Genomic DNA, 60948 nt, shown 5'->3' on the forward strand with positions numbered 1-60948 from the left:
CTGCAGTTACACTCTCCCACCTCTCTTCCCACTGTAAGGGCAACTAAGGAGTAATAGCTGCAATACACAACACCATACTGCATAATATATTCAATTTTGTGCCAATGATGATCCCAGGGCAGACACCTCCTCACACCCCACAGTGCATCTAGGCTGTCAGTCTGTCTTTGTGGATGAGTGCTGAGGAAGGCAGTTGTCAGAGAAGGTAAAAAGACCATCTCATCACAGCATTATATTGTGCTTTTGACCACTGAACTCTCAACAGATACCCTGTGCTTACTGTATAAACACTGTAGTTTGCACCTAATTTGTTTATTTCACAGTGTCCAAAATATTAAACTCATATTACAGCATAAAGCATCTGACTTTTGTTCTTTCGAATGCCATGCAAAGTAAGAAGCTTTAGAGTATGTAATTTGTTATATTCCTTTAATAACTACGCATTGGAAAACTATCCATTTTTGGCTCTCACGTATAGATAGCCTTGTTTTAATTTTGGATTGAGCGTGTTTGCAGTGGAACGTATTACTCTCCAAAAACAAATCAAGCACAGAGAGCATACTGTCTGAAACGTGGCTGGGGTTCCTTGTGTGTGCGGCTTTTGTTCGAGTTTCACAGTTGAAGCAATGGGGCTGTCGATCAAGAGGCAGCGTGTCCGCCCACTTCACCCTTCCTCCGCGGCAGCTGGGGATCGGCAGCCAGCTCGGGCTACACAGTGTCAGGGAAGCCCGGAGTCACAGCGCTGTGCCTTTAATTCTCCCAACTCAGAGCTTATGACCGCCGCCGGCAAAGAGTAAGATATACTTGCACGGAAAGGTAAGCTTCGAACGGCGAAACGTGAATTCCTCTGTTATTTTAACGGTCTGAAACGATCAAATTAAGAGCATTTCAAAATCATTGCATCTGGCGGAATGAGTTAGCACAGCCTTAAAGCATTCTTATGCGGAAGTGCCCCGGCGGTACTTTTGCCTCTTTTCGCCAGTACGGCCGACCGAAAAGGTGCGGGGGGATTATTTAAAACATCACAAATGTTCCGAACGTCGGCAATCGGACCGAGGGTTCGCAGAGCCGCAGCCGATGCCCCCCTTTTTAGTTTAGGTACAAAAGTAACTGGACGAGAAGGAGTTAGCAAATTCAAAATGGCTGCCCTCCTTGTTGTCGCCACTGCTCTTTCAGGCGCTTTTCCGTGCCTGAACGTGGGGGACAAAGCGGACCGTCACGACGGGGTCGGGCGATCGTGAATGCGTCCTGCTCGAGAGTTTGATTACGACTTAACAATCCGTGAACCAGTACTGTACATTTATTTTAATTATTTGCTGTTTTATATGTTGGGGAGGGAGGGGGGGGGGCGACGAAATTTTGTGGAATTAATGACTTTAACCGGTAGGGGAATGCCAGCGACGTCAGGGCTGTGGGGGAGGGGGACTGGAGCCGGGGTGGAGCTTGTCTGCATCTGGGAGGCGAGATGGGGGGGGGGTCCGTGGCCGTGGTTCAGTGTGCGTGCGGCATGTTTCAGCTGTGCCACTTTAACTCGCTCAGGGGCTGGCATTGTCAGGCGTGGGGTGGGAAATTCGAAAGTCGGGATGAAGCGGCCCCGGGGCTCTTTCTGATGTTTTCTGCCTTGTGCCTGACTTGCCTGATGTGTTTCAGATGTAAGTGCAGTTCATTCCTGTAGAGGGCGAGGGAAGGCGGCTGGAGTTGTTGTCTGAGTTGGCCGGGCTCCCAGCCGAGAATATTTATGGATGTTTGCCACGGGTACATATCTCCCGGTGGCGCAGACGGACTCTCTCATCATTCTTTTCCTTGCTCTGCCCAGTGGAAGTCGAGGCTGGTTTTCATCTCCGTTTCAAACTATTTCTCACTCGATAAGAACCACGTTCTCCGAATTAAAAAAAAAAAACTCGATAAATGGTGCAGAAAAATGCTCCGTCGTTATTTTTTACAGTTGAGAGTGCCAGTCGATTCTCCAACGCTCAACGTCCTAAGCAAGCCACCTCAGTAAAGTAACAAACACAACCTTGTATGGAGTCCAGTCATTAACCAAATTATATTAAGGTTTATTCAAATTGAAAACGTGCCTGTTTGATGCTCTTATTTATAAACTGACCTTTTTGAGACCTTTTTTCAGTTTATTCAAACAATTGATTAATCTATGATTGACCTTTTTGTTCTTGTTTGCAGCCCAGGTCAGCTTTTTCAGTCAAAAGTGTTGTCCATCCCTGTAGCAATGTGATTACTTTGAACTTGGTCTTTTCTCTAGGTGTGCAGTTGACAACCTTATGTTGAAAAGCTGTGAATCTTCAGTAATAATCACTCCTTGATTTTTTTTTTTTGCTTTATTAAAATGACCCTTTCTTTTTGTGCGTGTGTGTCAGTACTGAAATATGGTTGCTTAGATTAGAGCTGCAGTCCCTGTGTCGGTTGGAGGCGATCTCGTACTCAGCAGGTGGAGTGCTGATCACCCCCGAATGTCTGTAGATGCAGAAATAATTCAGTGGATTCTTCCTTTTGTTCCTCCTGAGATACACAGTCTCATTTCAGTGATTCTCACCAGGACCTTTTCACTTAAGCAATCCAAAAGAATTAAATTTAACCCCAAACCCTTTTTTCAGATAACAGGGTGCTGCAGGCAAGTGAATTGTTAGGCCCTGTAGCAATATTCAAGTACCTCATCAGGACTTGGGTTTCTCTACACTATTTGATTCTACCAAGAATTTTAACTTCATTTGACAACTGTCTCTCTTTTGTTTCAGACATATTGGAGGTGTAAGTGTATATTTGTCAGAGGCAATTGTTTGGGAAGAGTAGCGGTCTTGCATAAGATCTGTGCTTTTTATTTGCCATTACTACTAATATCTGCTTTTCATTTCTGTAGCAGACCCTTAATGTTTCTAGTTTTTCAAACATCGTTAAGTGTGGCTCGGAGAGCAGATAGAAGGATAGTTGTGCTGCGTGTTGATTGCAGTTTTAGTATGACCCTGCTGCAGCAGATCAGGTGTGTTCTTATCTGCGGCTGAAAGAGTATGGATATCACGCTGTGGGTCAGGTAGGACCATCTACAATGACTTTACCTTGATCTTGCTTGTGCCCTGATTCTGTCTTGTGTTGGTATACATATATTATTTGAACTGGGTCAAATCCTACATTCCTGTATTGTGCAACCATTTCTCTCTCACATATTTTAGCCATGAAAAGCTCAAAAAGTGTTTTTTGTTTGGGAATAATTTGTATTGCTTTTAGAAATGGGGTACAGATCTGATCTTTAAGCCCAAAGGGGGAAACATCATTAAACAGAAAGTGTGCATGTAGATTGTGAATTGCCTTCATATTCAGGAATTATTCAGACTTCTGTTTTCCTTGGTCTTGCTCAGTGTAAACCAAGAAAAAGCCCCGCATACAACAGACATCAGAAGTGTTTCTGGATGTGATGTGCAATGAACTGCTGGTTCATGTGATTGTTCTCTTTGCTTTAGATACATGTTTATTATTTTTAGGCTCAGCAGGTCTGGCTGGCTTGTCCTGTGACAGTGGAGGCAAGTGCTCAATACTCATTTCAATACTAGATGTACGTACAGTACTGTTCAGTGATACTAGAGTGTGTTTCTGTGTTTCAGAAAATATCAGTGATGGGTAGTCGTGGGGGCTAGGGAAATGTTTTTCAGGATTACAGCTTTGATTAATGTGATGAGCCAGTTTTAATAAGCAAGGTAGTCAAGTAGGGACTCAACTTGAGTAGTTAGATAATGCAAAAACACCAGCCTAACAAGTCTTGAGTTCTGTTGGAAGTTAATTGAAATTCTTCCATTTGCTGGGAAATTATTAACCTAATCAAGTGTGAAAACTGTGACTTGAAATTTCTTAGCTTTCTACGATGCTGGGTATAGATTATTTTTGAGCATGGTGTTTAAAAAATTAAGGAAAATGGAAAACATTAACATTTTTATGCAGTTTGTTACGCGTTGATTAGCTATCTGTAGAAATGGCTTTATTTTGGAGACCAGACCTATTTACAGAGATAAATATTACTCATTGTGAGTTCTAGCCTTTAATTTGAAGGTGATCAATATTAAGTTATGCAAAGTATGAGTTGGACTAGGACTCCAAAATTAAAAAAAAACCAGCAATCAAGAGTAGTTCCCTGAAAAGTGTCTATTGAGTTGAACACTTAAACTATGGCACCTTTATATCTCTTTATACAATTATTTGTCCATATTCTTCCTCTGAGCAGAATTTACTTTCAGTAATCATTTATTGGAGGTTTTCTTAAAAGTGTCATCCTGAGTTCAGAAGGATTTGTACATAGGGGAAACAAATGACTTATCTTTGATTCTTCTATGATCAAAATTGTTAGGTTTAGTGTTTCACTTTTGTTTAAAGGCTAGTGTCCTATATTTTCACTTGATTATGTGACTGTTTTCATCAGTAAAAATCAAGACAGATATTCTGTGGGATCAGGTTAACCAAGAATTAGTTGAGGATAACTAGTAACATGCTGTACTTTGCAGTGGATTAGGGGCTGTTTAAAGCTTCATTATTCCACCCACGCAGGAACCTTACTTCTGACTGGCCTAAAATGGGCAGAAAGAGAGCAGAACAAAAGCTGTTTGTCGCCAGTACAAAAGTATTGAAGCGATGCATTCAGGAAGAAAATGGTATGTTAATGCCTGTGCCTCTCAACAGGAAAGGTACAGCACTGACAACTTTCAGAAAAGAAATGTACACCTTCAAATAGATTTTCTTGTTAAAATTCATATTTAAAAATATATAGAAAATAGAATTTACATTTTTAGCTTTTAGTTAAATGTGTGCTTGTAGATACAGTGTATAATAGTGATGTGTTTAGTACTAGGCTACTGCTTGACTTGAACGTTAAGTTGATAGGATGTGTACATTTGATAAAGTTACTGGGAAGTTAATCTACAAATAATACTGATGGTTTTCCACAGTCAAAGTGCTTAAGACATGCTTTTTTGTTTGTGTGTGTTGTGCTATTGTCTGCATCTTCTCTTTACCGTATGGTAATCAATCCCATGTTTTCATTTTGTTAACAGATTAAAAATGTTTCCTAAGGGCACAAAACGCAAATATTGTGATGGCGATGAAATCGTGGACGAGAGCCCCGCCAGTCTGAAGGTGGTGTCTTCGTATGACCTCCAGCGCCAGTCGCTGCTGGACATGTCCCTGATCAAGCTGCAGCTCTGTCACATGCTGGTGGAGCCGAACCTGTGCCGGTCTGTTCTCATCGCGAACACGGTGCGCCAGATCCAGGAGGAGATGACGCAGGACGGCAGCTGGCAGGTCATGACGGAGGCCCTGCAGGCCAGCCAGAACTCCGCGGACCGCCTGGTCGCCACGGAAATCCTCTGCCGGCCATCGCCCAAGGAGCAGGACGAGGAGAAGTCGTTCAACGTCGGCGGCTACGACGCCTGCCACACCCTGAGCGGCAACCCGGGCGAGGTGGTTGACGAGACGCTGTGCACGGTCTCCCCCGAGGCCGCCTCGGCCTACCTGCCCAGCGCCATCGCCACCTGGGAGAAAGAGGACCAGAAGGAGAACCGCCCCGAGGAGGAAGACGCCAAGCACGCGGAGCAAGTCTTCGGGAGCTTTGAGATCAAGAACCCTGCTCCCAGCCCGGACCCGGCGCTGGAGGAGCTCTTTTCCGACGTGGACACTTCCTATTACGATCTGGACACCATGCTGACAGGGATGCAGAGCTCTCCCAAAATGGGGCCCTATGACTTGCTGGAGAGCCTGTCGTCCCACAGTCCATCTTCTATCAGCTCGAACTCCAGCTGCCGGCCAGATCTCAATGAACTAGATCACATAATGGAGATTATCGTTGGCTCCTAATCAAGACGTGTCTTACGGACTGTGTGTGTTTCTGTGTGTGTAAGGACACATGCTCACGCACTTACATGGAAGGTAAGTCAAATCAGGAGCCCTGGCATAACATGGTTTGATCATGTTCTGCAAGGGCTGTGATTTTACGTGCCAACCATTGTCATTTTATTTGCATACTTTTTGTATGTTTTCTATATGTGGGTTATGTTTTTCAATTTTAATTTATTGTGGCATTTACTCTAGAATGATGTCATTACACTACATGATGGAGAACAGAACAAGTTATGTATCAGGAGTTCTAAAGTTACACATATTTTCTTAAAAATAATTGAAATATCTAAAATATAAATATATATTTTTTCAACACATACTGCTTGGGAAATGTTACAGTACTTGTAGATTTCTTTAACCTGAGAGAATTATGGGGGGGAAAAAAGTGATAGCTCTATGTGGAAAGGTTTTATATGATGTCTTCCTTTGATTCAGTCCCTGAATGAAATATGTGCTCAAAAAGGATATAAATGTATTTTAAAATTCCAAACAGTGTACAAATGGTGACAAGCACCTTATTATATTTTAGTGCTTAGGGAAAAATGCACAGTTGCATCTGTTAGATTTGCCAAGTGGGATATGCTTAAGTCAAATGATTGCTTAATTGCTGAAATTTCAACATGATCCTGCTTTTGCTGTTAGAAGCCATATTTTCTTATTTGTATTGTTACAAATGAAGAATTATGGGTCCCACCCAGTCTTAAGTTATTAGTTTTAATTTATTTTTTTATTTATTAAACACAAGCATGTCAGATTGCGTGTAATTGAACTTTCAAAATGAAAACTTCATTTGTCTTTTTGCATTTTAAACTTCAAGCACCATTGCAATGTCTCAAGGTATGGCAGATTTTCTATGTTCTATGCAGTAAGTTACCACAGACCTCAAACGTACGAACAGTGTTGAAAATGGTATGGATCACCATAACAATGTTTTAAATCAAGGTATTTTTGAATTTTAAAATATGATTTATTAACCAAGTTATGTGAGCAGCTGTCTCGTTCTAAAGAGATTACTGTTCCTTAACACAGATGAGAGATTACTCAGGCAAAATGTTAGACGACAACCAGTATTATAAACCGTATTACACACCTTCCCTCTGACCAGCGTCAGTACAGTTCAATAAAAGTGCAAATCATCCAGGATGTAAATTGAGTACACATTGACATTTAATACCTAAACCTATGGTAGGCTGTATGCATTTTTTTATATTTGAATAAAATACATTGTAGCATTTTTGTAAATACTTTTTAATAAAAGGTACAAAATATTACTCTGTGTGTGTTGTCATTTACTGCCATCAAACATGTGGAGTAAAAAGGCTGTTTTCTTGATAGTTGTACCAGTTCTTACTTGAAAATACTGAGTTGTATTTTTTACATCCTTCCAGTTCTATTACAACACTTACACTTCTTTCTGAAGCCTGAGCTAATCAATATTTTTATGTCACTGTCTGTTTTACTTGAATATTAATAAGAGTCTAAGCAGTCGCATTTAAAGGGCAATTCAGTACACATTTTTGTTTAGCTGCAGGTCAGAAAAAGGTGTAATGCCACTAGTAAAAAAAGGCTACAAAAGGGTTGTTCGTTTTCTGGATTGAGGAATGAAGTGCACCAGAGTCATATCTAAGACATGACATGGTTAAAGGAAAAAAAAAACTTGAGCCTTCAATGGAGGAGTCTGAAAGGACTAGGACAAGTATTTTAATTCTTGGAAAGTATTGACAAGAGTCTCCCCGTGGTTTCACCTCAGAACCTGTAGTGGCAAAAGGACCTGAGGAAGACCAGAGAACATTAAGGGGCTGTGCAGTTAGAGCCAAGAACAAGAGGAACTTCTTTTCACAAAATGTTGTGGGAATATGGAGCAAACCGCCAGAGGGATCCTTTCAAGATGTTTCTGGACATAATCCTCAAATAGAGGAAGCCAGACAGACACTGTGGGAAAGCAATAAAAAAAGTAGGCATAGAGTCAGGATATATAGTAAAGAGTGCAGAATTTAAATCTATTTTCTAACTGCTTCATCCAACTCAGGGTCACAGGGGATGCAGAGCCTATCCTAGCAAGGAACAGGCACAAGGCAGGATACATCCTGGACAGGGTGCAAGCTGCAGATACAGACGCACTTGCACCAGGGCTCATTCTCCTAGAAGCCAATTAACCCACCAGTGTGTCTTTGCACCGTGAGAGGAAGCCCACACACACACAGGGGGATCAGACAGTCTCCCCCACAGTCAGACAGTCTCCCCCACAGAGTACACCAAGTCCAGAATTGAACCTAGGACTCCAGTGCTGTAAAGGCAGCAATACTAACCTCTTTGCCAACACACCACCCGATTTTTGCTGCTGATGCACTGGTTTATTTCAGGAAACGTGCTTACAACTGTTCTCATGTCCTTAATCTGGACAAAACTGATGGTCGTGTTTTAGTGATGAGAACCTGTAAAACAGAATCCAGAGGGGAGGGGAGCAAGTATCGTGACTATCTCTACCCGAGACATTGTCAATATTTAGTTCCAAGACGAAGGCCATCCTCTGCGGGAGTTAAGCATTTAATAAAATAAGTGTTAACACTGTCCAGAAGCTAAATGGTGGTTTTGGAACATGAAATGCAGGCGCCGTTTCTTAGAAGGCGGTTAACCTTCGAGGCTCTTTTTTACGATGTCCGCGACACTTCGATTTTACTTTAGACTTTAACCCCTGAGGCCCGACTGCCGGCGTTCGAAAGGGCTGTGAAGCAACTTCCTGTTACGTGACCCCCGTGCAAAGACTTTAAAGCAAAGTACATTGTGTATCTTCCTTCCACTCGGGTTTCCAAAACTGCAAGGTTTTGAAATAAGTTCATTTTATTTTGGTGCTGGGAAAGGGGACATTTATTCTTTTCGCGTTAACATTTAATTCAGGGTTATACAGAGGGTGCAGCTACACAAACCTACAGTCTCATGAAGGCTGAGTCTTGTGAAAAGTAATAGGGCGTGTCGCAGGCACTCTTCAAAACGTGCTGCAGCACACTCGATTTCAGACATTGCTCGTCAGTTGATGAACGCTGCTGATCTAAAAATCGTCATATCTCATGCATTTAACCTCACTTTTGTGAAGAAGTATGTGTTATTTCTGTAGTTTTCTGAGAGCGCATTTTGGGAAATAATGTTTTTTTTCTTTCTTATTCTTGATTTTTAAAAGCACAAAGTGCTGCTAATCCACACTGTGTGACCTGAGCACCGCAACACGAAGCTCTTCGAGTGGCCGAGCAGCCCGACCGGCACGCATCCTGCCACACTGCTGCTACGTCACTACCCGAGCCCACATCCCAGGCACACGCGCACACGCACTCGGAGCTGGCAAAGGCAAAGCGTGATTTAAATCCTCGTCAGAATAAAAAAAAAATCCTCTTCAATCTTTTCCACTCATTGGATGTGCTTTAGGTCGTGAGTCCCAATAGCACAGCGTTTCTGGGTAAATCTGCAAGCGCGGCATGACGCAGATCTATAAGGGTTTGGGGGAATGAGCAGCAAGGCGTTGTCATTTCATGTTTCGACCAATGAGAGGGCGTCGCTATGCTGCGTGACGTATGCGGATATATATTTTTTCGAGTGCGGCTTTTTTCACTCGGTCACGTTTCGGGTTGTGGGCGGCGAGCAGCCGAGAAGAAGGCGACGAGTGCGGAGAGAAAGGGAGGGAGGGAAAAAAAACGAGCGAATGAGCGGTGGTTACCAGGCGGGCCCGCAGTCCAGCCACCCAACCAGAAGCTGCCCACCTGACTGCCGTCAATCAGCTGAGTGTCATCCCCGCCGCCGCTGCCTTGTCGCCGGGTTGGTGCGCCGCCTGGTCTCCAGCCTCAGACACCAGCCGGGCGGAACATGTTGGTCGCGCTGAGCGCCTCGACTCGCAAGTTCCTTCCAGCCGAGGTGGACGCTGCCCTCCTGTCTTCAGATACACCGCGCGAGAGAATGTAACATTTGATAGTTTCCCGGGTGTTTTTTTTGTTTTGTTTTTAATTCGTAGTTGTTTTTTTGATGATGCTATGGGGTTAAATCATGGAGTTCTCTTGCTGCGAAGCGCCTGGAGTGTGAACGCCGATCTCTTTGCGTCGTGTGGACTGGATCCTGCCCGGCACGACCGGCGAGAAAGTTAATCAGCCCTCTGAAGTCCTGTCCGCGTCGAGGTAAGTATGTGATTGACTGCCATGTGTCAGCAAACGGACCGATCCGCGTCGTCTTTTTCTCAAAGTTTTATTTTGATGCAATGGTTACCTTGTCTGAAATGTGTGCGTTTTGATTTGGCACGATTTGTAATTAAGCAATTGACTTTTTCACCAGTCTATCATCTAGTGATGTATTTGAAGCCCGCACAACTTGATATTTCGGTGCAGTCGGCTCAGGTGTAACGAGCAGCCCGCTATGTTACTGCGATGAGGAAGTTTAGTCTTGGAGCTGCGTAAGGTCGCTGCGTATTAACCGTGTTTTCTGGTGGCACCCTAGCCGTGCCTCTCTAGGGCGCGTTACTCTTCGTTTCCAGCGGGAAACGAGCAGACCCGGAGCTGCCTTTATTCCAGCCGGAATGATTTCGTCAGATTCAGAAAAGTTGGGATGAAACCACACCATTTGCTGAGTCACAAGCGCGGCAGCAGAGTGTTCGAGATTTTACCAGAAATGGACCCCTCGCTGAACTCGCACAGGCTGCCCCCAACCAGAGATCCGAGACACACTTTGCCATCGATGAAGTAACAGGGGGTTTGCGATTTCCCGCAAATCTCAGACCTGTCGGGGTGCCTTCATTCTTCTTACTACCGAGTGTCCGGAGTCTTGGGATTTTCTTCACCTGGCGCGTTCTATCCGCACGGCGTGATTATTGGCGAGACTGTCCGGTTTGACTTGGATCTCTTAGCATAACGAAACTCCTTGGACAGTAGCACCGAAGCCATTCCGGGATATCCGAAATGAAACGAAATGTGTCCCTTTACCGGTCGTTTATTTAAATTATTATTAAAACGCAGTAAATCACTATGCAAGCGAGGTGTCTCCAAACCGATTCCTTCCTTTTTAATGACGCATACAGAGGAGTTCGTGGGTATGAAGCAACGACCTGTAGATGACGATTTTTAATTGAGGATAAAAGAAGCTCTCAAAAGACAGGGCACCAGCTTTCGAAAAGTATTAACCATACCTTTACAGTTGCACAAGTTCTTTGGCAATCAGTTTTATAAGACAACACAGATCAACGGATCTGATGACAGAATAGTGTACTTTGAAATTTCAATAATAATAGTAATAAATAATAATAATAAAAACAGTTTAATCTGAACACTAGATATCTGGGACATTTCCTAGTGTGACACTCTAAAGTGTAGCGCTGTTTAAGGTGGCTTTTTTAGGCTCAAAGTTGTTTCTGCACTTCAACCATGTGTCAATAGCGTCTTTGGAAAGGGTCATTCATTTTTAAATCCTGAAAGACTGTAGTCCTGTCCACGCTGGTCGCAATTCTTAAGGATTGAGGACAACAAGAATGCTGTTTTAAACACAGGATTTACTCTGCTCTATGTATAGACAAATATCACAAGTTATATTTTATCCTACACTGGGACTCTTCAGTGAAGAGAGCATAGTTTTGTGGCCTACATAACACTGACAGTACAACAGTATTAACATCTTTAAGCCTCTCTGATGTAGAGTTCATAATTGAACATATTCTGTGCTCTCCATCTGAGGGTTGGATTACTTTTTTGTGAGAAGTACAAAAAAGTTTAAGGTTGGGATTTCTTAACATTTGTGTTGTGGACATAAAGTAATCACACTGATGACACTGGGTGCTTGGCTGAGAAGCCAAGGTTATGTGGCTCCCATCTGTGGGATTATGATTGAATGCCTCCAACTCGGAATACCCCCTTAAAGCACAAATATGTTTTCTGTGTTGTAAAGTATACATATAAATCAGTGAAAAGGTGGTCTGTGAATAGTATGTTTCACCCGGACAAGCAATTCTTATTAATAATGCCTTCTGTGAACATCCATTTCTACCTGATTCTTCCAACTCAGGGTTGAGGGTGAACCAGAGTCTGTCCTGGTAAGCAACAAGCACAAGGTGGGGTACACCTTGGATGTTCTCCCCATTTGTTTCACAGGGTACAAACCCAGACATACACACACACACTTACACCAGGGCCAATTTTGTCAGAAGCCAATTAACCGGGACTGTGGAAAGAAACCAGAGCACCTGGAGAACACCCACTCGGGACACAGGGAGAACATACAGACTCCACACAGACAGCACCCCCAGTCCAGAACTGAACCCGGGGCCGCAGTGCTGCAGCACTACTAACCACTGTACTACTGTGCCATCCCCCTTCTGTCAACATTTTCCTAAGAGTTTTTAAAGTTACCTTCTTCCTTAACCCTGTTATGCCTGTTGAAATGGAGCAGGATTGTGCGTCTACTCTAAACAGAAATTACGTCAGAGGTCCTGTGTTCAGACGCGGAGGTTACGTTTCTGAAGTTGTCGGTGCAGAGGCAGAGCAGAGGTGCTGAAGGCATCATATCTTCAGTTAAACCTTTTAAGGACCAGTCAGCTGAAGCAAATATATTGTTCAACACCTGACCGTGTGCTTCTTCATTGATGTAAAACGTTGTGGTATTAAAGGTTACAGTGAAAGGACTGCAAGGATTTTCTGTGATGGCAGTAGCCAGTATTCCTCAGAAACACACCTAAACATTGACTTACACAGAGTATAGACCGCCCTTCCAAAAATGTGCAGAAGTGTGCTTCTAAATCAGCTGATTTCTTGCTGTGTCACAGACAGAAATGAGATGAGGAAGAGTGAGAGAGGCTTGCGCCACTACTCTTGATCTTAGCCTTATAGGCAATGTCGCACTCGTGCACAGTTAGCTGTATTTTGTGTTTTTTTTCTGTGTGGATAGACAAAAGAAGTCACAATTCTATTGTGCTATTGAGGTAGAGACCAAGAGTCTAGTTCATTCTTCAATATATCCAAACACAGATTACTAATAATCTTTGGATCTGTGAATAGACAACCAAGTCCTCTTTAAAACTTTACTAGACTTTGTAGAGACAGTGTCTCTTGTATGTCATCTTTCTCCTAAAGACTATGTGAAAGTTCCCAGTTCATGAACTTTATGACATGTTTGTGACCCAAGCAGTGAGGGTGGGCCTGGGAGTACCTGGGAGTTCCGAGCTGGCACCCTGCTGGATTAGTCTGGCCTGAGGCCGCTGGGGTCACCTCCCTGTGGGGGAGCCCCTGCAGGTGCTGACGCAGTAGGGAATGAGCCCCCTGTGTTGTGTCATCCTCAACCAGTGCAGCACAGATGATGCCGTCATCAGTGGCAGAATGAGAGGCACCTCCACAGAGCTCACTCTTAATTCCAGCTCCCATACAAATTGAAGGATGACTGTAGGTCTGGGTGACTCACTGTCAGGTACCCACACTTTACGGTTGCTTAGAAACTCAACCCTAAAGTTTGGAATCTTTCAAAGCCCCAAGGGCTTAAGACTTCAGAACTCACGGTGTGAAATACTGACACTGTAGTCTATAGTTTTAAACAGGATGAAGGGAGAAAATTAAATATTATCAGCCTAAATTAAACTTCGCTGTCTTGTGCAAGAAGGGGAGATGAGGATTATAACATCTAGGTTTAAAGACTGGAAGAGCACAGTTTCCTTGGACTTTCTGAAATATCAAGGGTAAAAGATTAAAGAGCCTTAATGACCATTAACTTAATCGGTCACAAATTGCTCTGAAGCTCAGACAATGAGCTGTGTGAACTATGTTCCCTGATACTGCCGCAAATTTAAAACCAAGAAGGAAATTACTCTGGAGAAAAAAAAACCCAGTGAGTTTCAATCTCCTGTTATCAACAGGTCCTGAAAATTTATTGCTGCACCAGATGAAAATTAATTAAAAACTTTAATTTTTGGCATGGTTTTCATTGCATTTTCAATGGGCCCTTGTACTCTGTGACTGAAGAAGCATGTTAAGAACATACAATTGAAAATGCTGGGACTTTCAGCCCAAAGTGCTTGTTAGGTGGCTAAGTGAATATAAAATGTCATCTCTTTTTCTTAAAAGGCCCCAGAGTTTGGCTAGCAGGGAAGCTTGTCCCAGATACACAGAATTCTGCGTGAAGGAGCATTTCCTATTCTTTGTAAATAGATTCACGGTGTCACAGTGGTTGGCATTGCGACCCTAGGTTGTGGTCTGGACCTGGGGTGCTATCTGTGTGGAGTTTGTATGTTCTCTCTGTATTCCTGTGGGTTTTCACCAGGTTCGTAGATTAATTGGCTTCAATTTTGACATTTGGCATAAGATACTGAACCCCCCCTGCCCAGCACACGCAGCCTCAGATTGATTCGGACACCAGCCGTTACGAATTCTCATCTGAAAGACACTGAAAAGTTACCATTCATTTTTAAAATTCACCTTAAATGCTCACTTTTCAGTTTTACACCAATCAGAAATGTATTCGTATACTCTTAGCATTCTTTTACTTAACACTGTTCACTTTCAATGTATGACTCTTAAAATGAGCACTATGTTTTAATTGAGCATTTTGAATTGGTTGCATTAACTTTTTAAACATTTATGGCCCTTCGTTAATCGGAGCGCGCTGGGGTAATCTGAAGTTCAAGGTGTCTGAAGTTGAATGGCTTAGCAGAATGATAAGCAGGACTCCATTGTACTCCTTCAAGACGTCCCTGTGTGTGTGTGGCGGGGGGGTTGTGGGGAATTGTGCGGTGGTGGCCTTGATAGCTTCAAGTGTGGTGAAATATTGTATAATAAAAAGCAGCTGGTTTGTTTCTAGGTGGGCTGGCATTTTCAAATGCACCTGAAAACAGGCTGAACTGTGCATTTCTTTCCTGTGACATCCTTTATTTAAATAATACACCGTAATAGTGTCCTGAATAATGGAGTAACTGGACATATGAAATCAATTGTTTTTGGAACACACTATAGTTATTTCATTTTGGTCAACAGGATACTTTAATATCATATAGAATAATAAAAAACTAGAAATACCTTCACACATTTCATGTTAAGAATGAACATAATTTTTAAAGAAATTGCTTGTCTGAAACGTACCTGATTCCTTTGAATGAAAATGATTTTTTTTACATATTTGCCTGATGGCTTCTTTGAGTTAAAGGGCTTATAAAGAGATTTTAAAAAAAGCTGTTAGTGTCATTGTGCTGGGAATAATTGAATAAGTTGTCCCAGCGGCTTTTAAACAGGTTTGTTGGGGAAATCCAGAAACCATTTTTCTCACTTTTTTCACAGCACAGTCGGGTGACTCTATCACCCTTGTGGCAGAGGCAGTGCTCTCGCCTTAGTGCCACCTTAAGGCCAGCCCTTTGTTTCAGTGACTCGAGCAGATTACATGCTAATGGCAGGGGTGTCTGGCCTGGGTGGAGACCCTCTGGCTGGCTGTGGGGTGCATACAGAGTACACTCATCTTGGGGGGGAAAAAAACTACAGCGTGCAAGAACAACAATATTTAACACGGCCCTGCCAGAACATCTCATATCATCCTGTCCACCTGAGCGGTGGAAGAACGGACACATTGTTGTTAAATTGCATTAAAGTTGTAGGGAGATGCATAAATTGTTAGACCCTTTTCTGGATTTGGCCACAAGGCAGGGTTATAAGACTCTTGCTCCTCCAATCCACTTGGGTAGCTCTCTAGTTCAAGGTCTTAGAGACGCTGTTATGCAAGATGATGAGGGTGAGATCTGACATTAAACACTGTAGGGTTGAAGAAATGATCAGATGAGGCAGGGCTGCTGAAGCTGGATAGATGACTGACTTATTATTAATTTACGTGGCTGATGCTTTTATCCACAGTGCATTTAATTTGTACAGCAGGGGTATTTTACTGAAGCAAATACCCTTGCTGACGGGTGTAAGAGCAGTGCCCCACCTGGGTTTTAAACCCAGAACCTTCCAGTTACACGTCCAGAGCCCCAATCGCTGCTCCACACGGCTGCCCACACTGTTGCCACATGGGGATGAGTCATTCATCTGAGGCTGGGTCGGCTAATATGAACCGCTCCTCTGAAATGCTTCACTGTGCAGTAATGGTAAAACAGTCCTTATAAAGACATCCGCCCGCCTGTCTTTTCTATTAGTCAGAGTACAGCCCACTCGTTAATACAGACTACGTTTCTCTCTCTCTCTCGCTATCTGTGCTGCCAACAGTCCCTCCCTCACAGGGGCCATTTCCTGCTGGCAGTGAGCTGTTCTTCTACAGCCCTGCCTCTGACTCCCGAAGTGGGTGAATAGAAAAATGCAGAGCTGGAACTCCAGAAAAAGAGGAAGAGCCTGGCTTAACATGTGACGGTGTTTGTTTCTTGCTGCCATTGCAGCTGTAAGACACCATAGAGGAGAGGAAAGGCGAAACAAATTCAGCTTATGTGCAGTAAATGTCTGTGGAAGAAGATCTTGCCCTAAATACCACTAGACTGAGAGGGAAAACACCAGTTTCTTCACTGAGGAAAAGAATTACCAGAAGCATTTGCCACTGCCAATCGTTAACAGAGTGTAGTTCTTTAAAAGAGTCCTGCGTGCGTGTGTAGAATGTGGGGATTTGCAACATATTGATAGATCTTGACACAGTTTCCCAGACATTCAAAGAGTTAATCTTTTGCTGTGGATGTCAGGTGGCGAAACCCTATGCCAGTCTTACAATTGATAAAGATGGTGCTCTCCTCTAGAATGTGCAGCCATTGCTCATGCTGTGAGCCCCACAGAGCCCATGACAGAGCTCTCAGGACTTGGCCCAATGATGATGAAGCACTGAGAGCTCTTGGGTACTAGGCAGGGCTTTGCAGCGGCTGTTTTGCGCTTAGCCGAGGCTGTCCTCGTTGAACGGGTCCTCACCCTAGAGACACATGGCCAAGTGTGTGCCACCAATTTTGAAATCTTATTCAAAGCAGACGAATGATGTACTGTATTCCAGATTCAACCAGCAATTTGTTAGCTGTGAAGACTAACCTGTCTCTCGAATGAGTCTTTTCCTGTTCAAAGTGCTGAGCGGCAGTATTTCAGATCTGATTATTGAATATGCAATATGCACAATATTAAGCTATTTAACACAGTTAGTAGATTGGTAGTTCATATAAACACCTTATTTATAAAACATTCCTTTAGCCCTGAATCTGATACCCTGGCTTTTTTCACAAAACAGCAGGATGAGAGCCATAGATCAATTAGCTACAAGTCCCAAATTGAGCTTGACTGGCCAGATCACCTCTTCGTGTGAGTGACTCCTTTTCTATAAAGGTTCTCATACATTTATGTGTGATTTTACAGAGTATTCTACTGTTTTTAGGCAAGTTCTTTCTTCTTGCCAATACATTTAGTGTTGGTGGAAGCAGAGGCTATAGAAATCTCAGATTTATGTTCATGTGCTTTACATGGTGACAATGAACTACTGAATTCCACACGTTGGCTATGGCTGACTAAGGCTTATTCTCAAAAAAGAGTGACCCCCGAGATGGATAACTGGAAGCTGCACCTTGTGGAAAAACAAAACTTTACTGTGTACTAGAGCTCCAAACCACCGAGACATGCACTGTGTGAGACGCAGTTTAGTGTACAGCGCCAATGGAAATGAGGAATCGCAGGGCATACCTTTCTCGCTGTACGTTAGAACAGCTGCACATGCTTGTTATTAACTTATTGTGTCCTGAACCTGTAAATTCTGTGTGTATGACTCTCCGTTCTTCTTCTGAAAAATCAATTTCAGAACGTGCAGTGAACATTTTCTTACCGTTGTGGACTTTATCATGCTTTAAGGGGCTTTTCTTGTCTTGACTTGCCTGGCAACTGATGGGCCCCATTCTGACCTTCAGGGAGTTCATTTGTTTGTTCCAGAGGATAAACAAGCAGAGGGCAGTTGCACTTTTGTCAGGAAGTGCAGGCTTGCGTCTTGAGTATTTTCCCTTTGTAACCTGTTGAATCCGCTCCTCATTTTGATACACACCTCGTCACTCTCTCTGCTATCGATTGCTGCAGTTGCTATAGTAAAAAAGGTAAGAAGCTCATCGAATGCAAGTCAGACTCTTGGAAATAGGTGGGGTGGATATGATGCGCTGCTCCTTGAAGAATTCAGTACCTGTCTGTCATCTTGAACTAGGTTTTGTCAATAGGTACAGCGTCACAAATGTCAAATAAAGTAAAAATGATGAATAGTAAAGGATTGAATTACTGTTGTTTTTACAGTATATCTACAAGTTCTTTTATTAACATTTTATGTTAATTTGCAGTTTTAACATTTTTCTTGAAGCAGTTCAGTTCTGGAGACAGCTGAATGTCTTTTCTGTCTCTGCTCTTTAACTGACAAGCTGATTTTGAATAACAAACCCCTTCTTGATCATGGACTGCTAAACCCCCACTTGTACCATCTTGGTGGTCTTAGTATTGGATTAAAATATTAGCTAGAGACTACATTTGTAGCATTTGACTGACTTTCAGTACTAATTTTCTTTTTATAGAGTGTTGTTTCTGGCAAAGAACACAAAACTGCATTCTGGATACTAAGCTCTAATATTGCATTTGATTTGACTATATTTGTGAAGCTTATTATATGTTTTTATTAAACCTCTGAATAGGCAATATATATAGAGAGAGCTACAACAGGCCCAGGGATAAGCTGAAAACGTTGTAATGTATGAACAGCACTGTATGTGTACGTCTGTGCAGATGAGACAATGTACGGTAAATGGATACTCGTCTGAAAGGCAACGCACACTTCTGAAGAATACAGACAGACGAAACAGGACTGTGTGGGGCTGCTTGCACACAGGCCAGCAAAACAGTTGGCCTACAAATTGTGTGGATGGGCTCAGCAGGCCGGGCTTTGTGGGTCTGGAGCACGCAGAGCCTCTGAAGTAGATTTCTGCCCATCTACGTGGACTGATGGAGGCCAATACACAGCGGCTCAGTGGGGTCTGTGTGAGTTGTGTCCAGGCCTCCGCAGTCATGGCCAACTCTCCTTTCTGCTTTCCTTAGCCCAATATTGGCATTGGGGTTAAAAAAGTCCATTTATTTTATGTAGGGGTGGGGGGGGGACTTATCATAAGCCAGGGAATCACATCTTGGTTTCAGTTTAGCCAGTAACTGGATATTGAAGGTAGCAGTTGATACAGGCGGCCTTGATGTATCACTATGAAAATATCCAGTAAACCAGCTTTCTCAGAACCTTTAATGTAGATCCTGTCAGGAATGGACAACAGTTCCTCAGACTTCAGTTGCTGTATGAGTATGGGCAGCCCACCAAGTGTTAATCCCACGAAAACAGTGCCAGTGATGTGTATAGCACCACAATAAAGATGAGGAAAGAAATAATCACTTACAGTGCAAACTGACCTTCTTTCTTGCACCAATTTCTACAGTCCTGGCCTGTCATCATGGACCTTGTTGAATTGGCTCACTCTTCATGCTATTACTTAATCCAGATTGCACTTCTGAAAGGCTTTGATGACCATGTTAATAAGAATTTTATGCAGAGAAAAAATATTCTTCGTTTAAACATTAAACTATTCAAGGCAACTCTTAATGAGGCAAATCGAAGACTACAGTGTAAAAGAAGTTTCGAAAACAAAATTCTAAAAGTAAAAATTGTAGGAACAATCGCTGTTGGTGCTCTTTGGGCTTCGTCGTCAGTGTTGCGCAAACAAAAGGTCAAACTGCCAAATCTTTATTTCAGAGTCCGAGAGCGAGGGTCAAAAAGACCCGGGTTGCAAAGAGTGGGGGGAAAAAAATCGAAACTCGAGGCGTCGGCCCTTAACGAAAGTGAAGCAAAGCAACGGAGCGTGTTAGAAAGCGACAACTGCGACTTTGTCGACCGTGTGCCATAGCGGCCGCCCCCCGCCCGGAGGCTGCACACTCGCCGCCCCGTGAGCTGGATGCAGCTGTTTCCCTGGAGCGAGCGAGGCGCGGCAGCTCTCCCCGCAGCTCCGCCTCCCCCCGGTTTTTTCTCTGTACCCCAGCCCCCTCTCCTCACCGAGAGAAGCACGGCTTAGAAAGTATACGTCAGCCCTGCCTGTGCAGTTGCTTGTTTGTCAGCTGTCGGGAGTGGGAGAGTGGCGGAGGGGGGAAGGAGACCTCCGCTGTACGCCAGTTCCTAAGGTTTTTCTTTCTCCCTCTATTCTATGTGGTTCTTTCCAACCTAAACAGGCAGCATCACAGTAACGGTGCCCGTAAGGAAAAGAGCGAGGGTATTCGCCCGCGATGCTAAACATGTCCTGCAACTTTATGGTGAAGAGTTCGAATGAAGTGGCATTAAATAAAAAAGGTAAGAAACGATTGTTGAAGTCTGCGAGCTGTTCTGAACGTAAGCTGGCGAGCTGCTCCGTGTTTGCAAGGCTGAATTAAAAGGGGTGCGAGCAACTGAAACTTTACCGTGGATATATTTAAACAAAAAAAGCTGTTTCGTAGTTTTAGGTGTTTACATAATGCTTGCTTTGCGGGCGGTCGTTTGCTTAGAATGGGACAGAAGTTGCGAGCAAAGGTTTTGTATGTAGCTGTCATTAGTTGTTTAACAATCAACTTCGCTGTCAAATTGTAGCTTGGATATTCGACGTACAGTAGCTCGGTGTCATTGTGAAGTCGTTTCACTGTGTCCTAGTACTGCGCAGATGAGCTCCACAGCGGTTTGTTGGGTGACAAATGACCAGTGGCGATACTAGTAAACAAGCCTTGCAGAAAAACACCGGAGAGGCAGACCACTTCGTGTGGTTTGTGTTTCTGGTGTTTACACAGTTGGAACATTTGAATCGACTTTTTGTGTGAAACGAATTTTAAAAATGTCTAAAACTCACCAGTCGGATGTCTCTTCCTCTAGTTGATAAAAATGGGTGAGTTAGACAGGGAGGGGTAGTTTGAGAAAGACGTAATGGCAGATGGTGGCTTCAGCAGGTGTTCTGTTTTTTTTTTCCTTTTTTGGAAGGAGTATTACACTGAGTTACATTTATGTATGTGCATATGTTTGATCAAAATGGTGGCACTTCTAATTCTGACCTTGCAGTGACCAAGTGACACTGTTGAGTTTCCTGGAACAACTGAAAAATTACAAGTTATGCATTAATCTTTTGCGTACAGAGGTATATATGGATTGAATCCTGTAATTCATAAAAGCTGGAATGGGGATAAGGCATAAATAAATGGACTTTTAAGATTTTTTTCCCCATAATCCATTTTCTACCCACTTTATCCAGTAAATTAGGAGGAGCCTATCCCGGCACGCAACAGGCACAAGGCTCGATTCACCCGCGACGGAACGCCAGCATATCACAGGGCACTCAGACACAGACATGCACCAGTCACGCCAGGGCCAATTTTCCCAGAAGCCAGTCAACCTGTCTTTGGACTGTGGGAAGAAAGCAGAGCACCTAGGGGAAACCCACATGAACAGGGGCAGAACCTAGAAGCTCCACGTAGTTAGCAGCCCAGGAATCGAACCCAGGGCCCCGGCATTGTGAGGCAGCGTTGCTAACCACCTCCTCCTTTTTTTCCATTTTTAAAAACAAAGCTCGCTTATTTCTGATTCACTTCAAATTAAACGAAGTGCAGCTGCTGTCTGCTTAACCAGGAAACAGTTAACATACAACGGTGAGGTAGAACGGTGATGTTTGTGGTGACTTTCAGAGCACTTTTTGCCAGTCCAGAGTGCTTCATGTGCTATACGGTTTCCCCAACACTGGACCACTTTGGGTAGCTAGACCTTAAATACAAGGCTTAGTGAAAACTGCAGAACAGTAGGTTAAACCGGTATCTACTGGTTACTAGTACCTTCCAGTTCTGAATGTGTCAGTGTAGAAAAGTTTATTAAAGCATCACTTTTAAAGAGATAGTTTACAGCCTACTGGTAGTTATTAAATTAGCTGTATAAATTGACTGGTGAGTATTGTAAAATGGTTCAGGCTGGTAAGTATCAATTAAGACTAGTTAGTAATTTCTGCTGGAAGCAACAGCATTCCTATTAGGGACTGGGCCAATTCCTGCTGTCTTTTCCATCATGGCAGATTTAAATACTGTCCAGTGTTAAGCGCTGTGGGGAGCTTGACTTGTGACCTCCGCAGTGTCTCTCTTTCTGGTTACTGTGGAATCACCCTTCAAGTTTGTCCTTTTCCATGCCATTTGAAAAGCAAGACTTATTTAGCCATAGATGCATGTTCAGTGGTGAGAATTGTTTGCTGTGTTGGACTTTTTGGATTTTGTGCTGCATTTTTACAGTTAAAAAAGGTTCGGTATAACATATCTCAGAGCATTTTGCATGGATCCAGTGATGTGTGTCTTTAAGAAGATGCTGCAGCAAATATTTCTGTGTGACTTTAATATAACTTTGGCTGTCAAATTATAGGTTAATGTTAAGATATGGACAAACTATAGGTAATGTCAAAACCTTATTTATTGTCGTAGAAAAGGGTCTCATTTGTCAGATGTGGCTTTAAAGTAGGCCTGTTATTATGGTGCATGAAATTAGACATCTGGATTTGTATTATCTTGTAATCTGAAGTGATTTCTATGTGTATATCCCCTTGGAAAGTATTTAAACCTGTGTACCATTGTTTCATGTGCCCTGTACTAATTTATTTAAATGCGCTTGAAATTTTGATCAAGGGGCTCCTAATTAATTCTTACAATGCTTTTGATTTAGTTGCTGGCATCGATGGATTTGATCTTGGGCACCTGTTATGCACTTTATTGAGAATATATGGATTTCTTAATGTAATTAATGTCTTGTAGCATTGTAGGGGACTCGTAAGTTGTGTGGCATTGCTACTAAACGGATATCAAGGATTTGTTAGGTCAGATAAGCATAGAACAGCGAAAAGATTATTCCTGTAATAATGTATCCTTTAAAACCTGCGGCCAGCGCTAGCTGCAAATTCAGGAGCCGTTAGGTTTCAGGCTGGGAGCGGCTTGTTGCGAGTTACTGAGTGATGAATGAACAGTGGACACAGTAAGTGCCTGCGGCGAATGAGGAAAGAAAGGGCTGTGATCACTCAGCTTCCTGTTCTGGGCTCCAGAATGCACGTTGACATGCACTGATCAAGGCAACCTCTGCTAGTGCACGGTACTGCAGGGCCTTTCAGTCAGAGGCAGGACCACTGGAGCCCATTGGTGATTGTAAATTATTGAGCAGGTCTGCTGCCAGCTTGTATTTAAAAATGTCATTACCTGAGCTGGTTTCATTGCAGGGCTACTCTAAAGCTATTGGCCTATCCAGACGAGATAGAAAGAAATCTGTGTTAAGTGTGCGAGTAGAATTGTTTCGGGGTTTTTTGGCATTGGTGAGTAAAGTAATGTGCTTGACTTGGTTTTGAGAAGTCCTTCTCCGTTTTCCTGGCTTAAGAAGTCTTCCAGGGTCCGCATGGCAGCACCGTCAGCGTTTAACTTTTGTGAGCAAAAAAAAAGCCGCAGTGCAAACTGGGGGATTGTGGTGCTGCAGTAAGGTGGAAGTGGTTCCTGAAAGAGTACTGCCTGACTTGGGAAATGCTGCCGAACGCTTTCTTGTGAGAAGCTTGGACAGACGGATGCAGCGAAGTGGGATCAAAAACACCTGGCGGCTCCTAATTGGAGCTGGCGGCTTTGGGAGCTGTTGGTGATCTGCTTGTCTTGTCTTCAGTCTCCGTGCACACCTCTCCTTCAGCCTGAGCTTGAGTACAGCTGCACAGCCAATATAGGCTCCTCGTGCTTCTTTACATAACACAAAAATATCCTCTCCGGGCGCGTTCCTCGCTTCTTCTCCTCTCCCCCTCTCTGCTGCTGCAACAGAGGTTTCAGACAGCTTGTCCTGGCTTTGCGCGGCACAGCTGACTGGAAGAGAAGAATGCAGTTTCCCAGCAGTGGTGCAGAGGGTCACCCCGTGCCTCTTGTTTATTTCTGCTCACTTCCCCGTCCTAAAACTTTTACGTTTGCTTGAAGGTGGGCTGGACTCCAGCACTGAGGCAGAGGTGGGGTGCGAGGTGCTGACTGTTCTCCTGGCTAACTCATGGCTTATCTGTGCTGCCTTTGGAGATGCGCAACTTGAAAGAATTTTGCTTTAACAGGCTTTTAAGATGCGCTGTTAAAGCCTCGCAAACACGGAAGGTTTTTCCAGAGTTGTCGTAATTCTCGACGCAACAAGGGACCAGCATCAAGCGGTGTACGAACTGTTTCTAAACCTGTCTGTTTCCGAGATTCGGCGTGCCGTTCGCACTGCCCACAGCAGCCTTGTATGAAGTGTACAAAGAAAACCGTCAGACAGTAGAATGCGCCTTGCGAAGGAGTCTGGCTGCTTGCCTGCTTACTTAGAGACAGGTTCTATAACTGTCATAGTGGGTAGATTGATATGAATCGCCATGGTGACCAGCGTGTTCCACTCAGAACCCATTTCTCCGGCTGGAGAGAAGCCCTTTGAGACCGTGCTGGTGAGCTGCTGCAGAGCTCCTGTACTGCTGACTAGTGCAAGAACAGACAGGTATAGAGGAAGGATGGTTATAAAATAAGAGCTCTTAAGTCTTTTCACCCATGTGGTCCTTTGCTTTCCTTCATCGGGAACATTTGCACGGAATATGATTTATTTACCAAGTGCCGATGTGGTTTAACTACAGCCATCTTTTTAATCAAAAGGAAGAAACCTTTCGTTCTACAGCAGTAGATTATAAGAATGAATTTCATGGTGTTTTCAAATAACTGAAACACTGAACCACTGCTTAGTCAAGTCTCTCCAAAGAGAAATTCTAACTGAGGCACTCTTAGACAACAACAGCCGGTTTGTAAATACTATCAATCCAAATGCCGATAAAAAACATTTTTCCCCTCGTATATTTGCTGTCCAAGACAAGTAAGATCTTAAAAGCTAGTCTCTCGTGCACATTTTAGGTCATGATTGTCCATATAGCGAATATTTCTGAAATACCAATTGTTGGAGAGAAACTAGCTCTTTTCACGTTCTCTTGGCCTACATTAATGCTGACTTTGCTATTTTGTGTGATCACACGTACGCCTAATCCAAACTGTAAAATCTCGTCACTTTTAGACAAGTGATTTTAAAGCTTCCTGACCTCTCGCATTAATGCTGTGAATCGACATGATTTCCATTAAGACAGGACTTCAGAGGGCTTGTCTGCAGCAATGATGCCTGGAGTTCTCGGTACAGTTTGCTCAACATCTTGCAAGCATGCCATCTATTGCACAAGAGATCTATCCAGAGTCTCGAGTCTCTTCCTTATTGCCCGTCAAACTGAAATCTACACCCAGCTCACCCCGCTGGTCCAAAACAGCTTCTATGAAGGTAAAAGAAACTCCCAAGATTTTTTCAATTACTGATGCATCTATCGATTCCCTGTGAGACTCTGGATAGATCTCTAAGGCAATGTCGTTCCTGTTCTCTATTAGACAGTTTTTTTTTTTTCATTTTCTCCCCAGATACATGTTGGGCAGAGGCGTGAAACGCAAGCTGAGTGACTACGAGGAGAGCATGGCCGCTGGGATCCCGGGCGTCTCTGACTCTGGCTTCACCCTGCCCTACCTGCAGCAGCGGCAGCTGGTGCTCGACATGTGTTTGAGCAAACTGCAGAGCTGCCACAGGAAGGTGGAGCCCAGCCTGCACCGCTCCGTCCTGCTGGCCAACACCCTGCGGCAGATCCAGGAGGAGATGCGCCAGGAGGGGGGCGACCCGCCGCTGACCCCCCAGTGCGGGGAGGGCGTCTGCAGCCCTGCCACGCCCATGCACACCCCCGACCTGCCCCCCGTGCCGCCGGAAAGCCCACCCCTGCCGGGGGGCGGCAGCGTGACTGACGGCAGCGCGGCCCCACCTGCTCCCTCCCTCCCGCTGGAGGCCGCGAGCGAGCCGCTGGCCTGCCCCCGCTGCGCCGGGAGCGAAGAGGCGCTGTGCTTCGCCCCCTCGCCGGGCCCTCCCCCCTTCGCGGCCGAGGGAGACGCCAGGTCGCCCGACTCGCTCTTCAGCTGCTTCGAGATCACCAACTCCACCAGCTACCTGACGGACCTGGCGCTCGACGATATCTTCGAGGACATTGACACTTCCATGTATGATTCGTCGGACTTCTCTTCCGTTCTGGCTTTCCCGGCGTCCTCCGCGGAAGACGGCCTCAAGTCATTCCCCACCTGCAACTCCCCCTCTGCCAGCGGCATTCAGATCTGCATTACGGACCTGAACGATCTGGATCACATCATGGAGATCCTAGTGGGTTCCTGAAAAAGGCTTGGGAGTGGGAATAATACATTTTTATTACAGTATATTTATATTTTTCTACAAATGACCTTAAGCTATTTATAAGTAAGAGACGTGATGCACATGAAATGCACCTACAGTAGATTAATTGCACGTTTTAAAGCTTGTTTGGAATTGGGTGCAAAGATGAACTGAGCTGGAACACACACACAACAACAACCTAGTGTTACTTCAGACAAGTATATTTATTTTGTCAACGAATGCATTTTGTTCAATGTCATTGAAAATGCAAATGCAGCTGTGTGAAATCAGTGGTTAATTTGTGAGGCAAGAAATATCTTTTAGCTTTTTCAAAAAAGAATGATCTATTTATTTTTTTAATCAATTTTTAATATGTATTTCTACAACATGATCGTGTCTTATATTCGATTTTAAATGGTTGTGTATCAAATTGACCTAGCACACACAATGGATAAGGCTAACACTACCTCTTCAGACTTATCAATCTGCAGTGAGTGCTGTTTGATCTGAAACTCGAGAGCTTTCTCTTTATACTGTACAAAAACGTAACATTTTTCATAACAGTTCAGTATTTGCAATGGCTGCAAATTGGCAATTGTCAAAGATTCTTTTTAAAGCAGTTGTCCATTGAAAAGCAGTATTAAACAAATGTTTTTTATATCAAGATGATTTTATAGAAAACCCAGAATAGTGAATGAGGGAGATTTATAGTCTCTATAGCAACCCAAATAAGATGTCTCAAAACAGTGCCTACTGGAGGAAAAATAGACAGCTATTGTTTAACCTTACACTGTGGATTCACAAATGCATGCACTGGCTTGTAAAAGCTGCTGGTTTGCCTAATTTTCTTTGATCATATTGATTGTGACTTTTTCCTGCAAAAAGCTGTTTTACTGACATCGGCCGAGTGTTGAGACACTTTTGATCCATCTTCAAGCGACCTCCGCAAAGTTTTTCCAACCCGCGTTAGTGAATCATGAAAGTAATGTAAAGCATTCTTAAGCACCATTGGTATCCTACACTTTGCCATAACCGGAAATTTTATTTTGCTGTCTTATGCTTACCTAGCTCAGTTTGTGATTTTGAAGACTTCCCAGTTGTATAAGATCTATAGAGAGGGGCTTTCTATTTAAAGTTTGTTTTATTTCGTTGTCTGATCACTTTTATTTGTACTTTCCTGTGGTTCAGTAGACAGTCTCTTGACCCGTTCATCTAGCTCACAGCCAACGGAGAACAGTGAAGCTTTCTAATTAGAGCATGATTGTCACCCAAACTGACAGATCTGTTATTGGAAGCAGCAAACGTTTCCCTGTATTCCCTGTACGTGGGCACCACATGTATGTATGTATTTGTACGTGTTTTAATGGGTGAACAGCTGGAGGCCAGATTATTTCCTCTGTTTTGTCAGGTGAGCTCAAAGGACATTGGTGCCCACTGTTCGCTGAGATACAGTACATGCATGCGCACTACATAATCCTAATAGCCAGCCGATCTGCAGGCTGTTTGTGCTGAGGCAGGAGGGGGAGAGGGGAGAGGCATTGCAGCGTCACGTGCAGAGCTGCTCGCTGAACAGGGAGGGGCTACAGCTGGTGCCTCTGCCTCACCTCTCCCTTTGCGAGGGGCTTCATATTTAATAAGGCTCCTCCGGCAGCCGCCAGCTCCACCGTGGGAGGAGCAAGCTGTGCGCCCCTGTCTTTGTTAAACTCCAGACGGACGAGGGACGAAAACCGCTCTGATCTGGCCCGACACTTTTATAGCTTGATAGATCGCGGCAGTTCTGGTCTCTCATTTATTTCTGGCTTGAGAAATAGTTCTCGGCGTTATCAGAGCACTCTGCTGCCAGATATGTAGTGAGAACCATTGGACTCCCCGATTTTAATGTTCAAAATTGATACCTAAGGGAATAATGTTACAATGTTCACATTTAAATTAAAAGTACAGTCATTTAGAAAGCTTTTAGACTCCACACACATGGGCTGCAGTGTGGAGTGAAGCTGATTACCATGTGGGCGTGCTAAGGATTCCTTGTCCCCGTTGTGGTTTCAGTCACACATGGCCATATTCCTCTGCCTCAGCCACTAACATGGCTCTGGCTGTTAGAGCACAGATTGTAGTTTACTGCTGAGTAGTACCCCTAGAAAAAAGCAGTCGTAACTGGAAAAAAGCAAAACTGAATGTATTGGCGTGGAACGAGCACTTTTTATCGGGCATGTCCTTCAGCCTTGGTGTGAATGGAGATGCCATTGTTTAAACACCTTAAGAGAGAAACTTCTACTCCAGAGCACTATTTGCATAACAGGCCCTCCAGTCACCTTTAATTGAGCACAAATCATGTCGTTGTGTGTCAGTACTATGTATTTGTCCCCCTGAACAGGTTTTTTTTTCTTCTTTAGTTCTGGAAATGTTTTCTCAGATTTGCAGTCTGACTTCTTTTGCCGAGAAGTGGGTAAATAGACTTGGCCACAGAATTAGATATGGAAGTTTGTAAGCTTTGTAAGCTTTTTTGTATATGCTGTATTTAAGTAATTCCTGCGTGATTATATATATATATATTTAATTTTTATGATCATCACAAAAGAAGGAGCTAATATATTACATTTATTTAAGAATGGTAGCGGTCCACTCTCATTGGTTTTGGCAGGTTGCACAAAATGCCGGCGCCATTAGTTCTGAAAAAACTTTCCACTCGCTTGTCATCTTCTGTTGTTTTGTTGTAACTATATAGAAATCAGTTTGTATATATTTAATTTGTTATGGCTTATGATTTGTTTTACTTTTTAATGTTATTTAATTGTCAATTGTGGTGTTCTTTCATGTAAAGCTGTGGAATATTCTATGCTGTTGCTATAGCAGCACGAAATGGGAGAAAAGGGTTGTGAAATGGGCAGTTTTCAGGCATGTCTGGCAGTTTTTAAAATCGTTGACTTCAGTAAGGGTCACATTACAAAACCTTTGTAAATTCTCTAAATTGGCATCTGCTTTTGTTAAATTGATAAAAATGCTTTTAAAAAGAAATCCCTTTTAATAAAATGGAGTCAGTGCTTCCAAATTCAGTGTAAATAGCTTTTGCTAAAAATATGGCACTGTTTAGAACATGAGGAATATTGTCTTGTATTTTATTTACCAAATCAGTGTTCCCACGAGATCTTCCACTTGTTTTCCGAAAGACCTGTCTGACTCTGTTGTGCCTGAAGATTTTCACAGCCTTTTCTTTCTTGGCTTGCTCTCTCAGCTCCCTGGGCCTCTCTGAACCCGTGGCGGTCTATCGGTCTGGATACCGATGGCTAGGGGCTTCTCAGGGCTGGATTTTCTTTTCTGGTCCTACCATGTTTGTGCACTGCATTTCACTGGTTTTACAGTCCTCCAAGCTTTTAACTTCAATTCAATGTGTACACATACCACAATACATCAGGGAGAGCGCAGAACACCCGAACCACAGTTTAAGAGCGTCAGATTTCCGGTTGTCCTTAAAGTAACACATGAAAACAAAAAAAAAAGTTCATTCTAAAACAGTTTCTGTTAGAATGAGGTTGATTAGCACACTGTAAGGCACTTCAAGTACTCAACTGTTGGTCCAGAGCATTGTAGAGTATCACTTTTATACATTTCCAGAATGCTGTAAAAACTGACTGCTAAGATTTCTTCACTCATGTCCTAAGTGCAATATAAACTTATTTAATGCTAGGGAGCTGCCTCTGTGTCTTGTTACTTGCCATCATCTCTACTTCTCAGCACACTGTTATTTACTGCGTCACACTAGATGTAGGTGCTCCTTGAAAATAATAAAGGAAACATGATTGATGTGGATGTCTAACAACATGCATGAATATTTTTTTAATTCTCTTCTTTTTCAAGTTTTTGGTTTTGTTCTCTAGTAAGTAGAGACCTTGAACTGTGTGTATGTGTGTTCTGTACATAATTTTACTTTTTATCTGTCACCTTTATATCCTATGCAATATTATTGTAGCAGGTCAGTAAATCTATAACTTAAAAAACAATCTGTGTTGAGTTTTATTGGCTTTTTACACTGCCAAGATTCTTGTTCCTGAACTCTGACTCTATTGCTCTTAAAGAGGGTTCCATTTTCTAATGGAGGTTTCTATAGTGTGGTTTTAAAGATGCAGTGTTTAATGTGAATTATTTAGTTATAAAGGAAAAGGCCACATCCTAGAATAATATGAGAAGTTTCCCTACCAAGGATTATCCTATTTCAGACTAAGTAGAAATGAATTAAAGTAACTCTCACAGGTATTAAATACAGAGTACTAATAGTCAACATTTGCTAGTTTTGGAAGCTGAATTAAATATTACAAATGCATCCAAGCAAGTGCTAAAGTGTTAGAGATTTAATTTTAGAGGCCGTGCAAATACTTCATATGCTACTGTTTATATCCCTGCCTCTAATTTCTTTGAATCTCCATTTTTCAAATTGTAAATTGTACATCATTTTGCTTTCAAATGCAGAGCTCAAGGAAACTCATAAGATAGTGTGCTCTGGTCTTTGGCAATCTGTGGTCTAGCACTGATCTTATACTGAATCTCTCCTAGGCATCTTCCCTGGGATTCCTCTGCTACACTATCAAACCTTAACTCAGTATGTTCTTTTTGGCTCCATTTACATTTATCTGGTCCACTGTAGCGTTTGAATTTATTATTTAAATGGTGATAAAAAAACCTGCAGGGAAAAAGTTAGCCAGGATTTTTGAGGCAGCTAAGTGGATGTTAAATAGTAGAAGTATGTATTCATTTGTTAGGTTTTCATAATGACACTCCCTGTAAGGCTGTATACTGGACTGGTACAAACTGGACACGAGTTTTGCACAGGGTCATTTCAAGTGCTCTTATGGTTCCATCTCCTCATTAAGCCAAAACCCCTAAAAATGTGCAAAATACTGTTAAGAATACAAGGCTGATGCAGGATACTGTCTGCAAGGTGTACCTGAAACAGATCCTGAAAACAGCTGACCTTTCTGTCACCACCTACTGGGGTAAGAGAAAGTCTTTTGTTCTTACACCCTACTTCTGATGTCTTCAAGGATAGGCTGTGAATTGCATCACCCTGTTTTAAGCCTGATTGTTTTCATGCTGCACAGCAACAGAATACATGGCTCTAGGGTGCACAGGAAGCAGTGTGTTGCCTGCATTTATAAAGGAATGAAATTAGAGGTTAGAAAGACAGCTGAAATCCATGGCCATATAAAACCAGTTCAAACAGATTATTTTAAGAGTTTTTGTTTTAACGATGCCAAACATTTACAAAGTGAGATGAGATACAGTAATGACAGATTGTCAAGGTTTAAAATGTTTAGATTGGTCTAAGTAATTTTACATTTTGCTCACATGCAGTTTGCAATTCATTAGACAAAATAATTTGTTTAAAAAAAACCTGTAAACACGATGAATTGGGTCATTCAATTACACTTTTCTAACCTTTATAAAAATATTCAGATTCATACCCATTGTTCGTTTACCCTACAGAATATATATAGGAACTACAGCTATGAAGTGAGAACACACAAAGATAGTACCTGCAAGAAACCTGAAGACAAACCCCTGCCTCTTCATGAACTACAAAAGCAGATCACTACTGGTGTCTATGCACTTCTAACAAGCTGTTGTGCACAGAACAAATTGTGTGGGGCACACAAAAAACTACTAAAGTCTAATCCAATTTTTTTGCTAGCATCTTTTTTACTCAAAATATGTGCTACTGAAGTCTGTAAGTTGCATAAAGCTTCATTTCTATACAGTATACAAAAACAGTACATCCTCAATGACCAATGAAAGCTGTAAATACAGAAAGGAGCATGCACAAGTCATTTGTGCTCAATGTCACAGTAAGCATACAGTAAACAAATAGTGGAATTCTAAGGCTTTTGCTAAAACAATATTTTGCCCATTATCTAAGAGCTACCTTCTCTTCATCTTTATAAAGGTTTACTGCATTAGAGTTATTTCAGTTGTACTGGAAGACTCAAGAGAACTCTTGAATTTTTTTTTTTTGTGCTCTGCCCATGTCAGTGCTTCGTTTTTGAGGTGAGAGCCAGAATGCAGCAATAGGTAGAAAATTGGCGCATGGCAGTGATGGAGCACAAGATGAGTTTTTTTTTTGCAAATTCTGAAGGCTCTAAAAACTGCTTATAAAGTTTAGAATCAGAATACAGAATGAGAGTTTTTCATTGTATTTTTTTATAAGTTTGTGAAAAGGACATTTTATACACTTTTTGGTGGTAACATAAGTCACCTTTTTCTTCCAGACATTCATCCATTTTATAACTGATTGTTCCAGTTTAGAGCCTAACCTGGCAAAAAACAGGCCCAAGGTAAGGTACACACTGGGCAGGACGCCAGTCCATCGCGGGGCACACAGACACACACACTCACACCTAGGGACAATTTTCCCAGAAGCCAATTAAGCGACAGGTACGTCTTTGGACAACTTTTTGTTATTCCTAATTAAAATTTTCACACAGTAACATAGATAGGAATATGGGCCCCACCTTCCTATATCTATATTAGGCATCTTTGCAGTTGACTGAAAAATCTAACATGCATTCTGTGTTACTACAGTACCAACAACATAAATGTGCATTCAAACAGTTTTACCACAACAGATCCCAGCTCTTGACTTCAGTGTTGTAAACGGCATTACAGAAATCCTTCACTACAGGAGCTGGCTTCAGGAAAAGAAACCTCTCTTGTTGCGTTGTATATGGAGATGTTGTCCATGGCTGTAGATCCACTCCTGGGAGATCTGGTAGAGGTAGTGGGGTGCGCTCTGTGAACATTGTGATGGCTGGAGCAGCTGTAGAGGAAGAAAAGAGGCAGTAATCTCACCTTCACTCTCTGGCACCTTCACGTCTCACAGTTAGAAGGTGAAAGCTACAGTAGCAGGTGCAGAGGTCAGGAATACGGCATCACATCACGTTTCTCAGCCATACAATAAAAAAGAGGCTGAACTGTTACGGATGTCACTCAGCAAGAGTTTTTAATATGCAGTGCTTTGTACTGCAACAAGACATGTCCATAAAAATCATTCCAAAGGGTGCAGGTTGTGTTTATACAGGACACACACATCACAAGAGTGAGTCTTTAGCTGACTGTTCTCTGTGACTTTGCATCCTCTGCTTTTACAAACAGAGGAATATGAGGCAGAGATCAGTGCGTGTTTATGGTATACTGGTCTCAAGAATATTTTAACCAGTAATATTTAGTTCTAACAAACAACCTAATGACCGAGCCTTATCATGATTGCTTTTACACTTGCACACACACGTTTTGGATATATACTGTACCAACACTAACATTTTAATAAAGAACAAACACAGATGGATTAGGAGGAAAATGAAAACGGCAGTTTCTGCTCTCCTTGTCTCACCTTAGTTTGAATCAGTGCCCTAGTGCCCGAGCTTGATAATTCTTTGCAGGTCTCCTGAGATTTGGTCTTCACAAGCAGCCGACTCTACAAGGTAACAATAAGGAAATGAATCTCTGTGCTGACAGTACGAACAAGAAAGAAACCAACATGTCTATAGGCCAAATGGAAGGCTTACAGGCTGACTCTCTGTACCACTGAAGCTTTATACAAGAACAGGGAACAGCAGCACTGTCGAATGCTCTTAAGTCTTTACACCTGTATTAAAGAAAATGCACTACAGCCTGAACCAAATCACAACTTTGACGTAGTTTTTCTGCATATACTGAAAGGGATATACTGCCATGACATTATTTGATGCATTTGATGACTATTTGATGCATTAAAACTAAAAAAAGGCAAATATTGGATGCTTCATATACAGCTAAAACAAAAAATAACTGAGGATTCACTACAAATAAAAACCCAAGAAGCACCAGCATAGACCAATGTAACCTGCCGTGTAAAAAAAGAACATTCCAATTCATCATTTGAGCCCTTATCATAGCTCACACGGTTAACACTGTTGCCTTACAGCTCTTTGGTCCTGTGTTCAGTTCTGAACTGAGCACCTTCTGTGTGAAGTCTGCATGTTCCACCCACTGGCGGGATATTGCTGGGTACACAAGTTTCTTCATTCAGACAGACATGCTTGCTAGTGTCACTGGTGTCTCTTTTAGATTGTGTGTGTGCAGCGATGGAATGGTGTCCTGTTCAAGTTGTAATCACTGCACTTCCAGGATAGATATTAATATTAATTACATCCATACATTGATATTATTAAATAATACGTTCGTATTGTAAATATTACACATTACAATATTCTCGCTTAAAGTACTCGTAAACAGAGTAAAGACAGATTTTAAAAACGTTGTCCCTTCAGCCAGAGGTATTTTAGAAATCCCTTGTTGCATCATGGAGCAAAACGGTGCTTTAAAATTCGCATCTAAACTCAAAACTAGACTTTCCAGGATATCCGGCACTGTTGGCAAAGCTCTTTCCAGATGCTTTCAGGGCCTGTAGAAAGCGTAAATGTCATTCCCTTTTGAATATTTTATCAGCTTTCTGTGGTGATAGCTACTGTTGAATGTCAAGAAAAAGAACAGTTGATCGCCAACGAATTATTAGTGCTATCCTGAAGGTATTGAAGACGTCCGTATACGCGGAGTTTCTGTAAGGATTATTCCGTGAGGCTACAATATTTCCTGCTCAAGCACTGACTGCGATGGTAAAGGAAGCCTATTAGCAGCCGTGTAAAAAAATCCAGGAAATCTGAAAAGATCTAAACAGGCTATTAAAACGAGAAAAACGTTCATACAACACAACACAGGGCAAGAATGGGTTACCGGACTCTCTCTAAATGTCCAGTCATGCCAACTCAGCACTATGCTATGGCATATAAAAAAATAGCAACGTATTTCTACTTTGCTAAACTTAATGCTTAACCGTATCGCATTTTACTAAAATATATTCAAGATGGGGAAAGTCTGATTCTACGTGTGCATTATTCTACATAAAAACGACTTTCGCGCAAAAACACTTAACATTTATTTTTTACCAATGCGTTTCAATCAGAATTTCTTTCTTGCTGGATTGCAGAAATGCTCCTTCATTCCCCCCTCCCGTTGATCGTTTATTAAAAACGAAGTTACTGCGCCATCTGTCGGTCAGAAACAAAAGCTTCGAGTTTTCCCGTAGCTGTCACTTCCGTGATCAAACGGTGACAGATTGCACAGTGCAGACAAAACGCTTACATCGCGTCTTTAGAAATAAACATTAATTTAACAGAGATAAACGCATAAGAATGGGGGCTCCGCGTGGCGCAGTGGCAAACATTGCTGCCTTGCAAAGCTAGGGCCATGAGTTCAGCTCCTGGGGTGCTATCTGTATGGAGTTGCTGTGTTCTTCAAGGTTTCAAGTGGGTTTTCTCTGGGTTCTCCGATTTCCTCTCACAGTTCAAAGACATACTGGTAGGTTAACTGGCTCTGGGAAAAACGGCTCTAGTGTGAGTGTTTGTGTCTGTGTGGGTGCCCTCTGATGGACTGGCGTCTCGTCCAGGGTGTGTCCAACATAGCACCTGCTGTTTGTTGGGACAGGCTCCAGCTCCCCCTGTACTGGATCATGTGGTTAAAAAATGGATGGATGGGAACAAGAATGGCCTATATAAAATAACAAAAAATGTAACCTTACTCAGCTTCATCAACAGATCCTCATCCCCACCTTACCACAGTCAGCAAAGTCACAGAGCTCCTCCAGACCAGGCAAATCAATAGGGATGGAGCCTCTCTCCTGCTCCTCATAGAAAGGTAAAGTCAGAAAATCCAATCATCCTATCAGCATGTTTCTGGGAGGGGGGGTGTAACCAGAGCTCCAGGAGAAAATATGCTCAAATGTACAAAAACCATGTTGCCTCCACACGGAAGGTGCCTCAAATCAAGAATTAAACTCAGGACACTGTAGCTATGAGGCCATTACACTGCCTGAGATGCCACTGAGTCACTCAAAAAGTGCAGTTATTTATTTGGTCGACATGTCTATCCAAGGTATTTTTTATATAACATACATATTTTGGTGCTCATGACCTTAACCACTACTCCTACACTGCCAAATCAAATAGGATTTGACAATCAGTACTTCAACAGGGTTAAGGCTAATATTATCCCGATTTCTAAGAAAGCGTTGTGTTTGGTTCCTGCAAAACATGAACCTGAACTATTTTATGTAGGGAACCACGAGTATTCCTGTAATTACTCTTGTGTGATTGATTGAATACCATGGGAGCTGAAGAAACAGAATTCTACCACAACACATAGTGATTAATTATTGGTAAGGGACCGAACTGGAGCACGGTGCTGATATCACCAGGGTCTGTGGCCCAGTTTTTGTCTGCTACCCTTGCTGGATAGCCCATAGCAGAGGATGACTCTGGTACCTTTCCCACATGATCTAGTATAGTTACGAATACGCACATTATCCAGTGCAGAATATATGCTTTCATTCTTTCAGAGTTTAGCTCAAGTAACCCACTGTTGTAATAATTCATCAAAATTCACACTGAAAAATAAAGGAGTCATCAAAAACTATTTCTTATTAACTTCAAAAAGTGCTGTGATCCTAACTTTTCACAGTGGCACACTAATTTCACGAATTTTTACATACCTCACCCACTGGGGAGATACCCAGTGAGGAAAGCAGTCCCTTCCGACTGTGGGATTGTGTCCACAGATCCACCAAGCCCAGTGTACTTTGTGCACCCTCCACTCTGCTCCACAAGGTGGCAGCATCACAGCTGAAACTTAAAAAGCAGGTACACTGAACATATGGTGAACAATTGCCTCCTATAATACAATGTCCCTGGTCAGGATATTTGGGCATTGCTATTTTTGAAAGGTGGAGGGAACAGTGTTTCTTACTGGCTGTGCCAGCAGCCATATCACTCATATCAACTCACAACTGACAACCCACTGAAGCTCAGCAGGTGGGAGCCTGGTCAGTACCTGGATGGGAGGCCTCCTGGAAAAAAACTAATGTTGCTGCTGGAAGAGGTGTTAGTGGGCCAGTCTCGCAGCAGGGGGCGCTCACCCTGTGGTCTGTGTGGGTCCTAGTGTGTTTCTCGAAAAGAGTAGAGGTGTTCCCCCTGGCCTTTACCAGTTATGGCTTCCTAATAATTCCCATCTATGAATTGGCTTCGTCAAACTGATAGTTGATGTGTGGTGAGCGTACTGGTGCACTATGGCTGCTGTTGCATCATCCAGGTGGAGGCTGCACATTGGTGGAGGTGGAGGGGAGTCCTCATTACATGTAAAGTGCTTTGAGTGGAGTGTCCAGAAAAGTGCTATATAAGTGTAAGGATTATACTAAATTAAATCAACAGTCTGCAAAGAACTTTTCAGAGCAATTTACTCAGCACTCATCAATGAGAGCTGAGTAAGTTACTATCTTAATCCATGATACAAAGCCTGTATTTGGTCTGTGCATCAACTTTAACTAGGCATGAGGTGAAAAAATGAAGTACCCTTGTGTTTGGGGCTCTGGAGATTTTTCAAGTAATTCTGAAAGCAATCTTGCCTCGCTGATCTCATCGCCCCCTTCCACTAATGGAAAGGAATCCAGCAGAACCTGCCTGGCACACACCTGAACAATCTGAAACACAAAGCATCACGAGTGAACACAACACCAAAGGAAAATGCATATACTGCACAAACACATGGGTATGGGATCGAGCACACTGCATACAGATTGAAATACTAATGCAAATATGAACATCTGACATAGGCCCTTTTGCACATTGCTTCTTTAAAATGCTGTTCCTCAGTTACTTGTAAACGGAACCACATAAGATTATCGCTGTTTACGCCCTTGTTTCAAGAACTAAGAGCGCGTAAGGAGCAACAATTAAATTGCAACAGAAGATGACGCAATTGAGCAATCTACTACATTTGCTAACTCAATGCCAGGATGACAACCCGAACCGTTTATTTAAAACATGTAAAAAGTTGCACATGAATTTGCAATGCTTTGTAGAGGAGTTACTTTTTACGTTTTGTATATAAATATGGGGGAATATGTTCAAACCTTTTGATGATTGGTCTCCAAGGCTCGTGTGAAGTGTGCGTTCACGTCTGAAGGTTGCAAGTGTTCCGAGTGCTTTGCAAAGCCCGCTGCACACAGGTAGTCGTCCTCAACGCTGGTGTTGTCTTGGCTGAAAGAATTCCATTCCCCAAAAGAGTTGTCCGTTATGGCATCGTTAGGCTCCTGACAATGGCCCACAATTTTAAAGCGGGGAAAACAACTCTCTTCGAAATCGCTCCAGGAATTATTTTGTTCATGAGCTCCTGACAGGTCCGTTGTTGACATGTTTGGCCCAAGGTTGAGAATCCCCCCTCCAGTCTGTTGCTCAGACTCTACGTGTTGTACAGTTCACAGCTCTAATAATTCACTCCAATAACTCAAAGAGACGAACATATCTTGTGCAATGGTGGAAAATCCGGAGGCATATATTCCATCGATAACTTTTCACAAAACTTCAAGTATTTTGCAGCTAGAGCATTTGGTATCTCTTGTCATCTCCAGGTTCTTTACATCAGTCTATATCGGTAGTTTCCATTTTCTCTGCATGGCAAATTTGAGCCGAACCGACCGTTACAAAGCGCTCTATGCCGTTTAACGCAGAAACAACAGTCCCGATGTACGGATGTAATGTACGGATATAGATTTCTTTAAATATTTTCTAATTATCTCTTCTTCGTTCGTAAAACGGTCCTTCAACCTGTGAAACAAAAAGGTGTTAACATCTTTCTGCTCATAAAATCTCCCCAAGGCGAGAACTTAATAAGACGACTAACCAGAGTCTCTTGCATTAATACACACGGATGCAGCTATATTACACAATTTCCCCACCTCGACTTTGTGCTCTCCACATTTAAGAAGTTGCGAAATAAAAATTGTTATGTTATTGCATTACATGAATTTCATTCCTTTTGAACGAGTCTCCCGGCCGACAGCTGATTTTTATTAATTAACCATTGCCCTTATGATAAGAAGGTTTCCATTATAATAGTAATACTTAATATGAATCATATTATTGTGTTCCGCTTAACAGTTGCAGTTCTGTAATAGCAGACCCTTTAGGCTAAAACAAAAAATTAAATTCCAAAAACGTTCGACATTCACATAGCCAAATTTAAGACACTAAAATACTTGACAGGGTCAACATACACTGATCGTTAATACCAGTTTACAATTCATATTATTGCAGGAGTGAGTGACAAATATAGCTAGCTCCCTTACTGTAACATTATACTACTTCCTCTTGCAGGGTAATAACACCTCGGCATGTAAGCGCAAGATATGTGATATGTGAAAAGCAGTGATTTATGTTGAGAAACGCGAATAAAAATAACGATGTACAGGAGTTATTACTTACATTATAATTGTTTTTGCATTGTTAAGCTGCGGAAATCTACAAAAAGACGCTTAATTGAGTTTTTCGGTAACCTAACAACCAGCTTTAAATCATTAGGTAGTTCGTAAATCCTAGAAAAACTAAATTTCACGGGTAATGAAGGAATAACTACATTATTAACGAATGCTAGTTTTTTTTTTAATCACCAAGTTCTCTGGCGCTTCCACCTGTTGTTGTATTAAGTTAAATATGACTAGACTGTCGACAAACAGCAAGACTTCCGCTCTTTTTGTTACCATACATAACATAAAGAAAGACCCCTACCTTTCCGGTGTCGTCACCTTGTTAACAGGTGTGATCTCGCAGTAAATAAATGACAGGGCATTTCCTGCTCTCAGGATCCACCCCCAGCTGACAGCTCGCTTCAGGTGAAACTTTCAGCTCTCTGCTGCTCTCGGCAACGCGCAGTGGAATTTTGTGTCGAGCGCGGCTGTGTGTGACATGAGGATATGGCGACATTAATCGGTTAAATCTTCATGCTCGATTAGCTGAGAAGCTGAGATTGCAACCTGCAATCAGTGGACTGATAAAGTTTTGCTTTTAAATTGCTAAGAAAAATAAAAACGTGCACCAGCTGTTCGAAACAATTTTCATTTAGTTTTGTTATGTATCCCATACCTGATTGATAGTAGGAAGTTAGCAGCCTCCACAGAAAATAACAACTTGCGCCATTATGGCAGAATCATCAGTCATCAATCGTCGCCATCACCACCACCAACAAGATGCTACTTATAAATAAGACTGAGGTGTAGAATAGATAGATAAGATAGATAATACTTTATTAATCCCATAGGGAAATTGATGTGTTACAGCAGTCCAGCCCAAGACAAGCAAAACAGACATCAGAATAGTTATAAAACAAAAGACAAACAAAATAAATAAAAATAGATAAATACATAGGTGTGTGCAAAATGTGCTGATCATAGTCACTGTAAAAACAATAAAATATGTGCAAAATGTGCATAGGTTTATACAGACTGATTGTCCAAAAAGTACAATGGAGGAAACATGCTGTCCATAGTGGAGCAAATGAAGGGCTAACAGTCCTAGCCTAGGGCAGCGTTATACACCCTGACACTGGAGATGGTTAAGATGACACCACTCCACAAAATTGGTAATCAAGCTCCTATATTCCTCCTCCCTCCCCTCTCTAATACACCCCACAATTGCAGAGTCATCCAAAAACTTCTGCAGATGACATGTCTCAGAGTTGTACCTGAAGTCAGAGGTGTAAAAGGTGAACAGGAATGGAGCAAGGAATATGTTGATACATCATTTACATATTCTAAATAAGGTGGGGAAGCAATTCAAAAGGGAAACAAAATGTAAGTATTCATAGTTAAAAGCACAGAAATTAAGGGATATTATATTAAAAGTGCATAAAGGCAGCAGCAAGGCCTCATTATGAATATTATGTACAGTTTTGGTCATTACTTTTCAGTGAAGACACTGCTGCTCTGGAATCAGCGCTGAGAAATGAATTTAAATCTGAGAGCCTCTTTACCAGAAGAGCCCTGGGGGTGTCGAACAAGCTGCCCAGTCATGCGATTGATTATCGACAGTCTGGCTTCTTTCAATAAACAATTGTATAAGAGCCATGGATCAATCACCTGGTTACTACATGGGCTCCTCGGGATTGCACCTGTTCTACTGTTCTCATTCCAAGGCTCGATTTAAACTGTGGCTCCCGGATTACCAGACGATCTTTATAAATCACACGAAATGAGTCAAATAAATAACATGGTTTACTTAAATTTATGTTAATAACAGTCTAACATACTGGATATAAACTATAGGTATAATAAGAAGGAATTTATATACATCGGGTTAATCGGATAAGAATGACAAAAGAAATACAAAAATCATACATTTTAAGATCTCGTGTCTGGTGTCTGTCTCATCTTTGCTGTTCCTCCTGAACGCTTCCTGAAATCAGACAGGACTATGCAGTTTACCATTGCAATCCTAAAGCGCTTCCAGAAATCTTGCAGGAGAGGTCGCCAGCGATCCACGTGTACAAGTAAAATACTATTTATTTCGTGATCTTAAATAATAAAGGCATTGCAAAGTAGTTCCTGTTACTTAGCAAAGTGCAAAGGTGCACTCACAATACCAAGTCCGTTAAGTGGAAAAAAAAAACTGACGATATAGCCCATACGTGAAATTGTGCACACCATTTACTACTCCTGCTTCAGTATTTGGAGAGAAAATAAAAAGCCTTTTCCAAAATCCTTATTTTTCTCGATTTAACTACAATTTAGTATAACTACAGTATTGCCAAGCTGTTAATTAGTGTTTGTTGTCGCACCCAAGAACTAAATTATATTACAAAGAATGCTTTGGTAAGGTTTGGCGTTGCCTCCTAATCCTCACCCACACACCTAACTCTTACCGCTGTGAACTGGAGCCTAGTTTCATGTTCTGCCCTGGGCTAAACATCTGTCCCCTCAGCCTCCCCCCGTGGGACTCGGCAGTCTGTAAATCTGCACAGGCTGAGGGCTGCGCTCACAGGTGTGGTAATTACTACTGGCTGTTTTCCCTTCGTTGACAAGCAGAACAAGTAATAAAGAGATTTTGTAACATCTTGGTATAGTTTTTATGAACGTTTCATGGTAAGTGGTTGGCATACAGTACTTGTACAGCAAGATTATACTAATCCTTGCACTTGTGACTTTACTGTATGTATAGAGAAATCAAGCCACAGTTTGTCTACCTGAGGTCAATGTCAGGGGCTCTGCTGCCGGATGTCAGATAGCATTGGGAATATCAGTCCTCACTCTCTTAAAGGAAGTAAGACGGACAGATTTACACCATCATGTTAAAACAGATGATAAAATCACCTGTTACCATCAGCCACATGGGTAGAGGCTGAATAAAGATTGAAGTGAGACACACAAAACTAGAACTTTTCTAGAATGCATCTTGATCATGCTGCTGTTTTTCTCAAGGCCAAAGCAGTGCCGATTCTAGAGCCCTTGTCCTTCAGGAGGGTTAACAAATAAATGAACAGTAAACCTCCAATTTTTCCAGACATGGATAGAAAATTTATTTTGATCACTTAAGCAGCTTATTTATTTAATGTAGTAATTTGGATCTTATTTGGAACAATAACATAAACACCTTACAGCCCTCAAAGACCCTACTTGACTGCAATTCAAATTGGTTGCATCATTGATTGAATAATTTGGCCTTTAAACACCTTCTGGACTGTGGGTACTCCAGAATCAGAATGGAAGTCATAGTTGTGTTCACCTCCAGCGCTTATCAAGACGCATTGTCCCTTGAGTTTTATATACGATATGTATCCCTACAAATAAAAACAGAGCCATGATAGTGATGGCCTGACGAGCTCCAGGGCACCTGGTTCAAATTCCACAACACTTTCCACATGTGGAAGGAACTCGTCAGGGCCACCCTTAACGAGATCAGGCCGAGCCTATCAGCCTCGTTAAGGGAACCTCAAACACTATTTAAGCCCTGAGGACTCATCCCTCTGGGCTCAGACATTGGATTACAATAGGAGTGCATATTTACTCTTCTCCCAGGATCTTGCGCTCAGATATCTATTGATCATCTGATTAACCCACAAACCCACAAACCCTCACTGCTGAACTGACTGACAATCATTCATTTGCCGTGCCCCATTTTCCACCCATGGGCTTGGTGTCACAATAATAACAGGACAATTTTCAGATGCTAGAGCTAACAATTAAAATGGATCCATTTTAAACAGTGTTCAAGAATCTGCTTGGGCAGTGTATCCTTTCTGTAAAGCTGTTGTGACATTACTGTATTAAAACAATACATTGGCAGACATAAAAACTGATATCCTTCACCTTTTAATTTAGTTAATTCAGCGGAATGTCTTACATACTGTTTGGCAGATTTAGCGAGAGATCAGTAAAGCTGAGGATTATAATTGGGAAACAAGTATAATTTAGAAATGACATTTATTTATACTTTAATACAATAGCTAAAAAAGCCTTTGTTTAGATGGACAGAATGAGTTATGTTTACCATATGTGGAGAAAATTGCTAGATTTAATAATTAATTTTATAATTATTTGAACAAATTAAAGCACGCATGTGGAATTACTGTTTTCATCTAATTTATTTTCTCTCATTAATAACTGCATTTGTGTCATAATTGCAGGGGCAACAGAAAGGCAGCTCCTCTGTTTTGTTAGGTGCTTTATTTTGTTCCCAGTGCAGGAAACAGGGATTGTACATACCAATTACTGAAGGCCGAAATTCCCAGCAGCTTGCTTTTTGAACACTTTAATGCTGTCCTATTAATTATGCATCGAGGTGAATGATTCTGTCACTGTCTGCCAGAGCCTTGACGTGTGTGGTTTAGCTGAAGGAGCAATTTGACATTACCTAGTAATTGTGCTGTAAAGGGTCAGGGAAGTGCACTGTCTGAAAGGCTCTGGGCTGGGGAGTCTGTCTAAGTGAGTGCTGTAATGCAGGAGAGTTCTGTGTTAAAGAATCATGGTCTGTCGTGCACAGAAAAGTGAACACCACAAATAGGCTGAAGGTCTAAGCATTACAGTACGTTACAGAGCTTAAAACAGAAGCACAAAGTCCGTCCATGCTGCATTCTGAACAACCTAAATTGGTTCACAGATAAGTAATTCTTGTTATTTACGTCCATCCATTTTCTTACCGTTTCTCCATGTTGGTGGAGTACACCCTAGACAGGATGCTAGTCCATCCCAGGGAACATACAGACACAAACACAGACATACTTACGCCAGGGCCTCTTTTCCCACGTAAAAGTCAATAGGTAAGGTGGTTAGCCTACCAGTGTGGACTGTTGGAGATAACTTGAGCACCTGAAAGAAACCCACACAAACCAAGGGGGAACATGCAAACTCCACATAGCAGCACCCCAGGTCCAAAACTGAACCCAGGGCCCCGTTCTTGTGAGGCAGCAATGCTAACCACTGTGCAATTACTATTAAATGAAATAAACCAGGGTGATATGTGTGATACATGAATATTACCCATCAGTAGTAGTGGCCATAGTTGTCACATAGCACTTAGATAAGCTACAACTACAGTCAGCTGAGGAAGTCTGGAATATCACACAACATCCTTTACTCACAGAAACCCAGAGTGTGAGTTTTCTAATCTCAATGCAAATGTGTTCAAAGTGTTTTCCTGACTGGGCTTGCCAATGTTGACTCGCCCCTGCGCTGTGCATAAGAAATCCAAACCATTCCATGGGTATACCCCAGCTCTTAAAGTGATTACTCCGAGGGAAGCTCTGCTGCACTTCTGCATTATCAGTCCACTCCCTCATCACAGCTTGCAAGCTAGTCCACAATGGGAAGGTGTGCAAACACCCAACATTACTGTAATTTGTAATGATTTGAGGGAAAAACAGTGTTTTCTGCATGGAGTTTGTATATTCTCTCCGTGTTTGCATAAATTTCCTCTGGTTGTTCCAGTTTCCTCCCACAGTGTGAAGATATACTGGTAGATTAATTGTCTTCGGGGAAATTGTTCCTAGTGTGATTGTTGTGCTTGTCTGTGTTTGTGTGTCCTGCAATGGATTGGCGTCTCATCCAGGATGTAACCCTCCTTGCACCCAATGCATCTCGGGATAGGATCAGGGCCACTGTGAGCCTGAATTGGATAAGAGATTATTGAAAGTGATGTGGTGATGTGACCCATTATAGCTTAGGTACATCCTTGTCTGTATTGACAGTAGGGAAAATGAGAAAACAATTTACAGAACCAAATTTCTGACGAATGGTGCCACAGTTTAATTTTAATTTGGAATGTATAAGTCAACCTTTAACCAGAACACAATGGATGAAGTAGAAGATGTAAGATGCAGAGTGTGTTTTAAGTACCTTCAGCATCAAAGGCATTAAATATGGACAAATCTCCGAATATAACTGAGAAACTCAATACAAAAGGGGGAACATAAGTGCCATATATAATCAGAAGGATGTACAAGTCTCTCATGAAGTTTATGTAAAACCAGAATGCACTCTGCTTTCTTCTAAATACAGTCAACACACTTAGCCTTAATAGAGCAAGGACTGGGCCCCTGAAATTGTGTTTTAGCTGTATATAACTGTTGACCATGTGTAACGACTGTGTGGCTGGTTTCTGTTCTGTAGTTTTTCTAATGTCTCCCATTAGGCTCACAGCTGTTTGCTCTGAAGGAAGGGCATGTTATGTATATCAACCCTTCTGTAACCCTCACCTCATTGTTTCCTCATTGAGAAAGGGAAACACAAGCTTGGTATTCATTGTTTCACAAACGCTCATAAACCCTTCCATAGTCTCTATGAGCTACAAATTGGGACCTTTGTTTTTAATCAAACTTCCTTGCTAATGGAATTGGAAATTGTTTGGTAGTCTCATCTAAAATGAATTCCATCTTTTGAAAAGTGAAACTTTCTTTTACCTGGTTTAATTTGAAATTGATAAATGCTATGCAGTTTGGTGAAAAAAATATGTGGCATAACTTTCATGAGGCAAGTTACTGTTGACCTGTCCTTTTCTTTTGAAATGATTGCGTTTCAAAATTCAAATGTAATTTAAAACTTAATAGTGTAAATATATGTTATGTTTTGACATTTAACAGACAAAATAAAAAAGGCAGTCTGACAGCAGGAACAAAGCAACAAACATCTTAACCTACTATGACTGCTCCAGCCCTGTCTTCTAATGATTGACAGCACTGTCTCCAGCTTAGTCGAGTGTATCATGGCTGATAAGACATTTGAAGAAACTCACACTGGTTGATGTTGTCTCATTGAGTGTTGTTCTAGACGTTCTGCAGAATCGCTCCTCCAATGATAATGCAGACCAATTTATAACTAGAGTTGCTCTGCCACTAGAGATGCTCTCTGAGGGCCCAGGTTTGTTCAAGCCTAGATCATGTCACTAGCTGTGACTGGGATTCCCTAAGCAGGGGCAAGCAACTGTCAAAGCATCAGTGTGGTAGCATGGGTAGCAGTGACTCTTGTGTCTTCACTGGCACCTGTTGATTTACAATGGCATCAGTGTAACACGCCTCCACATGGTACTGCCTCACCTATAATACACTGTGAAGCTTGGCTTGCAACATATGCTCTGTCATGTGGGCATGTAAGGTTTCCTTGCTCTTCATGTGGGTACTAGAGATGTTGCCAGAAAGTCAAATCTGGAGCAATGGTCAAACCCAAATATGGAGGGTATATTACAAGAAAATACCATTCCAGGACTTGCTTTTGAAATGTGCTCTAGAAAGTCATTCAGGGCATTAACAATGACATGGAAATGCTAACAGTTAAGCTTTTCCTATTGGGTAACCAGTGTAAGAGGCAGTATAATGAAAACAGCTGTTGTTTTTTTTCCTCTTGTGCGTTTGTATTGAGTCACAACTGTGGAGTGTCTCTCCTTTGCTTTCTGAATGGTGTGAGTGTGTGAAACCCCAGCACAAGAAGGAGTGGCCCGTGGCTGGCCATCTCTCCAGTGTCCTAATCCAGTCCTTCTCGATTGTGGGTAGACCTCCATTCCCAGCTGGTGAAAGCTCTATTGCTTCCATTGTGTCCATTGTTGATTGTGTTTTATCTGGATATAGATCAGCCACAGCTGTGTTATCTTGGACTAGCTTACCACTTATTTCCTTCACAATCCATCCAACATCAGAAAGTCTTATCCTTGGGGAGGGTCACAGCAACCCAGAGACTTTTCCAGAGGCCTATTGACCAGGCAGGACTGCACCCTGGGTTGGATGTCAGTCTAAATACAAGGCTCACACACAAAGGAAATATTTCAAGATGACAATTAACCCTGCCAGTATGACTTTGGAAATTGGAGGGAAACTGAAGCTCCTGTGAAAAAGACACCCTGTCTGGAGTCAAATTCAGGACGCAAGAGCTGTGAGCCGGCTGCGTTAACTGCCACACCAACTCGCTGCCCTCATTATTATTATAATTTGATCTTGAATGATTTTTTGTTTTATTGTGAATTGTAGTTAAAAGGTTTAATCATTTGTCAATCTTCTAGATGGATACCCTGATTCAAATCTGGCCATGCATATAGTTTTTACTGTTTTTACTGTTACTGTTACTGTTTTTAACTTGATAGACTGATGTACACACTATAGGAAAAAATGGACCTGGCACAGTATAAGTGTTTCAAAAATTAATTTACATCCAAAAATCCTCTGTCTCTAGGAGACTCAGTGACATCTTTGTTTTTAAATCCTGTTTAGTCAGAACTACGGGTAATATATACTGTAACACACAGAACATATTGCAATGGGAGATTGGTTTGTTTAGGTGTGCTTTGCAGGTTCAGAAGGTGAGAAGTACATATATTATAATTATAATTTCATGAAAGGGTCAAACCCACTTGCAAGTCATTTTCTTGGCTGTCCATATCCTATTCTCACCAGCAGAGGCCGCTGTCCCGTCCCTCACACTTCCTGCCAACCGTCACATGGTAGGGCAGTGTAGGGGCTTCTCTGCTGCCTGGAACAAACTTGACAAATGATATTCTTTATTGTTGCTTCATACAGTGGGGTTGACATGCCTTGTACTTGCCACAGTGGTAATTAGAAAAGGAAGCATGAGGCAAATATCTATCTGAAAAATCCTTCCGTGGCACTCCTGCCAAGATTCAAAGGCACCACTCCTGCCAGAGTCTGGTACAATGATAACTAGTTTCTGCAAAATGGATGTTGTTCCTTTCTAAACAGGGCAAATGGTGCAATAATATCATGTGAGCCAGCCATAATAAGAGGTTAATAATGGCAACAATGGTTTAAAATGTGCATATAAACAAACATACAACTGTTAACATCTCTCTTTTATCTGGTATTCATATTACTTCAGATCCTGAACAAATATTAAAGAAAATGTTTTATGTACTGTATATGCGATGCGAGGAATATGCCTAACAAAAAATAAATAAAAGTTTGCTTAAAGTTAACTGTGTTATGTGACAAAGACACAGGTTTCAGTTTGTATGTTATTTTGTGTTGTACAGAACAGACTTGATACAGAGTATTTCATGAAACTGCACTTTTATACTCATGAAACCTGCTGGGTCAAAGGGGAACAATAGATGTACTATGTCCCTTTCCATGCTAGATGGCAAAACTGAATTTTCCTAAAGTTAATTAAAATTCATTACGGAATTTAATATGGAATTATAATTCAAAACAGAGTGTAAGTGATTTTTTCCAAGTAAACAGATTTTTCATGTTTGTAGGGCAATGACTGGATTTTACCGAAGTATCCAAATCAATGTTCCATGTGGTTGAAGACAAAACAAATTGGTTGTACAATGAAGAATTGTACAAATAAATCTCACAAAAATCACAATTTAAAACTGGTCCTTTTTATCCAGGTCTATCCAGAAAAGGCATAACTACTAGAATTCTTCAGCTAATGTAAAGACTCCAGTGCTTCAGAAAAAAAAGCTAAACACCTTCTCAGAACAGTACTGTTAATTTCACTTTTTTCTATATAGTTACAGGTATGGTTGCCTCCAGGCAACGCATTAGCAAATTTGCTTCGCTTTATGTCACAAATTTTTGTTTTGTTTTTAATTGGTGCATTTAGTTTTTTTATCTGATAGCCTTCTGGGGAAAAAGGAGTTGTGGCTTTATGCCACTTAATCCATTCATGTCAAAATCACTAAAATACAAACACAGAAATGCATTATTAATGGAACACTGACGCAGACTAGTCAGGACATGGGACGGGACCTAACAATATTGGTTTCAATTTTAGTGGAAACTACTTTGTGATACTGTTCTCTGTTACATAGACTTTTGTTTGAAAAGACATAAGCATTTTTCATTAGAATAAGCTTTGCAATTTAAAATTCCTTTTGTGCACGTGTTCGTATTTCAAATGAGGTTTCTGCTTCGGATTGAATTGGCATTACTAGCTACTCTGCCACAAACAATTCCTAAAAACATTATTCAGAGCAGGTGGCCAGGAGTGGATTATGCATAATGCCCATTTCTAGCTCAGATTAAGTTAAAATGAGAAGAAGCAATTTTCTGCTGAAAATAGTGAAAACGTAGAAAACATAAAAATGTACACATAAATAGCATGAAAATTCAGATATAATCATCTTTAAAACTTTGAACCAGAGTGGAGACATTCTGACACATTAGCACATTATTACCAAAATAAGTCTTAGGCCCACCTTTTTATGCCCAAACTTAAAACCCTACATAAACATTTTAAGCTTATGTAAAATTAAAATGTAGTTGCCAAGGCATCCTTCTAAAAACTATCATGCTAGAAGCGAAGAAACTCTTTTCAGTCTATGAAAATAAACATTTCCCCACTAATCTTGATGTGTTTGGCTCAACTAAAGAAATAAACATAATGTAAAGGCTTAGAAATGTGCTGTGAATTTATGTTTGGTGATATTAATATGCTCATGATTCAGGTTACACTATAACATCAACTTATACCACTTTTAGATCCGTTAATGGCGTGGTGTCTCTCTTTCCTTAGTGCTTTTTCACTTTAATTTGTTAATTATGTTTTCAATGTATTTGTCAGAAAGTGGATGGATGATGTTTTTGCTATTGAGACTAAATTTCAGGGCAGTGCGGTGGCTCTGTTGCTAAGGACCTGTGCCTGTGGCTTGAAGGTTGCTGGTTTGTATCCTGTGGCAGGCAAAGGAATCCTACTCCATTGGGCCCCCGAGTAAGGCCCTTAACCACAACTGCGCTTTATAATATACAGTAAATGGCTGTTCCTGCGCTCTGACCCCAGGCTTCTCTCCCTGTCTGTGTGTCTCATGGAGAGCAAGTTGGGGTATGCGAAAAGAAAAATTCCTAATACAAGAAATTGTATATGCCCAATAAAGTGATCTTATCTTAAATTTTAACTTTATATATGTTAAATGCTGTTGTGATTCTCGTATGTTTAGGGAAATTAAGTAGTGAATTGCTATTTTTTTGAGGAGCTGAGTCTTTTATTTTAAAGGCAGGCCATATGACATTCCAATTGAAATTTGTCATGATTTATTTGCAATAAAATCATGTGCTTTCTGTTGGAAGTAAAATTAGATCCAAGTACCCAGCATTAAAGGGGCATTGATCTCAACATTTCATTGCACCACTTTCCATGTCTCTTCACTGCTGACTCCCTCACTATTAACTCTGTAGAACAACTTCCCAAAGATGAGCAGTAAAATTGAATAAACAGTGGGTTGAACACATGTGATTTGGCTGAGCCCTGCTGAAACAGGCCCTTTCTGCAATTTCACCAGTCGCTGAAAGGTAGATTCCAGGGATGAGTTCAAACTCATTTCTGCGTCTTTGTATAGGTACGGATACTGTCACAAAAAAGACGTCGCATAACAGCTCTGGAAAATGTAATCAATGGTTTCATTACACCTCCTAGAATTTTCCAGTAGTTGAATTACAAATTTGGTTATACATCTACAAATGGATTAACATTTCTTTTACTTATATAAAGTTGAAAACGTCTACCACAAATTACTGAAACATCTTCAGACAGTACAATCAATGCAGAGCTTCACACAGTGAAAGTTGCAGTACTATATAAGGGAATCCAGAAAAACATGAGGAAAAACAATGCAATGGAATGCAAACAATTGACTACACACGTTTAAAATACCAAATTCACAATTCTTAATATATTCAATATATTTGCCATCTCCGAATCATGAACTAAAATCATAAAACAAACTCAGTTGCAATCATCTAAGAATCCATTTTGTAAGGAATGGATGCATACTGTACTTGGAAAAAGTGCTGAGTTGTGTTACAGATGAGATGTCAGTCTCATTTCACTGCCTTGAGTCTTTATGTATAAGAAATGGAGTGAATGAATGAGAAAGAAAACCCACATTCCAAATGCTAAACTCTAATTTCCTGATGCAAAAAATCATTATTGTAGACAAGGACATTTTCTTTTAATTGTAGTGGAATTACAAAGAAAAAAATATTCTTTTTTTTCCAGTTTTTTCCCTCAACGTTATCAGGATTCCAGGAAGACTTTTGGCTTTTTGATTTAATAATAGGCCTTGTGTTTAACTGATTGTGTGGGATACAGAATAAAATTGAGCTGTTTGCCTGTTTCCCACCCATATTTATGCATACTGAAGCCATGGTATTTGAAAAAAAACAACAGATTGTGATGGTATAATGTCTGTTCAATGTGAAACCATATCTAACACTCTTGGTAAAGTGTTACCTTCTTGTTAACAGATCAAATATTGTCCAAGGTATTCATTTTATTTTTTAATTCAATTTATTTCCATTATTCATTTTTATTTTTGTTATTTGTTATTTTTGCCATTCAATTTATTTTTGTTATTCATTAATGTCTTTTTCTCTGAGCACTGCGTATTTATCCCTGTTGCTGTTAAAAATGTTCTCGGATTCAATTTAATGAAACATCCAATATCAGGCTACAAATCCTGATACAAGTGCCATTTTAAAAAGACCAAGAACACAGTGGTTTGAACTGTTGTAGTTAATATATAGGATTATGAAAAGATATAAAAAGATGAGGTACAGCATGATGGCACAGTGGTTGGCATTGCTTCTGGGGCCCAGGGTTCAATGGAGCCCTGTGTGGAGTTTGCGTGTTCTCCCTTTGTTTGCATGGGTTTCCTCTGAGTACTCCAGTGTCCAGAAACATGCACTTAAATTAATTCGCTTCTGTAAAAATTGGCCCTGGTGTGAGTGTGTGCATGTTTGTGTCTGTGTTTGCTCCTGAAATAAATTTCCATTTTTGCAAAGCTGTTTCTACAGTAGGTTTTGTCTCCTTTGGTTGGGCGATCACTCACTTTTGCATCAACATTGTCACTAACCCCCATTTATTGGGTTAAAAAATAATTTATTTATTAACCAACAATTCTTGGATATTCTAATGGGCTGGAGAGGCAGGCCCTCGGTTCACATGACTCAAAAGAGCTTGATCTAACTAGGCCTGAAATCAGTGGTTTATGCACAAGATGCTGCTGTTTCTAATCTGGTGAGTCACAAGGAGTTTATGCAACAGTGGTAATTCCACATAACCTCCCCTCTGTCACAAGGCAGCGTTACTCATAGAGAATGTGTTATGCTGTCCAGCACTTTTATGTTTTCATTCCATTACAATTAAAGTCAATGCAGTGGATAGGAAGAAAGTTTTCTTTCCTGATCTGCATTTTATCTAACACACCAGCAAGAGAGGAGGCTACTTTGTGAACTACTGTTTCCCCCTGCATTGTTATTGTTAGTCGTGGTAGTTGTTCTTTTTTTCTCTGGCTTGTTACTGCGATGGCCTGCAGCAGCTCCTTTTCATGTAGATGCTCTCTCAAATGAGATTAAAATGTACCGCTGGGTGGAGTTCTGTTTTGTTTCATCATTTGCCAGTAGTTGCCTTAATGCTCATATTATGTTGGCTCCTTACACATCCAAGTACATATACAAACAGGCTTGAAGGCAGGACAGGTTTTTTAATCACCAGTTTCCTTTCTCTGTCCTGTTGAATAAACCTCTCCTAAACTGCACTGATAACAATGGGCCATATGTCTCTGAGGGTGGTGAAGCTTTATCATTTATATATGACCATTGCTGATATTCTATATGCAGAGTCCCGGGACAGAAAAGGAACCAAATGAGTCAGTGTCTCCATTATGCTTTACTGCTATATCACCAATAGACTAAAAAAGCCTTTTTGCATGACAGCAATTGTTTGTAATTACCATAAAGCTCAATTTGAAAATAATGACACACCTATACTGATCAGTGGTGTCTACATATCGTTGTTCTGAGAAACCTTCTTAAAATATGATGCAATTTATGGCCATACAATGCATACAATTAAATAATTCACAAGGAATAACAGTACATAATAAGAAAATGTGCTTAGGAATGTTTATTGAGAAGTGAGGAACAAGATAATTTGGCTCAACTTGCTTGCCTGAGGGTTAACCAACCTGGCTGCAGGGCAGTGTTATTAGTTCAATTAATAATTCTTCTTTCCTCTGGGCTGGATCCCAGCATCCCCAAACCACAGTTCACAAACTGCAAAACTGAAAGGTTCTAAACAAACTTAAACTTTTTGTCAGCCCAAAAGAAGCCTGTGTTATTCAGCCCTGTGCTTCTTTTCTTATAGAGACATTCACGCAGTCCGCAGCACAACAGAATTAACTGGAAAGACCTGAAAGGCGACAACACCAAAAACCCAGTCCATCTGTCAAAAATTTTCATATTGCTAGTTTTGGGAGGGGTTCTACATGAGGCAACACCAACCAAACCCAGACTGCTGCTGCAAATCTGTTGTAGACAAATAAAAACAGCATGTCTCAATAGAAGCCAGGATTTCACATGCATCTCTGTGCTGGTACATTTTGAAATTACATTGTAAGGAGATTATGGAAAATACTACAGCATTAAAGGTTCGTTTTTCTTGTAACATTGATCATTGTAGATATTCTATACACAGAGGCCCAGAAGAGAAATGAACCAAATGAGTCAGTATTTCTGTGGGGCTTCAGTGTTGTATTACCAACAGACTAAAAACAGCCTTTTTGCAGTAATGATGACTAAGTAATCAGAGGCATCTATAAAAAATGCACATGGGCCCTTTTCATTCTTAATTTTAAGAGTTTGCATTTAGCTTATTTGGCTGAAATGAAGGTCTATTTGTATGCTGCACGTGCAATACTGCATATTACCCTAAAAATAGACTGATTCAAAATAATCCGAAAATACCTCCAAACAGAGTCCTTGTCTGCACACGACTATCCGGCTGTGCAGGCCCATATCTTGCAATCAGGTCACAGGGGGGAAGACACTAATATTGGGGAGAGCTCCCTTTCTCATAGGGGCAATCCAGAGAAGTTGTCTGACTAAGCCAGCAGCTTCCTGGGAGATAAGAGATACTCAGACCACCTGAAGAAAATCCACACAAACTTCAGAGAAAACATGCAAACTCTGCATGGACAGGTGTGCAAGGAACTCAATCCCCAACACCCATGATGGGCTGACGTAACCACTATGCAATGTCTACATATGTAGCACTTCTTAATTACTTCCACTGTTGTATAATTAACGTGGTATCAGTGTGCTTTTTTGGATACGTTGATGACATTCATTACATTCCAAAAATTTGCAAAGCAAGAAGCATTAAAATGTATATAAATCGTTTAGCTATGCCTCTTATGGTAACATTGACTGAAAAGTCCTGTCGCAGGCCCATGTGGAATCTCTCACAGAGTGTCCTCTATTTCCATTACCATAACCTTATCCATCTGAAAGAAGCTTTTCCTCCATAATAATTAATTGTGGTCACCTAATGAGAGCTTTCTGTGGAGCTTTGAAGCTTTATGTGCTTCCTGGCAAGGGTTTTATTTTCTTATCTCAAAATTGATTTTTATTATGGAATCCTTTCTTGACTCCTTGCCAGTGTCTTAATGCTGCACCATCCCATCATCTGAAACACTGGAGCTGCGTCGCGGCACCAATTTCAGAACACAGCAATGACGCTGTCAGGCTTGCCGAGCTAAGAAGGTGAAACAGCAAGCAGAAGGGCTGTGAATAATCGCTCTATCATGTTTGAGCTGCACATGCTTCATATATTGGTATAACCATGTCAGGCACTCTGAACAAATTATAATAGGAGCAGTGGCACCTCAAGATCAGGCCAAAGAATGCAATACAGTATTATACTATGGCTGAGTCTGTCATCCAATTACAGGAGTCATCTTTGAGGAAAATAACTTATAATTAGAAAAATATGTTTTTTGTTTAGAAAGTTGAAACGTATGTACTAGTAACAGATAGCTTTTCAACTAGCTTTTTTTTAGTTTAAAAGGCAAGTATGAAATCAATTTCTTTAAAAGTACGAACAGCAAACCAATATACACAAAGCATGCATTTAAAAAATATGTTTCAAGGGTGTCCAGAGCTACATAACAACACTGTTTTCTTAAATTTCCTTTTTTTAATAGATCCCTGGGACATCTGATAACATAAATTGCAACATGCAAAGTTAAAATTAAAAATTAAAAATTTCCTTAAGAAACCCTCAAACCTCATCCCACAGCCATCAACATTGGAAATATGTATATAGTATTATGATGTTATGAAATTTTGATTTCAGCTGGGGGAGCCTTTGGTGTAGAGTTTTCATATTTGCATGGGTTTTCCCTCATTTCAAAATCAGGCTAAATTATATGTCTCTAAATTGTCCTTGTGTGTACGTGCTTGTGTGTGTCTGTAGTACCATCTTTTGCCCTGTGCCTCTGGAACAGAAAGCTTTGATTCTGAAACCCAATACTAACTGAACACAATATTGCCATAACCTCCAGAACTACCACAACTGCTAGAACATAGTACACAGTTCCCCATCCTGAGTAATCTTACCATCAGAAACTAGAAAAACCAAACAGATTTGTAAGTAAGAAGGCATACTGTAAGAAACACAATGTGTTTCAGGTTAGCCCTACTTGGTTATTGATTGCTGAACCACATTATTAATTTATTTTCGTGTGCATTGTTACTAATCAGTCAAACTGATTTGCGTTGTCAAAATAAAAGCTCCCTCAGTGAATCTGCAGTTTGTTTTCAGGTCAATGACGCATAGTTGTAGGCCTCTGCACCAACTGCATTATTTTGAGAATGGGGCCTAAATTATCCAACAGGAAGCTTCATAGAATCTAGAAAGAGAAAGTCCCCACACAGCACAGCCTCCCTTCTGAAAGGGATGAATTCAATAGAGGAGGAAGAGCAAATGTTTGTTCAGTTACACGATTTTCACTTTTCTATTGGTTTGCTCTACTCTTGGCTTGTTACACACACTTACTCACTAATCATAATATAACATGGGTTGTGTGTTAACCACAATGTTTACAGCCAAAACACACCAAGCTGACCAAAGCTGGCAGCTGAAAACATAAAATCCATTTCAGAATTTACTTTTGTGTTTGCATGTTCTGAGGTAATTTAAAATGCTGATTTTACTTACTAGGACTGGATCTTTACAGTGGAGCAGCGATGAGGCGGAGCAGTGGCTCTGTGGCTAAGGATCTGTGTCTGTGACTGGAAGGTTGCCAGTTCAAATCCTGACAGAGGAATCCTACTCTGTTGGGCTCCTGAGCAAGGCCCTTAACCCCAACTGCTCCAGGGGTGCTGTACAATGGCAGACCCTGTGCCCTGACCCTCTCACTGTCTGTGTGTCTCATGGAGACCAAGCTGAGGTATGTGAAAAGATAATTCCTAATGCAAGAAAATGTGAAGGGTTAATAAAGTGATATTATTATTATTATTTAAGTACTGGGAATGTGTATCAAATTCAATGTTACAACAAGTATCTCTTTGTCCACTAGACACCGTCTTAGAACCTGTTTTTCTGTGGATATCAAAAACCATACCGATACCAAGAGCAGGTTAAGGAAACAATAAACCATATACCTACAGTACTTTAAAGCAGCAGAACAATATCAAAGGTGCTGCACAACCATACACAGAAGAAGAGAGAGCTTACGTTTTATATGGTCAGTTATCAGTCATCACTGGCTACTGCTGTCAGAAGCCTGATTTTAAGGAAAAAAATAAATATCAATCATTTAATCTGGGGCTCCCATCTAGCTCAGAATCTTTGAGACAGAACAAGATTTTAAAATTGCCCTGAAATTTTAAAAAATTAACATGAAAATTGTGCAGAAACATTTACTGTATGAAGCTTAACAATACAATTATCTATAAATGTTCTGTGAATGTGAAACAATAAAGAGAATCTGGAGTCATTTTTATTTTCCAATTTGCTTTTCATCACTTGCAGTTATTCATTTTCTGAGGCACAACTTGTCTTTATTAGAATATAATTCTAATTTGCACTGACAGCTGATCTAATGTGTTCATTTTTAAGAGGAACAAAGCACATCTGATCACTTGTTTAATCAACAGGCTGTGCAAATTGGGACAATAATATGAATACAATTATATGACAGCTTTTAAATCAGATGATTTCAAATGATCAAATTAGATGATCAGGAAATACAAATGAATCTGAAACAAATGAAAATAATGCACTAGATTCTTTTTATTTAAATCATTATGTAAGATGTTTGAATTATAAAGCCTTTCAGTGTTACTTAGCAGCAATATCAACAATATCAATGAAGTAAAAGTTTAATTCTCAATTTACATTAATTTATTTCCGTTTCAGGTTAACTTTCATACCCCGTTCTGTGTCAGTGTCTGGAGATTATTTTGCTCAGTGGAAACACGCATCACCATAAGACCAAAAGTTTTATTTTGCAGGTTAGAACATCTTAAAAATTTAAAATGTAGCAAAGTCACAGCACTGTGTGCAAATATGGTAAGAGTACATAGCATAGCAAAAAAATGCTGAATCATGGGCTCTGATATTTCTATTAACTGCCTGTCCTTTTGACTGTCAACCAGCTAAACTTTCCATCCATTAGCTTTTACACATTTCTAGTGCTTGTCACACACTGCCAGTCACTGTACATAATGTTTCCAAACTGGAGAACAAATATCTCCTCTTGCAGGCACTCACAGTGATACACAGCAGGTTGCAGAGTGCCAGATTAAATCATGTTAAAATGTGTTTTTTTCTTAGAAAAATCCTTTGCTAAACAACCTCAGAGTCCTTGCCTGCTACTCCGATCAATGGGGGTGAATAGATTTGCGAGGGCAGCCCTAGCTAATTGGGTTATTGTCCAGGAGTGCCTGTTTACTGGAAGGAGAGCCTGTCAGCAGACAGCGTCATTCTAGCTTAGACTTTTCTGAGCTCGGATGCAGATGTCTCTCTCTCATGCGGTCTCTCTCTCTCTCTCTGAGTAGCCTTCCTTCTGAGACGTCCTGAAAACTGCAGCTGCTTCCCAGCAGGACCTGTGAGGATTCATCCCCAGGACACCTCAACGATGTGCGACTGCTTTCACCTGGCCTTCCCCCACTGGGAAGGCCCGCCGGCCTCTGGTGCGCTTTTACTTCTTCTATTTCTCTTCCATGTTTTTGTAAATCTGCGCTGGTGGAGTGATGCTGTGCAGAGGTTGACTGCAGTGTCAACTCCCTCTATGTCCTGCAGTCTGCTGGGTGTGTCTGCGTCTCTAGTGCAAAAAGCCAGGGAAGGAGGAAGGTGAAAGAATAAGAACTGCAAAAAAAACTTGTGCACTTTCACAGCATTGTTCCTTCGTGGGAATTGATCAACACTAATGTGAATGATTTCAGGGGGCTCTTTCAGTTGCTCCGCAGCGAATTACCTTTAATTACTAGTGTAATGAGTATCAGCACTTTTCTTGCTAGATGTTGTTTGACAGCTATTTCACAGCTCAAACAGGACTTTCTGATTCCACCCACTACCTTACACAACTTCCAGTTTTAAAATTGGAACTAAGATGGGTGTGGTTATCTGTTTTTTTTCTGATCATTAACAATGTCATTTTCTAAACAAATTAATATTTGCATGTTGCACAGGTAGCTTTGATGTTGCATTTTCCTTAGAGTATTTGTATGTTAATGAAATTGTTGCTTAAATTTTTTTGACGGGAAAGTTTTTAAATTATTGATTATGCTTTGGCTTTTTTACAAGAATTAAGAATTAATTTAGAGGATAAACTACATTAAAAATTTTTTTTTAAATATAAATAACATTAATGTGGAGTAACAGCTTCTAGACAAACACCTTTGAATATCTGTGGTGCTATCAACAGATTAAATGCATTGATATCTGAAAACATACATTTACTTGTACTACTGAGCTATTATGAAAGGTCTTGTTTGGATAAGGATTATAATGTTATGCATTTATTCTTCAGCTGAGGTGTGTGGAACATTGGAATTTTAGCTGTGCACTTTCAAGCTACAGTAGACAAGGTTAAGTTCAGGAAAACATTAAAAAATGCATTGTTCATATTGTCTGAGACCAATACAGAAAGACAAACACGACAAACAGGCAAGAGACAAACTTATATTGTTGCAAATGAGAATAGCAGACAGTGGCACCAAATTGCTGCTCTTCTATAGCTTTTCTTCAAGCCAAAAAACCAACTGCATTGCCTCTTATGCAGAAGATTTAAAAAAACGTGTAAAACTATTGTTGCATTGTAATTCTCTGTGCTAAGTAATTTCAGTTTCCAACACAGAAATATCAATTTTCTAATTTCTAAGAATAGGATCAAGTACTTATAACTAATTTATCCAAATATTCTGTTTTTAGTAAACATTACTTACTAAAAAAACTTTAAGTGAAAAGGTTGTGATACATGCTAAAGAATCATTTAATCATTTTTTTCTGCTGTTGTTGTATTCATACAGCTTCCTACCTTTACAGTCTTTCACCACAGGGATATGGTGGGGAGCTGTGTCAGTGTGTAAGGAGTAAAGGAACAAGCTGGGGATCATTTTACTCTGAAAAGTAACAAACAAAGAAGGATAAACACAACATTTCAGACGTGTGACACTCCATAGCAGAAATGTTGTGCTTTTTCTTTTGTTTGTTTTTTAACTGAGAAAAAGTTTTTTAAACAGTGAGCTTTGACTTCCTTGACTTATTTTCAAAAGGTGGGTCCATTATGACTTCATAAAGCACTGAAACTGATTTAAGGGTGGAGACAGGCAGCTTTCCCTTATTGTTCTAAATAGCACCACGACACTTCAGAAATGCACTGCACATTTCACCCACAATAACTGCCTCTGCTAACAAGTAAACCTGTCTGGCTTTGATTCTATGAATCATGCCTGTTGAAAGTGTTGAAAGTGTTTGATTAAGTGTGGAAAGAAATTTGTGCTTCTAACTTTGCGTGCATCCATACCGTATGTAAGACGCAAGGGTTTGTCAGTGCAGCAGTGCTGAAAGAGAGGGAATATGCTTTGGGGGTGTCAGTGGCAGGAACGGCACAGTGTGCCCATCAGCACTAATCTCCAACAGAACTACCAAAATACATGGAGCTTCCGTGATTAATCCAGTCATTAATGCCACAATCAGCACAGATCTCAAAACTTCTGCACTGGAATAACAACAGTGATTAACGCAATTTGCTGTCTTTGCCCTATCATGATAGAGCACTGCAGTTTGTGCATCAGAATGCTCTATGGAGTGATGTCTCCTCTGAATCTTCTGACCAATCCTTCTTCAGTGGAGTGTTTGGCAATGACAGGTCAGGCGTGATCTGTGTAACAGTAGTAGCACAATGGTGATGGGAGCCATTAATTTCACCTTGAAGAGCTAGCTTTTTACTGTACGTGATGGCCCCACTCCACAGTGTTGAGATGACAATGTTTTGAGCTCTGTTCCACCCACTTTTATTCCAGCACCAAATTTTGTATAATCTCTTAATTTTTCCCACATAGGGTCAATTAAGACTTTTTCTGCCATTCTGGGAAGTAGGACATGCACCGAACCACTAAATTACCTTACTGGATCTTCCTAATCAAGGTCCTGATGCACTAATTTAGTTGTAGTATTGAGGGTTTTAAAAACAATATGTTCAGATAGCTTCACAA

General features: G+C 41.1%; 2 protein-coding genes and 1 long non-coding RNA gene across 19 annotated transcripts; 2 read left to right on the forward strand and 1 right to left on the reverse strand.

The window, feature by feature from the left end:
• Nucleotides 1-658: 658 nt before the first annotated feature.
• Nucleotides 659-7160, forward strand: cdca4 (cell division cycle associated 4). Of its 14 annotated transcripts, none has more exons than XM_088648627.1 (4): nucleotides 667-3046; nucleotides 3495-3565; nucleotides 4549-4685; nucleotides 5052-7160. In XM_088648627.1, exons 3-4 carry the CDS (start codon nucleotides 4633-4635, stop codon nucleotides 5848-5850), a joined length of 852 nt encoding a protein of 283 aa, XP_088504753.1. In that variant the 5' UTR covers nucleotides 667-3046; nucleotides 3495-3565; nucleotides 4549-4632; the 3' UTR covers nucleotides 5851-7160. The 14 variants fall into 14 exon arrangements, with proteins under 14 accessions (XP_088504760.1, XP_088504753.1, XP_088504752.1 ...); XM_088648626.1 differs by having other exon boundaries at nucleotides 3495-3533; XM_088648629.1 differs by having other exon boundaries at nucleotides 668-816.
• Nucleotides 7161-9516: 2356 nt separating this feature from the next.
• LOC148653518 (SERTA domain-containing protein 2) lies at nucleotides 9517-30095 on the forward strand. 3 transcript variants are annotated; one of them, XM_088648619.1, is made up of 3 exons: nucleotides 9518-10052; nucleotides 20073-20190; nucleotides 25311-30095. In XM_088648619.1, exon 3 carries the CDS (start codon nucleotides 25315-25317, stop codon nucleotides 26098-26100), a length of 786 nt encoding a protein of 261 aa, XP_088504745.1. In that variant the 5' UTR covers nucleotides 9518-10052; nucleotides 20073-20190; nucleotides 25311-25314; the 3' UTR covers nucleotides 26101-30095. The 3 variants fall into 3 exon arrangements, with proteins under 3 accessions (XP_088504746.1, XP_088504745.1, XP_088504744.1); XM_088648620.1 differs by lacking the exon at nucleotides 20073-20190 and having other exon boundaries at nucleotides 9517-10052; XM_088648618.1 differs by lacking the exons at nucleotides 9518-10052; nucleotides 20073-20190 and adding an exon at nucleotides 20230-24360.
• Nucleotides 30096-31313: 1218 nt separating this feature from the next.
• Nucleotides 31314-39896, reverse strand: LOC148653519 (uncharacterized). 2 transcript variants are annotated; one of them, XR_015941687.1, is made up of 6 exons: nucleotides 39741-39896; nucleotides 38087-38780; nucleotides 37527-37654; nucleotides 36671-36806; nucleotides 33476-33559; nucleotides 31314-32902 (listed from the first exon to the last, which is right to left on the reverse strand). It is a non-coding gene; the product is annotated as an uncharacterized LOC148653519 (long non-coding RNA). The 2 variants fall into 2 exon arrangements; XR_015941686.1 differs by lacking the exon at nucleotides 39741-39896 and adding an exon at nucleotides 39438-39727.
• Nucleotides 39897-60948: the final 21052 nt, after the last annotated feature.

The sequence above is a fragment of the Lepisosteus platostomus genome, chromosome 10, assembly GCF_059453375.1.
Source record: "Lepisosteus platostomus isolate fLepPlt1 chromosome 10, fLepPlt1.hap1, whole genome shotgun sequence".
NCBI classification, from domain to species: Eukaryota; Metazoa; Chordata; class Actinopteri; order Semionotiformes; family Lepisosteidae; genus Lepisosteus; species Lepisosteus platostomus.

What these genes read in the sequence shown, in the direction of transcription:
- LOC148653518 (XM_088648618.1), top strand. Translation starts at nt 24,242, where the DNA reads ATGGTGACCAGCGTGTTCCACTCAGAACCCATTTCTCCGGCTGGAGAG. An exon ending in ACTAGTGCAAGAACAGACAG is followed by an intron (nt 24,361 to 25,310) that starts GTATAGAGGAAG and finishes TTTTCTCCCCAG; the next exon opens with ATACATGTTGGGCAGAGGCG.
- cdca4 (XM_088648621.1), top strand. Translation starts at nt 4,633, where the DNA reads ATGCATTCAGGAAGAAAATGGTATGTTAATGCCTGTGCCTCTCAACAG. An exon ending in TGTGCCTCTCAACAGGAAAG is followed by an intron (nt 4,686 to 5,051) that starts GTACAGCACTGA and finishes TTTTGTTAACAG; the next exon opens with ATTAAAAATGTTTCCTAAGG.